Source organism: Spermophilus citellus (genome assembly GCF_964194105.1).
Source record: "Spermophilus citellus genome assembly, chromosome: 3".
NCBI lineage: Eukaryota > Metazoa > Chordata > Mammalia > Rodentia > Sciuridae > Spermophilus > Spermophilus citellus.
In genome coordinates, this window is record NC_138184.1 from 129,944,474 (window position 1) to 130,016,562 (window position 72,089).

The 72,089-nt window shown below is 36.8% G+C and overlaps 3 protein-coding genes across 4 annotated transcripts; 2 read left to right on the top strand and 1 right to left on the bottom strand.

The window, feature by feature from the left end:
* Positions 1-2,717: 2,717 nt before the first annotated feature.
* MRPL32 (mitochondrial ribosomal protein L32) lies at positions 2,718-6,378 on the bottom strand. Its single transcript, XM_081285304.1, has 3 exons — positions 6,196-6,378; positions 3,960-4,132; positions 2,718-3,263 (listed from the first exon to the last, which is right to left on the bottom strand). Exons 1-3 carry the CDS (start codon positions 6,329-6,331, stop codon positions 3,009-3,011), a joined length of 564 nt encoding a protein of 187 aa, XP_081141430.1. The 5' UTR covers positions 6,332-6,378; the 3' UTR covers positions 2,718-3,008.
* Positions 6,379-6,504: 126 nt separating this feature from the next.
* PSMA2 (proteasome 20S subunit alpha 2) lies at positions 6,505-19,890 on the top strand. Its single transcript, XM_081285303.1, has 8 exons — positions 6,505-6,603; positions 10,448-10,524; positions 11,273-11,405; positions 13,278-13,400; positions 14,388-14,469; positions 15,940-16,013; positions 17,219-17,276; positions 17,359-19,890. Exons 1-8 carry the CDS (start codon positions 6,563-6,565, stop codon positions 17,473-17,475), a joined length of 705 nt encoding a protein of 234 aa, XP_081141429.1. The 5' UTR covers positions 6,505-6,562; the 3' UTR covers positions 17,476-19,890.
* A 1,871-nt stretch (positions 19,891-21,761) lies between these two features.
* LOC308644322 (UPF0415 protein C7orf25) lies at positions 21,762-32,062 on the top strand. Of its 2 annotated transcripts, none has more exons than XM_081285302.1 (2): positions 21,762-22,368; positions 23,379-32,062. In XM_081285302.1, exon 2 carries the CDS (start codon positions 23,400-23,402, stop codon positions 24,666-24,668), a length of 1,269 nt encoding a protein of 422 aa, XP_081141428.1. In that variant the 5' UTR covers positions 21,762-22,368; positions 23,379-23,399; the 3' UTR covers positions 24,669-32,062. The 2 variants fall into 2 exon arrangements, with proteins under 2 accessions (XP_081141428.1, XP_081141427.1); XM_081285301.1 differs by having other exon boundaries at positions 21,779-22,444.
* The last annotated feature ends 40,027 nt before the right edge of the window (positions 32,063-72,089 follow it).

A 72,089-nucleotide genomic window follows, 5' to 3' on the forward strand; every position in this document is an offset into this window, starting at 1 on the left:
TAATGGAAGCTCTGATTGGGATGGTAGCAGTGCAGGTGGAATTAGTGGTTAGATTTGAAGCATATTTTAAATGTAGGACCAGTGGGATTAGTAGATTTGCTCACAGGTTGGATGTAAAAGGGAGAAAAGCTGGAATTATCAGGGTCAAGGATAAGTCTCTCCAGAATAGTCCAGTAAAATGTCTTAATGTAGGGGTGTAGGAGTAAGGGTGTTAATTTCTAATGTTCAACACATGAATGAATCAGTTATAAGTGACTTAATTCAAACTTACTGTGATGGTTAATCTTGGTTGTAAATTGATCTGAGAAACACCTAGGAAATTGGTAGAGCACACTTCTGAGTGTCTGTGAGAGTGTTTTCCGGAGATGATTGGCATGTGGGTCACAGAACTGAGCGAAGACCTGCCCTGAATGGAGGTAGCACTGTCCAATAGGCTGGACAACTGGATGGAATAAAAGTGAAAGGGAGAAGCTCACATACACACCCACACTTCATTCTAGTGAGTGTTGTTTTTGCTGTTTTCATTCTGTAGACATCAACCTCCAAATTCTTCAGCTTTTGAGTGTGGACTTAAATCAGTGACTCTCCAAAAGCCTTCCAGGCTGTCATCCTTGGACTAAGGCTGCATCCTTTGTTCCTTTCATCCTGAGGCTTCCAGCTTCTTGGACTGAGTACCTAGCTACTTGTTTCTCCAGCTCTCCAGGCTGCAGACAGCCATTGTAGGACCATGCAGCCTGATTATGTAGGCCCATAATAAATCCCCTCATATATATTCTATTGGTTCTACTCTTCTGAATAACTCATGATGCTTTTCTTTTCTGAGAGTAAAAACTGGAGGTATGAAGCAATAAGACGCATTATAATTTTGAGGGGGCAATCCATTCCTAAAAAAATCATAATCATTTTTATGACATGGTTGTCCAACATGAACTAGAAATATGGTTTTGCTATCTATTGCCTAATTTGGAGATACAAAATGGTGACCCTGCCCACATAATCTTCATAAAATAGAGCTTTCATAGTCAGTTTGGGTGCCTAAAATAATTTCTCACACTCTGGGGGCAGATTCAGTTCTAATAAGGACTGAATGGCTTCCAAGTTTGCAGATGGCCATTTTCTTATATGCTTATGTGGTGGACAATAGGGAAACTTAGTGCCCCTTCTAACAAAGGCATTAATCCCATTTGTGAGGGCTCCACCCATTATAACCTAGTTAACCTCCCCAAAGCCTCATATTTGCTAACACCATCACACTGGGTACTGAACATGATGTGAATTTGGGGAGAAGACAGTCCACATCAAAGGACAATCTGTTATTTAGAAATACAATTTGCAATGTATTAGTCAACTAGTTAACTGGCAATACTGAGTCAGCAGTGGAATATATTCAGGTAGATATAGTCCAATTTTGGCTTTCTTGAACTTAAATTTTGTACTCAAGGACATTTGTCTGAAGTTTGACATGTAATACTTTTGTGATTCAGTAAAGTAAAAAGCAATTATCTACAGATAATTACGCATGAGTAATATGCATATAACTAATTCTTCTAGATCCTCAAAATTTTTTTGTTGTTGTTTAGATTGAACCAAGGACTTTTCAATACTTTGGAAGTCTTAAGAGATTTCCTTTTACAGAACTGTACTTCAACACTGGGTTATAGTGTATCCTATGAAATTTATCCTTTTACCTCTAGAATGGGCAACACGGAGTACCCCATGACAATCTTTACTATAAAGCTCCACAGAAGTGTTCCTTAGGCTTCAGTTCCAATAGCAATGTATCTTATGGAGACTGTTCCATTTAAGTCAATGTTCCCTTTCCAAAGAAAATAAAGTTCAACTGGGCACAGTAGCACATACCTATAATCACAGCAGGTGGGGAGGTTGAGGCAAGTGATCTGAAGTTCAAGGCCAGCCTCAGCAATTTAGGGAGGCCCTAAGCAACTTAAGTGAGACCGGGTCTCAAAATAAAAAGGGCTGGGGATGTAGCTCAGAGGTAAAATGCCTCTTGGTTCAATTCCCAATATCAAATAAATAAATAAACTTCAGGGTCAATTTACTGCCTAATTCTAGTAATGTTCAGATTATTGTGGCATTCATTTTGTTTTAAATACATCCCTGGGCTTTGTTTTATCTGTTTACCGATTTTTTTTCCCTTACCTGTAATTTCCTTAATTCTTATTACCATGTGTTTCAATAAGCTGCCTCACTTTCATTTTTAAAAAAAGCAGGAAACAAAACAGCAAATCTGGGACACAGGGCAGACACAGGCAGATACGGGAGTGGGAGAGGGAGAAAAAAATAAAAAATGAATTTCAGGAAGTTAAAAAAGTTATTGCTATGAAGAGATAAAGATGATAAAGTGCACAATAAAAGGATATATTAGAAGTAAAATGCAGTCAACATCCTTCACACATTTTTTTGATGTATGAGAAATGTGCTCATCTCTTTACTAAAAATTCATTTCCCTAACTATGTAATTCAGATTTTGTGAGCCATCTAATGACTTTTGAATGTCTCTAATTTAATGTAAAATGTAAGGAATTATTTCTATCATTTAAACAAAACAAAATAGAACAAAACCTTTCTTAACTGACACAACTATGACCTTAAAAAATAATACCCAGAGTTCAAATACCACCCTATTTCCATGTATTAGTGTTTATGCTTGTCTAAGAAAAACCACTGGCAAATAAAATGAGAAGCAAAACAGGTAATTCTTGCTATTAATTGTAAATTTTTTATTTTTGTGTGGAAATCTAATGTTTACTTAAAACCCAAAAGTATAATAGAAACAGATATATTAATCCATTGAGCCTTTCCATAAACATTTTAAGAGTTTACTCATGATACATTCTTTAAGTTAACTCACATAAAGCCAACTACTTATGAAGTATAATTTAAACTCTATTGATGATTTAATAACAAGCACAACATAAAAACCAAGACTCTTCCTCTGTTTCGGCATAAATTTTTTACTGTGAATTATCCTTTTAATATCTCTGGAGTCAATTCTGTGTAAACCAGGATGGCCGTTTCCTATCTCGTTCAATGATCCTCTTGCCTTGATCATTTTCTGATGGTGTCTCTCCTGAGTACAGCACAACAGTCTCCACTGTAGGAGCCTTAAAAGGCCCCCCTTCTTGCTTCCTTATCTGCTGTCTGATTTCTCGAGCCTCTTTGCACACCTTCTCGTAGCAATAGCCACAAAGGACATGCTTCTGTTTCAGGTGACCACATTCAGGACAAATGTCTATATTGTTCTTTAAAACAAAAACATAATAAACAAAAACATATATAATACTTATATTTTAGAGATACATCTTAGCTTTCAGAGAAGTGTTTGGGCTACATGAGTCATATACCATCTAGTTCAACCTCACTTTAATAGGGAAACTGAAAACAAGCAACACTGAATTTGAATCAATAGAAAATTTGGGAATAGATATCAGGTTTACAAACTTTGCATCCGATACATTTTTACTTAAATACAGTAGTCATCTTCATATAAAAAGGTTCTCTATTCCCCAGCTTCAAATACTAATTATCCCATAATGAGTCCATCAACACAGTGGGGTGACCTATGTAGACAGCATCCTAAGTAAGAAACTAAGGAATGATAAATTCACTTTCAATTATCTTGTGGAAAACAAGATGACAAGATTATAACCTGATTTTCTCTGCTTTATTACTATGTGATTTGAATTTCTGTATAGAAATCATAGGTTTGGTGGATAGTCTATAACTTTTTTTGTATGTGAGCACTGATTAGTCCTTATGTAAAATTCTCTGAACTTCTTCCCTGACTGCTTTTAATATTTAGACTAGAGGACAGCACACTTACATAATGAGAATATTGTATTTCACTTAGGCTGAATGATAGGCAGAAGATCTGAGACTGTGAGGCTACTCAAGGACAGACTTGAGGAAAAGCACACCTACAAAAATCAACACATTACCTTAACTTTAATAAGTTTGTGAAGGTTTCTTCTCCTACACCGGTTCACTTCAATGCTGCGTCTGTTTTTGGGAGCTGCCATCCAAAAGATGTTATCCAAAAAGCTGGAATTATCCTTACTTCCACTGGAATCATTTGTAAATATGGCTGGACCCTGGACTGCTAATGCTGGTCCTATAAAATAAAACATGGAGATACAAAATCAGTTTCTAGCTCCTAAGAGACTATTTACAGATATCACTATCCTTGCTAATCAACTGTGATATGTTAACCAACACAAACATGTGTAGACATATTGATAGTTTAGCATGTTCAACAGAAATTTAACATGAAACCTGAGCTAGTAAAATATATAAAATTAAAGCTAATAAAGAAAGGATAACTTAAAGAACGCAAATAGAAATTTATTTTAATGAAAACTGCTGAAGTGAGTTAAGAGAAATTACATCAAGAGTTTCTCATCTCATGTAGTATAGAACTCAGGAATTTAGTAGTAAACATGAATAAAAGAATGACAGGTGCCTAACTTCAAAAAAAAAAAAAAAAAAAAAAAAAGAAGAAGAAACAAAATCACTCAATTGTCCACATTTTACTTGGTGGGCAGCTAATTAATTGATGTACACGTAGATCTGATTAAAATTGACTAAATGCACTTCTGACCTGCACTGGGATAACTGTGTACTAGCCTCTTAAAATTAGTTCATTTATCAAATCACATGGTAAGTTCCTCAAATCTCTAAGTTCTTCAATAATATTTAATCTTGACTCCTGTCTGATCACTATGGAAAAGACAGCTCAAAATTTCTTTGTATATTTTTATTTATGTGACTATCAATGTCTCATTTTTGTTTTTCTAAATTGCTTATAAAAATCAAAGAGATTCCTTTACTCCTTCTTGGCTATTCTTGAGACTTACAATACTACTTTTGTTTTTTAAGAACTCTTAAAAGTACATAAAACTCTCTACATTTAACAACTGATATTCTTTTTCAATAGATCTAAAAGTATTGCTAAGCATGGCCCAGTGGTTAATAACGCAGACTGTCTGTGGGACGCTGAGATTTTTCTAAGTCTATTTCTTCAGTTGAAAAGTGGTGAAAATTTATGGGATTGATGAGAAGCTTATCCCAGGAAGTGGTTGGTGAAAATGTACTTAGCCCAGTGTTTGGTGTATTGTAGTACATATTTTCTTGGTCTGCATCTGTTTAGATTGCCTAGGTATTATCACTTTGGGGATATTTAGTAAATGTCAAAGCAATAACAGTTTTAACATCCAAAATATTTTCAATTAAAACTCGTTCCTCAACGAATACAAGGAATCAGAATTAATCTGCACAGAGCTCAAACACCACAGAGAAGAACAAGTTGCATCCTGTGGACAATGGAACTGAAAAAAAAGACAATTGGGATCCGCAGTGGCCAGCCATAGTGCCAAGTATACACACAGGACAACTCTAAAACTCCTGGACAAATGAGACTTAACCGAACTCTAGCACCACTTCTGGCAACATAAGGTCATGCCCCTGGGATGACCTCAGCTCTCCTTAAAGTTTAAGCCTGAGAAAGTTTCACGCTAACAGGAAACTTTATTTTGGTCTAGCCAATACACACCTGAATAGGCACCTGAATTCCTTATCTTACAGGATCTACTAAAAAGGAATTACAATTGTAAAGACATATCACTTTCACCTCCAAAGCGTCTCTCTCAAGAACCCAAGGCCATTCCTTTGGAATATAATCAATGATCAAGAAGGCTTCTGTCTCTCGGTCTCTTATGTGCGAACAGAACTCTACCTTGGATACCTGCGAGCTAGCAGACACAGCTGTACTAATCCCACTTACAATGACCAACCAGCCCCTCGCTCCATTTCACTTCTCTTACTCTTCCGACTCACTTGCCTCCATTCTCCTTTCAAAACGCCCGTATCACCTCTGTAAATTGGAATGAAACTCAGTTCTTTCCTCCTTCAGAAATTACTCGAAAGCATCTGTTTTCAGCATTTTAACAAAATTCGGCTGTGCTAATCCTTAACAAGCTAAGGACAAGAACAGAAAATTTATTTATTTGCTCGATGCGCACAAATAGCTGCTATGGTTTCCTGGCTAAAGTAAGGAACCACGTCCCCCTATGCGCCTCCGGGAATGAGAAAGGCCAAGGACAAAAACCAGGAACTGTGTCTACCAAGCAGCCTGGTCTCCTCATTGATCCACTTCCTACGGAGCCTTTCTTTACCTACCCCACGGAGGAGCTGGATACCCTGGCCAGCTCTTTTGAAGTTTTCGCTGCAGAAGCTCCCAGCAGTTTCGGAGCAGCCCCCGTGCAGCGGGCCACGGAGGCACCACAACCAGGAGCATGCCAGACGCCATCTTCATTGCCGGAAAACGGAACTCACTGGGCTGCTGGATCCTGCCCCTATGAATGTGCACAAAGACCCAGAGTCGGGCAAATCTACCTTATAGAACTACAACTCCCAGAATGCCCCTGAGGTGGCTCTGACTCTGCTCCAATCAGAGAAAAAGAAGGAAAGGAAGAGGGCGGGGAAATGGAAAGAAATCGACCGCGGTGCGCATGTGCGCGAGTGTGCTTTGGTTCTCCGGGTAAAGATGGCGGAACGCGGTTACAGCTTCTCGCTGACTACATTCAGGTATTGAAGGGACCCCAGGGTCCTGCACGTAGCAAAGGTTGCAGGAGACTACCCGACCCCACTTTATTTGTAGTGGCTTGTGCCTTAGAATTTCCGGAGGGTCCAATGGGAAGTGGAGTTGGAAATGCAGCTTTGCAAAGTCATTTGCCGGGCCGGCTGGGGAACGGGAAAGCCTCGAAAGTCCTGGTTCCGGCAGGCCTTAAGGAGCCCATTTGGGGGACCTGGGAACAACTGGAGATTGCGGGACCGGGAAGCTGCTAGGCAGGAATTCACTTTCGCCTTGAATACAAGAAAAGGAGGAGTTAGCTTGCTCCTGGTGACCCGTTCAGAATTCAGAATTTCCTTCTTGACCCAAAGTAGGCCCCATGCAGGAGTGCGTGAAACTCGGAATCCCCACCAAATATGTGGGGTTGCATTTTTTTTTTTTTTAAAGAATCCTGGCTTTACGATTAGGCCGGAGTCTTGGTTACAGTTTGGCCCTAGTGTCTTGAAACTTACGCTTTCGGTTTCTTCCGTGTCCCAATTAGAAGCGTAAGGACTGAAAAATGAAAGCGCTGATGTTTCTATCAATTAGGTTGTTGTGGGCCCCAAAATAACTAGGCTACAATATATGTTTTGGTCTTTTTGGTTTTGTACGGAGGAATGCTTAAAGAGTTTAGGTTTTTCTGTTATAAAACGGAATTAAAGTAATATTCTCAAAATACAGTTGAGGTGAAACATCGTACCCAATGTAAGAAAACCATCACTGAAGAATTTTTAAAAATGACCAGGGAAGGATTCTAGTTTGACCATTTTCTTAAGGATCAGTAATGTCCCATTTAGTTGTCCTGTCTGACTACTGAAGGCACAGAGGATCTAACTTGTTGAATACTTTCTGTGTTGGTGCAACTTAATCCTCCTCCACTGCTTTACCACCACCTGTAATGAATGTTATCTTACCGTGTTACTGAAGAGCTATCCACACTTGGACAAATTAACTTGTCCAAGGTCATTATTGAGTAATTAAGTGGAATACACTTTTTATTGCATGTTGTCTTACTAAAATTAAAAAAAAAAGTCTTCCTCTTGGCAGTTTTCAGTATGTCAGGATGCAATAGTGTTCTGGCAAACTTTGAATGAAATTAATTTAATTAAAGGGTTTTGTTATATACCTTGACAGAGACTAAAATGTGCAAGGTAACCACTGTTCACTTATGTGAATATAACACACAAAATTCTTTATCTCTAAGGATAATTTTGGTGGAGCAGAGGCACAAAACAACCATATTTCATCAGGGACTGAATAGTTTTTGTTTTTTTTTTTTTTTTTTTTTTTTTGGTATTGGGAATTGAATTCAGGGGCACTCGACCCCTCCCCTCAAGCCACATCCCCAGCCCTGTTTTGCGGTTTATTTAGAGACAGGATCTCACTTTGTTGCTTAGCTCTTCCCCTTTGCTGAGGCTGGCTTTGTTGCTATCCTTCTGCCTCAGTCTCTGGAGCCACTGGGATTTCAGGTGTGCTCCACTGCCCTGGTAGGACCTGAATTTTTTTTTTTTAAAGAGAGAATTTTTTAATATTTATTTTTCATTTTTCTGTGGACACAGCATCTTTATTTATTTGTATGTAGTGCTGAGGATCGAACCCAGCGCCCCGCGCATGCCTGGCAAGTGTGTTACTGCTTCAGCCACATCCCCAGCCCAACTGTTGTGATTAAAAAAAAAAAAAAAAAAAAAAAACATTTTTAGAATGTTATGATTAGAATTAAAACTATTAGTGGTGGAACTGACTAGAGATTATGGGATGAAGAAGGTGTTTTTGTACCTTACATTTAGCTGAAGATATTGACAATAATTGAGCAACTTGGCGCCAGTTGATGAATTCTGAAAAAAAAAAAAAAAAGTTTTTCTGTTACCCAGGAATTTTATTTAAAAAGGACAAGAGAAGAGGCATTAGTTTGAGTGATTAGGAAAGATCCATTTTTCAATGATTTTTTATTCTGGAAAATGAAAAGGAGCCAGCTGTTTGAAAATTTAGGAGTAAAGATAATAGTTGATAGAAGGTGGAATATAATGAGCAAGGAGGTAATATAGCCGAAGGCTAACCATTCAGGGTCTGCAGGCCAGAGTGAGTAGTTTTCATTTTATTTTAAGGGAACCAAGAAGTTTTTATAGGATTTAGTTGTGGATAACATGCTTCAGAGATAATTCTGTCTGGGAGTATAAGTAAAAAGGTTACTTTGGTTATTCCAAGTAGAGGTGCTGATACTTTACACTGAGGTGAGGGTATTATTGACTATAAAACATGTTCAGTTGCTCAGCAAGCTTGCAGGTTATTGAGCTTTCACAGAAAGTTGAAATGATAAAGGTATTTATAGGTGGCTCTGGGAGCAGAGAAAAGATAATTAAGTTTGCATGAGTCTTGAAATATTCCCTGGAGGTATTAAAACAATACTTGAAAGCTAGATGAACCCTGAAAGTTATGATTAGTGATCATTAAGTGTCAAAAAGTTTACCCAAATGTTATAATTTAAATGCTTATTACTATTTTCCTGTCAAGTCAGCTAATTTTATTTAGTCTGTAAGCTGCCACTTTATCAGTCAAATGACTCTGGATTCCCAGTAGTAGGTTATTTCCTAAAAAACATAACCAGAGCTTACACTTTGTTGAGGAAGACACATATTATAGAAATAATTAATATATGATGAACTTTAGCCAAAGAGAAAGTATAGGACACCTTAGGCATGATTATATGGGATTCAAATTAGTCTGACAGGGTGGCATCCCTTGAGGGCATAGCGTATCTACTAAGGACTCTAGGATGACCAGAAAGGAGTTTATTAGGCAATAGAGAAATAGGAGTCATGTTTAGGAATTAGCTTGTCAGAGGAGTTTTGACATCTAAAGAGCAGCCTGTGTGTCTGGAGCAGGGTGGGATGGTGAAAGTTGAGATTTGAGTGACAATACCTTTAATTGTATGAAGTTAAAACAGATGGCCTTCTGGGGCTTAAGATCATCTTCATATTTTTCAATAGTATAAGATATGGACCCAGTGGTGACACAGAACCAATTACTTTATTCAGGATTTTGTTTCTTGTTTTTTCTATAAAATGAGGAGGTTGGTTTGTGATGCTGATTGTAACTCAGCAACTACTTTGAAATAAAGTATTACCTAAAAGGCCAGTTTGGGACGAGTTATTTGCCTGCCAAACTCATGAAACTGGAGCTGTTAAATGTAACCATCTAATGGTTCTTAGAATTAGTTTTATATTATATGGAGAATACTTCGTTGTGAATGATACTTATCTAGGTCTTGCATGTTAAGCCCTGTCTATTTTCTTAAAAAAAAAAAAAAAGAAGAAGAAAAGAAAGAAACCATAGAAAATACATGCTCTTTGGTTTTTAACAGACACATACATTTTCTTGATTATGTTACCATTCAGAATTTGCTTATTGCTAATTCATGCCAGAAACTTTTATAGGCATTATTTCGTTTAATCATTGCAATAACACTTTAAAAAGAACTGCTATGTACTATTAACCTCCATTTTACAGGTGGGAAAACAAAAAGCTTAAGTAACTTGTCTAAAATCACAAGGGTGGTAAGTGGTGAAAAGAGACAATAGTAATGCTGTTATTCCAAGTACAAATACGAACCAACCAAAGGAAATAGAATTTGTGATTCACCATGAGTATCTTCAAATCATCTTGAAAATTACTAAACAGCTTCATATAGATAATCAAAGGCCAGCCGTTGCTTAGGTTTTGATTAATGGGATTTGAGTTGTACATCTGCACTCAGGATGTTTCTACAAAAAACATTTGAAAATAATGTGAACTTAGCAAATACCTGTGTTTCCTTTTAAGCCCATCTGGTAAACTTGTCCAGATTGAATATGCTTTGGCTGCTGTAGCTGGAGGAGCCCCTTCAGTGGGAATTAAAGGTAATTAAGTGCTTTATTCACTTTAGGTGCTTGTTAATAGTTTTCATGATGGAAGGGGTAGTAATTAGTTTATAAGTAAATAGCTGTGATAGTATAATTTTTAAGTTCTTTTTGTTAACTTAGAATACTGTGAAGTTTAAAGAAAATAGAAATAAAGACTAATGAGTTGATTAAAATTTCTTTTTAAAGTAAATGTAGAACCTTTACCTATTAGTTGTGATAACCTACATGTAGTCTTTCCCATTCAGAAAATCCAGTATTGTTTTGTTTTTCCACTGATTGTGTTGCTGCTCTCTTGCAGTTTTTGTCATATAACTTAGGATTTCCTAAGTTCATTATAAAACATAATTTAAAGATAATGTGATTGTTTCATATCTTAGTACTCTTAGAGAAGAAGTCTTGATGTTATAAGAACAGGGACAAAGTTATCCAAAATATGGTGTATTTTAAAACATGTAAATTCTCAGATATCCTATGTACTTTAAGAGAAGTTGAGTTGTGTAGTGCCTTTAGTTTGGGGGACTCCCCCTTCCCCCAAGTGCATTTTAAATGACCAGTGAGGGAAAAATTGATTTATCATTTTTTAGGTGACTTTAATACAGAATTTAAAACAGGAATCTAGAAGAAGAGGTTTCATAAATTAGAGGAAATAACAAAGTAGTTTGGGTTTAATCCACCAATAATTAGAAAATGATTGAAATAGAGGTTTAAAATGATTAAATATATAGGTCTTTTTTTTTTTTTAAAGCTGCAAATGGTGTGGTATTAGCAACTGAGAAGAAACAGAAATCCATTCTGTATGATGAACGAAGTGTACACAAAGTGGAACCAATTACCAAACATATAGGTTTGGTCTATAGTGGAATGGGTCCAGATTACAGGTACTTTATATTATTTATAGTTCTCTCTACCATTTCATGAATTGATTGTAAACTATATATTGAGGAAAAAAGTCAATGGATGTTCCTTTAATCTTTCAACTCTTTGTGTTTTGTTTAGCAATTTCAGCCTCATTAATAGCTTAATTTAGTTTGTCTATATACATTACTTTAAGGAGATTAACTCAGTTTCCCTCCATTTTAAAAGAGGAGATAGACATAGTACTTGGTCCTCTATCTCTGTTTAGTGGATACCTTGATTCCTTCTGATCACTATCCTTCCTCTGTTCTCCAAGGACTGGACATAAAGGGCTTCAGTGTTCCCTAATGCACTATTTATTTATTTATTCATACCAGAATTGAAGTCATGCAACCACTGAGCCATCTCCTCAGCCCTATATTGTATTTTATTTAAAGACAGGGTCTCACTGAGTTGCTTAGCACCTTGCTTTTGCTGAGGCTGGGTTCGAACTCTACAATCCTCCTATCTCAGCCTCCTGAGCTGCTGGGATTACAGGCTTGTGCCATTGCACCTGGCCCTAATGCACTTTTTAAATTTGTATATATATCAAAAGAACTAGAACCATAAGTATTGCAAACACTTTCGCCAGCAAGGGAGTTAAATGACTTTGTAGCTTTTTTGTTTGTTTGTTTGTTTGTTTATTTTGTTTTGGGTGCTAGGGATAAACTTGGAGCTTCACATGTTTTGGCAAATGCTCTTTCACTGCTCTACCCCTCTCCCTAATGCAATTTAAAAATGATTAAAACAGTATATGTTATAGTAAACCATATTTTAAAAAGTATCAGATGGCAAAAGAAAGCATCATCATAAAACTTCATTATATTTATGGTTCTTGTCAAAGGGACAGAATTCTTAAAGCCCACTGAAAGTTGTTCAGTATGATAGCCTTCTGGGATCCAGAAGCTCAAAGACACATTCCCTTTGTATTTCATGGGAAAAGAGAGTATTGCTATTATATCAGGTTACCAACAAATAGAAAGCTTTTTATTCATGATTTTGTAGAATAAGATAAATAGAGCCAAAATTTTACTTAAAGGAGTCAGGAAAAACAGCAAGATCACTGAAATGTAATCAGCTTTCAATATAGTGGATCTTGATACCATTGTATAGAAGGGAGACTGCAGTGTGCCACCACCAATAGAATAAACTTCTTAATATATTTGATTATTATGTCATATATTCTTAGTATCTTGACATTTTTATATTTTAAGTTAAAATAGTTTGAGTTAAAATAGTTTCTTACTGTTTCTTAATCTCTGAAGGTTACTTGAAAGTGTAGGCAGGGAGATTTAGGCAGTCTGCAGAAAAGACTGGTGCAGAGTAAGAAAAAAATGCTCTAAATTGTGTGTCTCTATGTTCACCCAAATTGTGTGTGTGTATGTTCATGTATGCATATGTGTGTGTTGGCTGGGGTGAAATCTAAAAAGACAGGGTGGCTGCTCTCAGGATAGGGAAGACTGTCTCCTATTGCTTGGCTCCTCTATGATGCTTTGATATTTTTTTTTCTAAATTAACTGGAATCTGATTTAAAAGTAAGACCGGCTCTGAGCTGGTAGCTATTATTAAAGCATACCTATAATCCTAGCTACTTGGGAAGCTTGAGACAGAATGTTTGCAAATTTGAGGTCAGCTTCAGCAACTTAGTGAGACCTTGTTTCAAAATAAAAATAAAAGGGGCTAGGGATGAGTGGTACAGCACTCCTGGGTTCAATCCCCAATGCCCCCCTATACATACAAAAAGAGATACATATTAAACTTGTGTTGTAGGTATATGCCTAGAGAAGGGTAATGGGTCTTTTTGAGTAGTAGAGCATCCTAATTTTAATTAAATCTTATTTCTTCCTTCTTTGTAGAGTGCTTGTGCATAGAGCTCGAAAACTTGCTCAGCAGTATTATCTTGTTTACCAAGAACCTATTCCCACAGCTCAGCTGGTACAGAGAGTAGCTTCTGTGATGCAAGAATACACCCAGTCAGGGTAAGTTGATTTTATTATTCAAAATGAGGTATGAATTACAAGGAAAAAAGTCATTTTAAAAGAGGAGATATATAAATAGAGATTTGTTCTCCCTGTATTTGCCTAAAAATGGAGGAAATCACTAAGATTATTTCTGATCTTAACTGTACTGAAAATGATTTCTTAAGGAAAAATGTGAACACAACAGCAGAAAGTAGCTTTTAGATACCCAAAGACCTTTGGCTGGTTACTAATTAAAACATTTATGGGCAATGATTAGTATTTCTACATTTGTCTTCCCAGTGATAAATGATTATTAAAGGTAATGAAAGTAATAGCTGTTGGATACATTTTATTCATTTTAATCCCGATGTTTTTAGGTTTGGGTGTGATTGAGAGCATATAGGTAGTTGTTGAAATGTAAACTCAGTGGAAAAAAGAAGTTTATTTAGTTCACAGTTCTGGAGGTTCAGTAAAATGGTGTTGGCATCAGCTTCTGAAGATGTTCTTCTGGCATGTAGCATTACATGGCCAGAGGGAGCCCTTGCAAGATAGGTCATGTGGTGAGAGAGGAAGCAAGACTATGTGAAGGAGCTAAACTTGCTGAATTGTAACTATCCACTCTTGTGGGAACTAGTCTATTCCTGTAATACCTAACCAGTAGGCATTAATCCTTTGCAAGGATGGTGCCCCATGACCTAATTTCCTTCTACTAGGTTCCACCTCTTAAAGATCCACCACCTTAAACTTCTATACATGAACTTGGAAATAAACCCTACCCAAACTAGGGTAAGGTGTTACTCCATTCATCCAAACTTAAATTTAATTATTGCTTCTCACTTCCATAAAGATTCATTTACAAAGATTTTAAATATTTTCTAAGGAACTTCTAAGTCTTATTCAGTTTATTTGATAATTTGCTTTTCTTGAGAGTATTGATAAATTTTCACTTGAGAGTGATTTTTAACACCATGAACATACCAAATAATTTTCATTTGCTTTCTGCAGTGGTGTTCGTCCATTTGGAGTTTCTTTACTTATTTGTGGATGGAATGAGGGACGACCATATTTATTTCAGTCAGATCCATCAGTAAGTATCATTAGATGTATTTGAGGGATTTGTTAAAGTACTCTTTTAATATCTAATAAAAGAAGCCATGAAGGTTTTGAAATTTAGCAGTATTTTCTCTTTTTTATTTGGAGTTTAGAAAGTACAAGGTGTGTGTTAGTTTGTACATTTAAAATTCTGGTAACCTGGCCTTTTGCCAAGGAAGCTACCAGTTATAACTTCCCTCTTTTTCTGTCTTGTTCATTAACATTGCATACTTGAGTAACTTGTTGAAATAGTTGTTATCAAATCTCATTAAATCTATAGAATTCTGTTACTTAGGAAAATGTTGCAATTAAACATATGAATCTGGAGAAATATTATCTTTGCTAGCAGGTTAATCTTGGAACTGATTTTTGAGTGTCACTCTTACCAGCAAAAATATTAATTTAATTCAGTGTTTTGCAAAATGAATGTAACTAATATTTTGGGCAAGTTGTCTGCTCTAAAACAGAAGACTGGTATCTAGAATAGAAAGCATTCCTAAGTACCATTCCATATCATTCCATTTGTCATAAGTAAAAGTTTAAGATTCGGGACTAAATTTTCATTGTTTATGTTAGGTAAATTACAAGTTCACTCAATGCTAACCTTATTTATAAACTTAAAAGGCAAAAAAATTAGATATGTATGATGGTTACTTAAATCAGAAAAGGAAGTATTTGGGGAATTTTGACATTGTTTTTACCTCATCCCTGGGCTTCTGAAGCTAAATGACAATTTCTTTTACTTCACTTTCCAGTGGGTAGCAGAAGCTCCCATCTCTGGAACTGTATGCATTTTTCTTGCTCTGTTATCTAAAAGGCAACTGTTTAAATTGTTTTAATATGTTTGATATATCTTTCTTGGTATTTTTTACTACATGCATATGTGCATATGTTTTTCAACAGATGATGTCATGCTATTTATGGTATTGCTGCTGCTTTCATTTCACTTCAAATTACAAAATATCAAAACCTTTGAATATTTTTTAATGAAAAGCTACCTCTTTAATTTATTCACTAATGGGTGGTGAGTCGATCACCAATTTTCAGAGTTATGTGATAGATTTTTAAGTCCCTTCAATCCAGTAAGCTAAACTGTTACTCTTAATTACTTGTTAACCCCAGTTTTCTTTAACTTTTTTTAATAGAATTAATGTATAGTACACTGCATCATCAACAATTCTCATCATTAGTTTGTTGAGTTTTGATATATATACATTTCAGAGGAAACTATCACCATAGACAAGATACCAACTTTTTCCTTAACTTCCAAGCTGTTTCATGCCTCTTTATCATCTATCCCTCTGACCTTTTTAAAAGATAATCTATTTGTGACATTTTCATTCCATTCCAATAAGTATTCTATGACCTTAGAAATTGAGACCAGTTACAGAGTTTAAAAGCAAATGTTAAAATAATACAGTTGTATTAATTTTTAAAAATGTGTCTCTTTTCCCTTTATGATTAGGGAGCTTACTTTGCCTGGAAGGCCACAGCCATGGGAAAGAACTATGTAAATGGGAAAACATTCCTTGAGAAAAGGTAGGCTCACAATAACTGGATTCAGCAGCGAATTGACTTGACACTTTTCAGCACACTTTATTATCATGGATCTAAATAAATTTGTGGTACTACTTTGTATTTGAACCTAGTTTCAGATAGAAGAAACAGAAAACTTCTCAACATCCTATCTTCCTAGCTTTCAGAATAAGTGGTATATTAATTTCTTAAGGACATCTTTTTCACATTCTTGTTTTTTTCTTAAATAATTTTTTTTACTTCATTTTCCCTGTTATTAAAAAAAATTGTGCTAAGGAGAAAAATGATTAAATGATTTAATAGCAGCTGTACATTATGATGACAGAAACATTGTGAAATCAAGAAATTGTGATAACCAAATACCTGCTGTTGAGTAGATTAAGTGTATGATTTGTGTTCTTGATAAGGAGTGGAACACTGTAAAAGTCTGCTGTCATTGCAGAGCACAACAAATTGCTTTCACTTATTCCCAGTAGTATTCCAGACTCAGCATTGTTTTAGTCCTCAAAAATGTTTGACCTTTGGAACAGAAAGCTTTTGTAATTGACTTGAACAGATGACCCTTTTTAGTACATATTTAACATATTAATATTAGGGTTATTAAAGACATTAGACTTTCACTTAAATGGTAAACTTAATCTTGGAGTCTTAAAGCACTTTGCTTAAACTTTTACTTATTGAGTCCAAACATTTCACATGTCATAACATGTTGTAGCTTATAAAAACAAACAAAATTTTAGAAAAGGTCTGATTTTTCTGCTTTATTTTGTAATTATAATATTATTTCAATTTTATTAAAGTATTTATACTTAAGAAATTTCCTAAAATTTTTAGGATTATACTTTTTCCAATGTTTGGGAATTGAGCGCCAAATGATGATAAATTTCTTATTTGGGGACAGCTATCAATGAAGTTATTAGAGGAATTAATGCATTATTTAGTATTTTTAAGAGTATTAGATTTTTTAAAAAAAATCTTGGGGCTGGGGTTGTGGCTCAGTGGTAGAGTGCTTTCCTAGCATATGTGAGGCATTGGGTTCCATCCTTAGTACCACATATCAATAAATAAAATAAAGGTCCATTGACAACTAAAAAGTATATATATAAAAAAAAAACTTATGCTGTTGTGGTCATTGTATTTGAATTGATATGAAGAATATAAATAGTGCCATAAAGTCATTTATTTATTTTTTTTTAAATTTTCTTTAGATATAATGAAGATTTGGAACTGGAAGATGCCATTCATACAGCCATCTTAACCCTAAAGGTTAGTCTACTATCTGCTAACTGGATTTATGAGGATTTTATAATTAATTGGAAAATTGATTATTTCACCTTCTTCTCAATAGGAAAGTTTTGAAGGGCAAATGACAGAAGATAACATTGAAGTTGGAATCTGCAATGAAGCTGGATTTAGGCGGCTTACTCCAACTGAAGTTAAGGATTACTTGGCTGCCATAGCATAATAATGAAGTGACTGAACAATCCAGAATTTCAGATAATCTATCTACTTAAACATGTTTAAAGAATGTTTTGTTTTGCAGACTTTTTGCATACTTATTTCTACATGGTTTAATGGACTGATGTTTTTAAAAATGACACTTATAAATCATAATAAACTGTTAAATTCAATTTGCAGCTTTTTAGGAGTTAGTAAAATTTTAACACAGCTATTTCCTGCTTTTTATCATAGCTGATTTCTAGAAACTACATTGCAAAGCAGAATGATGAAATCACTCTTCAGTTTTGGTGTACTTTTGATTAAGTCAAATTTTGTTGCCCCATTTACCCCAGGATGCTGCCTGTTTCTTAAAGTGCTGATTTTGAGAAACACTGCTTTTAGAGCTGGGAGAATATGCAGACTTTCATGGACTCATGAGACGATATGAAGCATAGGTGTTAGGCACCAGTAAGTGTGTATCAGTGAGGTCCTTGAGTGCCCTGTGTGAATGTATTGGAGCTATGAAGAGGGGTCAAATAGGTCTCCTGTGGAAGATATGTCAAGTAAATAAAGGACAATTTGCTGGTTCCTGTTGGTTTCTCTATCACAAGTAGGTAAGCTTATTTAGAAGGAACCCTAGGTGGTATTAGGCTTATGTTTTGTTTTATTTTGTTTTTTACTTTTATATAGGAAAAATGTTGTCTGCCTTATTCACAGCAAAGAGTTTATGAACATTGTTAGTCTTACTAACTTGAAGAGATAATAGGCAAATAAATGTAGTTCAAAAGATTTTGAGTAAGATTTAGCTAAGTTTAGGGGAAAAGTTTAGCGTTAGCCTTGCCTTGGAGCAGTTTTGACAGGATTCTCAGTTCTACTACTTGCCATCACTTTAACTCTATATATTATGAGTAATGGAAATGTTTTAAGAGATAGTAGATGACACATTGATCTCCTGTTTTAAGATGTTTGTAATGAAGCTTCATCTGATAATCTCTTCTTATGGGCTGTTGGTATATTGTGTCTCCAGCACACTAGGAAGTGAATGTGTAGTCGTAGAAAAGAATGGACCTTGAAGTAGGTCTCAGCTTATCCACTTATAGGCTAAGTGACTTGTACAAGTTAATTATCTCAGAGGCATTCGTTAAAGGACTTAATTTGATAATGCAAGTGAAAGGCCTGGCATTGTTAATGGTTAAATACAGTGCTTTTTAATTTGCTTAGACCCTCTGTAATGTCCAGTATTAAAAAACTAGAGAAATGCCAAAGTTCTATAAATGAAAGAAGGGAAGAGATGGTACTGAATTTAAGACAAGGAAAATGCATGTAGATTCTTATTGAGTGCTAACAGTGCATTCTATAGAATAAAGGAGGAAAATTTAACTGAATTATATTCGATCGAGGGGCAATTTTCTGCCTCCTGTCCCCATTCACTTCAAAGCCCACTTTCAACTGAAGCTGCCCATAACTCCAGTCTCTCTGTTCAGCATTTATTCTTTTTCAGTGGCCTTAAAATTAAGTTGGTCCTTTTTGTCCCAATTCTTGGGAAGCTCAATTCTTTAATGTAGCAACCCATTACATCCCTAAACATTCCCAAATCTTTGAATCATGTCTAGCCTGTGGATTCCAGCTTCTTTTAGTCTATTTAAGTATTATAATACTCCTAAACGTTCTTAACCGCTCCCTACTCTTGGTTCAATTCTGTCTTAAAAACGTTTGTCTCCACTCTGCCCTGTCCTTTCCTCTTTCCCAGTTCCTACTGAACCACAAATTTAAATTTGCAAAACAGTGATTAGCAGAGAAACATTGAAATATTCAAAATTCATGTAAATGGTAGTATGAAGGGGTTGAAAAGGAAAGGGGAGTAAGAAAAGACTATTATAGTGCTTTATAATTATTGAATGCCAATACATTGGGAATCAGGTTAGGAAACATCAAAGGAATTTTCATCTATTACTCAATTATTTTCATAGTATAAAACTCCCCGCTCTCAGTACTTAAGCTCACCTCTTTGCAAAGGCTTCATATATGCTAAGCAGTCTCTCTATCATTGAGCTATTTGTTTAGCCTATTACCTTCATCTCTTTATCAAGTGCCCCCTTACCTTGTAGGAAATCTCTCTCAGACCCTAATTGTAAAGAGCAAACTGATATTCATTGAATTTCCTAAGAACATGAAATAGTTAATAGGTCCCTTGGATTAGGATCCTGATTTCCTGAAAACCAGTCTAGTGGTCTTATACTAATGTCATGTTGCCTCACAGGGGTTCTCTTCCTTCCACCTATATTGCTTATAGAACAAGTAACATCTGGCTACCAAGTGATAATTTCCGGAGCATGTGAATATTTTTAAAAAGTTAGGTAACCCACTTCATCAGAGGCCATGCACCTCAAGTTTCATCCCCTGAAAACCAGGACTTTTGTAGGTTCTTGCCTCCCTGTTTTTTTTTTTTTTTAAAAAAAGGATGATATAGCCTTATGTGGTTCCCAATATTTAACTACTGTCAGTTCAGATAAGAATATAGACCTCTGTACAAAAGTTCCCCTCCAGTTCCCTACTCCCTGACTCAACAGAAAAGACTTTTCTTTTTAGGACTATATAAGTATACTATGATTATATTTTCTAAATAAATTCTCTGAAGGGGATACTGCATTTTTTTCTTTGTTTACTTTGATATCTGTGCAGCCATCTAGTTTTTGCTGTATTTCCCCAGCAGAACTTAAAAAACCCTCTGAATACTGTTTTCCTCGTGGTCAGATGAAAGGTAATTTGTAATATTCTCTCCCACACACTTCCCAGAAGCTCCTCTTTTGGAGATGTCAGTCCTCAGGAACCAATGCCAGCTAGTTGCTTGTTTGAAACCATTCTCTCTCACTTGGCTGGGTTTAAAGATTCTAGGTTAGAAATAAATTATCTCCACATTTTGAAAGCAGTCCTCCCTTCTGAATTCCAGTGTTGCTGATGGAATCCTACTGTTTTTGTATATGTGATGCCAAATGGTTTGTTTATAACATTTTCCCTCCGCAGCTCTTAGGATTCTTTCTTTTATCTACAGTGTTCTGAAATTTCACAATGGTTTATTTGCCTTAGTGTGTGTGTGTGTGTTTTTTTTTTTTTTTAACATTCACTGTATTAAGTATTTTAGCAGACCCTATCACTGTAAAAACAAAACAAAAACCAAGAAAATCACTTAAAAGAAACTTTTAAAACTTTCCTTTTCTTTGTTGCCACTTTTGTTCTAAAAACATTTTTGAATACTGGACTCACTTTTTGCCCTGTTTTTCATTTCTCCTTTTCTGCTTTCTAGATTTTTTCCACCACTTTTGGTGTTTTTCAAATTTGGGATATTCATTTTACATTTGAGGAATAATTTCTTATGCTCTGCTATCTCCCCTTCTTAAAAAATAACTATTCTCATTTCGAGGCAAATATCTTTTATTTGAAGATGCTAATTATAAAATATTTTTTAAAGCCCTTTTGTCTGCTTTCTTTTTCCTTCAAATTCCAAACAAAACAATTTTTTAAAGTGCTGTGTTTGAAGCCTGAATCTATCTTCTGGGAGATGTTCATTGATTTTTCTTGGGTCTTTGCTTAATTTCTCCAGAGACAATTAGGGTTTTGAGGGGAAGGTGGAGTAACTATGAAAGGGTTGCCAGTATTCCTGAGGGAACAGAAAAGGAGCCAATGGCACCATTCAGTAAGAAAACTTTCAGTCTTCATTCCTAATGGCACCTGTTACAATCTTTTGTTGGGCCTTAAGTCTGAAACCTATTTTCAGCATCTCTAGCTTTCTGCCTGGGAAGAATGAGGAATGGCTGGGCCTCACTGGTTGGAAGAGAGGACTTACACAAAGTTAAGCACACTTCCATTTTTAATTCAGTCTCAGCTCCCCTCTACCTTTTGGGCACCTAAAGTTCTAAAGCCCTACTGGGATTCTTTGTGAAGCACTTGCCCATTGGGGTCTGCAGGCAGCCTCCTGCATCTGCAGAGAGGCTTCCTGGATTTAGGTAACCTTGTGGCTCACTTATCTAAAAACTACAACTATCTCTTTAGGGTAAGATGACTGAATAAATAATATGTGTAAAATATTTAGAACACTGCCTGTCATACAGTAAGCACAAATACGTTATTGCTTCTATCTTCTAAAAATGTGTTATTGGTGTTTCTTGTCTGCAGCCATCCCCTCTCTTTTCTTTGTCTTTGTGGGTTTATTTCCTTTTACTTTCGTCATTTAACCCATTTTTTCCCTGTTGTCCCAGATGTGGAACATCTGTAAAAAATTGAATAACAAATTAATGACTTAACTTTGAAATAATATTTGACTATTATGCTCACAGTGGAAAACTTGGGGCTTAAAGGGTTAATTAGAGCTTGGAGAAGAAACAGGGTACATGGGATTAGTTATGACTGGAAATCTTTAATATTTAGTTTTACTTTGTCGAACATAATCTGAATGATTTTGAATACTTGTCTAAATATCCCAGCCTCTCAGAAGCCGCCCAGTCATTTGCCCTCCAGTATGTCTATAATACTTTCTGGGGCGAGCTCAGGATGGTGTGATATGTGTCTTTTGTTAAGCCTCTCTGGTGTTTTTCTCTATTAAAACGAGCCAGAAAAACACTTGAGATCTCAGTGGGATAAGAGTGCCACGCACTCAGTGGAATGAATTACCACCTCAGTGCTGTCCTCTGGGGGCCTGATGAGTGCGTCGGGGGCGCATCTTCCCTTAGGGCTAAGGGTAGAAGCCAGCGCCCTCAACAAACATGGCTGCCGCGCTACCGTACGCCACGCTCGAGAGGCCGCACTGCCGCCTGGGAATCGCAGCTTCGGCATCATCCGGCCCGGAACCACGTGACGCGGGAGGCAGCGAAGCTCTCGCGGGCGGAGCGGCCTCGGCGTTGAGTGAGGTGGGGGCTGCAGGGTGAGCTTTCCCTGCGGGTCCCGGTCTCCGCGTGCCCGCTCCCGCCTGCTCGCGCTCGCAGTTCTGGGCGCTGCTGGTGAGGAGCCCGGGAGGGAGGAGGGACGGGAGGAAGGGAGCGGGACTCGGCTTCTGAGGCCATCGGGGGCTGGGCTGGGCCGTCCTGGGAGAGGGGCACGATGCATCCTCCATGCCTGGCCTCTAAGCCCTGGCGCCTGCAGGGGCCTGTTTGAGCCTGGACCGTGCCCGGCGGGACCCATCTGCGTAGATGGACGCTGGGCCCAGGGGCCAAAGCCCACCCGGAAGGCCCTGCAGACCTTGGCCCACCTGGCCGCTGGCGAGTTCTTGGAGTTCGGTTATCTTTGGGCTTTTCCTTACTGAGGAGTGGGAGGCAAATTGGTGGTCGCTCTAGGTCTTTCAGAGTATTCTGCTTTGACATCAAATGCAGACGTGGGGCAGTCTTGATTCCTTGACGTAAGTACCCTGTGTCCCAGGGGGACATCAGAGGTAGCTGGTTAAAGTACACAAACTCCTGAAGGAGGAAAAAATGAGAGAGGCTAATTGGCCAGTTTAGGAGTGAGACACTTGCTTTGAACAGTTGGTTAGCCAGGTAGTCTGAATGGATTTTTTTTATTTTAAGCATTTTATCTGGGCGTTTTGAATCATGTATGAAAATTTCTCACCAACAGAACAATAAGTCTGGTGTTAAGAGATAAGGAGATGTTATACAGTACATAGACTCCTGCATTTAATCCTAACGTTGGATATGCTGCGAACTCCATGACCTTCTGAGGAAATGAAAGTCTAAAGTGTATGAGAATCCAACACCCAGATAAGGAAGAGTTCGGAAGTGTAGGTTTCCTTAGTTACTGTCAAAGAACTCACTCCAAAACACACATACAGAAGCCCAGGTTCATAGACTCAGGCTCCAAAAGCTTTGCTAGCTTGAAGTTTTTAATCCTTATAATTTTGGAGGACTATTCAAATTTGCCTTGTTTGTTGTCTTTTCATAGGAAAGGAATAATGCTGTCAGCATGTCTGCACACTCCATGCTCTGTGAACGAATCGCCATAGCCAAGGAACTGATTAAGAGAGCAGAATCACTTTCTAGATCAAGAAAAGGTGGTATAGAAGGTGGTGCAAAGCTGTGCAGCAAATTGAAAGCAGAATTAAAATTCTTACAGAAAGTAGAAGCTGGGAAAGTAGCTATTAAAGAATCCCATTTGCAAAGCACAAATCTAACACATCTGAGAGCCATTGTGGAATCAGCAGAAAACCTGGAAGAAGTTGTTAGTGTTCTCCATGTCTTTGGTTACACAGATACCTTGGGAGAAAAGCAGACCCTTGTAGTGGATGTAGTTGCAAATGGTGGTCATACTTGGGTGAAAGCCATTGGCCGAAAGGCTGAAGCACTGCACAATATCTGGCTGGGCAGGGGCCAGTATGGGGACAAAAGCATCATTGAGCAGGCTGAAGACTTCCTCCAGGCCAGTCACCAGCAGCCAGTGCAGTATAGCAACCCTCACATCATCTTTGCATTTTACAACAGTGTCTCCAGCCCCATGGCAGAGAAGCTGAAAGAAATGGGCATATCTGTGAGAGGAGACATAGTAGCAGTCAACTCTCTGTTAGATCACCCTGAGGAGCTCCAGCTAAGTGAGAGCGAATCGGATGAGGAGGGCCCAGAACTTTTGCAGGTGACCAGAGTAGACCGGGAAAATATACTAGCAAGTGTTGCATTTCCAACAGAGATTAAGGTCGATGTGTGTAAAAGAGTAAATCTGGACATTACTACTTTAATCACGTATGTATCTGCCCTCAGCTATGGAGGCTGCCGCTTTATCTTCAAAGAAAAAGTGCTCACAGAACAAGCAGAGCAAGAGAGGAAAGAGCAGATTCTACCTCAGCTGGAGGCGTTTATGAAGGACAAGGAATTGTTTGCTTGTGAATCTGCTGTCAAGGATTTTCAGTCTATTCTAGATACTTTAGGAGGACCTGGGGAGAGAGAGAGGGCCACTATGCTAATTAAGCGAATTAATGTGGTGCCAGACCAGCCTTCTGAGCGTGCCTTGAGACTAGTGGCCAGTTCAAAAATTAATAGCCGTTCATTAACAATTTTTGGGACAGGAGACACCCTAAAAGCCATCACAATGACTGCCAACAGTGGTTTTGTTAGAGCTGCAAACAACCAAGGTGTTAAGTTTAGTGTGTTTATCCATCAGCCTAGAGCACTTACTGAAAGTAAAGAGGCTCTGGCCACCCCCTTACCAAACAACTACACAAATGTTGACAGTGAACAATAATGGTATCCTTTAAATATTGTCATTGAAATAAGTTATTTATACCAAAGGCTGGGTCTTCTCATCTAGATTGCAGTGGAGGGAGGTCTGTAGTAAAAACAATACTTAGAACTCAAACCAGTAAAAAATTTTTGTGTGTCTCATCTGTATTTAAAGTATATTATTGCCTAAAGTAGAAAAAGCACAAGAAACAACCTTATTTATCAAACTGTCTACATTATAGTAATTAAGACAGATCCACCTATATAAAGCTTTTAGCTGTCTCGTAAAACTTCTGTTTAATTCAGTAGGGCTGCAGCTTCCCTACTGGTAATCACATTTCATGGAATATGGCCACACTGCATCTTGCATTTATTAAATATCTGGAGAAAACTCTGATGCTTGGTTTTCATTGTATTGGTTTGTCAGTTGATGTGGGTTGAGACTGGGACCTAATGGTTTATAATTAATTTCAGATTCAAGTTAGTGACCATTATTTATAGAAGGAAAATTATTTGATATGTGTCAGGCACAGCTTGGTAGGTATGTTTACAAAGAGTACAGAGCAGAGAAGAAATGGAAATAAAGTGAAGTCTGATCATACAAGTGCCATTATCTATAGACACATCTTTCTAAAAAGAATGCCAGCAGATTTAACTATGATAAAAATAAACCTAGAACAATTAAGGTAAAATATTTAATTGAATAAATTTGTAAAATGCATAAAATAATTTTTAAGATTTAGATTTTACTTTTAATTACAAAGAGCCCCATACTGTATGTATTTGAATTGTGAATACTGCTTTTCCTGTCCTGTTTGCAAGTGGCAAGTCACAACTGCATTAACTCACAAAATAATGACAGAAGAGAGACAAGGCCAGTTCCAGGACACAAGTTGTAATTAAAACTACTCATGATCGTATTGTACTCAGTACTTTATCAGTTTGCAATAAAGCAAAACAAATTAGCAAAGTAGATATATCACATTTTTTGAGACTTGAAGGTTAAATATTAACTAAATATTAACTAGCCAGTGTTAGAACTTAATTTTGTATAGACCCAGCCTGAACTCTTAATACTGTGCAAACTTCCCCATTTTGTGGGAAGAGAAACTCAGTTTCTAGCAGTAGTGCTGAGATGGAATTCCGTTACTGGGGTACAAGGACACTGAACTGAATACAGAATTAAGTAGATTGGGCAGTTCTCTGGGGATAGATTTACTTCTAAGTCAACATATTTCCTAGGGAAAAACTGATTTGGCTTCCAATTTAGTATAGTGTCTACTGTTAGAAATTGAATTTAGACTTTTTGAGCACATTAAATGCTAAAGTGCTTAGTACATTATTGTTTGGTATGCAAATATGAATAATTATCCTGTTCTAAGGGATTCTTAGTCTGAAAGGAGGCAAACAACTGAAATGTGATTAAGGTGTTAAATTATGTTTAAAATACAGAGTAGGGGAATAATTCATGCTGTGGAGTCAGAGAGGAAGTGACTTGAGGATATCAGGTGTGAGATCTTATGAAGTGTGTAAACAAGAAAGTGCCCAAAAGTACAGGGAATAGGATTGGAAAATAATGGAAGTATGAATGTGAGGGACTATTCAGGGACTAGGCTCAACTGGACAGTTTGTAAAATGAAATGAAGCTAAGAAAAGCTTTAAATTTTCTAAAGAATGACATTAGGGAGCTATTGGTAATTTTTTAAAAAGAGTGGTTTGTGATAAAATCAGATCTCTTAAGAAAACAACAAAAACCTGTAAAGGGATTTGTGGAAGAATGAGACTAATAATTATGGCCAGGCCAGACAAGGTGTATGCCTGTAACTGGTAACTCAGGAGGGTGAGGCAGGAGAATTGCAAGTTCAAAGGCAGCCTCAGCAACTTAGCAGTGTTCTGAGCAACTTAGTGAGAACTTGTCTCAAAATAAAAAGGGCTGGGAATGTGGCTTAGTTGTTAAGTGCCTCTGGGTTCAATCCCTGGTACTACAAAAAAAAAAAAAAAAAAAAAAAGAATTATAGCCAGAGTGGGAAGGATGGAATGTAATATCACTGGTATATGTTGAATTTGTTCAAGGAAGAAATGATGTAGATGTTATTAATGTCATTTAATAAGCATTTATGGAGTGCCTGTTCTGTGTCAGCCACAATAGGAAGGGCTAGACATATAAAAGACTTGCTTTCAAAAAAGTATCTCATCCTGTCAGTATGAATCAGTTCCTAAGAACCTGGAATCTTTGCCAACTAGACAGCCACAGCAATCCTTGGAAAAACTTTTCTGTAGTGGCCATAGCTGTGGCCCTGTCCAAGACTTGACCTTTTTCTAGGCTTTCAGTTATTACAGTTTCTAATAATAATAATATTATAGTTTCTAAAATATATTTTTAAAACAGATTAGACAGGGCTGTAGCTCAGTGGTATATAATAATGTAATTAATAGATATGGACATTAAGTAATGGGCAGTGGATCTTGGGATGCAAGAAATAGTGTCTTTAGAAACTGCACATGCTTGACCTATACTGTACCCCAAGACCTATACTGTACCCCAGAGGCCTACTCCAGCTGACCAAAAGGATCATTTCATAAAGGTAAAAAATATGGAATTAAAAAGAGGGACATTATAAAGAGCATGTCCAGTTAAATACCAGTAATACCAGTTTTTTGTCAATTAAAGGAATTATGTAGTTGTAAAACAAAGCAAATGTCAAAAAAAATTGTGAAGAGTGAAGACTTATGAACTGTAATTATAATGACTGGGAATTGGAAGTGTAGAGGAAAGTAAGCCTGTTGATATTTTAGAAAGAAGTCAACAATAACTTTAGAATTTTTCCATTAAAAAAGTAGAATGGCATACTTTTGGGTATTAATCAAGAAGGTAACTGTTGTATAAATTAAACCAAGCTGAGTAAATTCCAAATGAGGGGGTAAGAATGGAGAATAAATGTAGTCCATGAAGGGAAAAATAAAAAGTATTCGCAAGGATGCATAAAAATCAGTATAAAATGAAAGAGTTACAAAATAAAGACGGACATAAAACCAATCTGAATAAGTTAATTGTAGGGAAATAGTCTGTCTATACTATTTTGATAAATTTGAAGATCTCATTGGAGCACGATTTTTATAGGAAATGTGAATTAGAATTGAAATAGAAAAATAAGCAATAATGATTGAAAAAATGTTAAACTAGTAAAGCATTTTCCTCCAAAAACAAGTTCATTACATACGATTTTTCTTACTTTTAAATATTAGATAATCCTCTTGCTCTTAAAAATATGGAGCACACACCATAAATGGAGTTAAAATATTTAGCATGATCAGATGTGGTGTTCTGTTTATTCTGCCTCCCCCTTCTCAAGATGAGAATGTTGGCCTGCTCCTGTTTGAGAACTGGAACCTGTGAGGCAGACCTTAATTTAGGTTAATAATAGGCTGATTGTCTCAGGGCATCACTGTATTGGAAATGTTTTCAAACTCATTTTACAGAATATGAGCCTATTACTGATACCAAAACCTGACAATATAGCATGAAATGGAAGGTGGAATAAAATTTCAATGTAAGAATGTACACACAATATCTAGATAATATATATTGCAGATATAATGGATTCCAGGCAGAGAACACCTCACCCTATAGGAATTTTGTTCCCAGGAGGAAATAGGGCAGAATGGAGTCTCCAACTTTAATAGTGGGCTAATCCTACTAGTTAGGGATTAGCCTTCATGATGGAGTAGAATCAGAGGCAAAAGGCCTTCTTGAAGTAAAGAGGTAACCCTGAGGCCCCTCTATGAAACCAGAACTTGTCATGGTCTGCAGCCCCCACAGTAGAGGATCTTGTAAACTATCATGTGATAGCACAAAGAAGTTTGATTCTAGTGGTTCTGAGTGGGAAAATAAAGTCTGAGAGAAACCAAAGTCTGTCCTGTGTTCTGCAACAGAGTTCAGGTATTAAAGCATCATGGGAAAGACCTAGGGGTATGAAATTTTTATAAAATTTGGACCCAGGCAAGTACTATCCCTCAGACACCGGACAGAAACATTCATAGCGTCAGTCTGAACCCATGCTTCACAAATGACAATAGAATGAGAAAGCTTTGATTGGATGAGTTTACAGTGAGAAGTAAAAGCAAGAGAGGAAGGCTACCATTAACAGAGATTTCAATGTAAGAATGTACACACAACATTACCAAAAAGAAGCCTTAGTTTTTCAGGAACATAAAAGCAAGATATATATGTAGGCGATACAGAGAAAATATGTAACAAATTCATAAAATCTAGATAATAGCCAAATATAAAGAGTATAGGTCTTTGACGTGGTCCCTATCTACATTCTGGAAAAAATGAAAAGTATTCAAAATGATAGATGAAAGCTAATACCACTTGCAACAAAGCATTATTGCATGCTGTTTAATTGGAGGATGTAGTTCATTTCTGCAGTTAGTGTTTCCCAATACTGAACTCCTGAATTAGGCAGATATGAGGCATTGGGTTTAATCCTCGGCTCCGCAAAATTTTAAAAAAGTATTTTTTAAAAAGTAGATTAGACAAAACTGAAAAATAAATTGAAATGGAAATAGGTCTTAGTAAATTTCTAGGAATTCAGTAGCAAAGTAAAATGATAGAAAATGTAAGAGAGAGATTAAGACAGAGTTAAAATAAGAGGGTCAGCAAAGGTTCTGGCATATGGTAAGGACTGACATCCTGTGCCTGCCTGTGCCATCAAGGCACAAACCCTGACACTTTGTTTTCCCAGTCGTGCATTTAGCTAGGGATAGCCAGGTTCCTTGCCACATAGACACAAGGAGAAATCCATTGATACTGCCAACTATTTCACTGAGGCCTGATTTGACCTTGGTTCATGACCGTGTGCACTAACATGTTATGGTAATGAGAGAAAGGTCAAGAGCATCTTTAGTACAGACACAAACTTTCCCCAATTTTTATAAGCCACTGTGCTTAGCTTTTTGGTTGCATGTAGTTGAAGACGTTTCTAACTAATATTTAAGGCTATTTGTTCCAAAAAGAGGGACAAAGCATAATAGAAGAGAGGCAATGAATACATTTTTCAAACACACAGAAAACAGAATAGAATATAAGCACCTGAGTACCTATCACCTACATTTTTAAAAAATGTTATTTTGTCTTATTTGTTTTATCTAGGGTTTTTTAAAGTAAAATCATTTATTCTCAAGTATGTTGTAGACATTATGACCATTGACTTATACATCCCTCAGTGTTCAGCTCTAAAAAGAACATTTTTTCTACAAAACCATGATTTCATATTAGCACATCTAACAAAATTAGTCATAATTGTGCACATCCTTTTATATCCTTTCATCTGTGCTCAAATGTCAGAAGATTTGTGTAACCAGGATGCAATCAAGCACCAGGCATTGCATCTGAGTTTATTGTTTCTTATCTATTTAAATCTGAAGCATTCTTTCATGTCTTTTTGAAGACATCAGAATAGTTGTTTTAGAGAATGTCCTATGTTCTTGACTTGCCCGATTGTTCTGTAATGATAAATTGTGTTCCCTGAAAGCTGCAGATGAGATTCTAAAGGCTGGGTTCAATTCCAGTTAGTTATTTGGGGCAAGAATATAGGTGATTCTGTGTTCCTCATTTTCATTATGCCAGTGAGCAAGTAGTCTCTGCCTTTCCCACTGTTAAATACTGACTTGAATAAGGTAGTAAAAGCAAGAGCTGTCCATTATACAGTTATGATTTGCCCTTTGTGACTACTGAGTTGACTATGAAATAATACTTTGGGACCAGTGTCAATCAATATCAGTCTCCATGATCCTTTTGATAGGGAACAGACAGATATGAGTGATAGGAAAATGAGGTTAAAGGAATATTCTATAAAATGGACACACTCTACTGATCTCCACATGCTTTTTTTTCTAAGAAGCAACTTACCTGCAGCCCTACTTGGCTTAAGTGGATAGGATATGTCACATTCCTCAGTAAATTACCTGTTATCGGCAAGAGAAATTCAGGTTGCAAATGCTAAAATGCTGGTGATAAGAACACAAGTTACCTTGGGGATAGGGGGGCACTTTTGTGATCTTTTCATAGAGCAGATTCTGGAACTCATGGAGATAAAGATAATTCCCCTTAACAATAAAGTTTGTAAGAACAGGTTCTAATTAGAACTGGTCAGCATGGGCCAAAGTGACCTAGAGTGGTCATGGCAGCTGGGACTTGAAAGTCTGATGTCTGCTGTCAGTCTGCTGTCAGTCAAAAGTCAAGAGGTGGACCTGGACAGGGCTTTCTGGAAACTTCTCTGGGACCTCCAATAAAACTGGAGGGCAGGAGAGGCCCTAATCTCTCCCGTGCAAGAGAGTTCCCTTTCCTTTTCCTACTTCTAATAAAGTCATGCCTGTTATTCGGGAAACATGTCTGAAATCTTTCTGACTTGATTGCAAGAATCAGGGTTCCTGCTGCCTCAGTTTCCTAGAGGGCCCCAAACCCGTGACACTTTTACTTATTGATTTCAGCATGCATTGGTGATTATATCTCAAATCAGTTATTCCACAGCAGTGACAAAATGGTGATTTCCCCAGTTCTATCATTTCCTTTCTGATTATTAGTCATCATTATTACATAAGTAAGAGCTTTCCCTTAGAACTAGAGCTATTTGATTGCCCTTCTACAATGGCAGTATGCATCCTTAATTTTTTCTCTATAAGAATTTGGTGTGACAGTTATCTCCAATAACAACAAATTAACTTGTTAAGCAGAGAGATTCTATTTTGTGAGTACCACATTGGACTCATGAATTGTTATGTATTTACTCTGCCCTAAACAATACACTTATTTTTTTTTAAAGTTCTTATTTCAAGATAAATATTGTGGATTCCCATGTAGTGAAAATAAGTAATACAAAAAGAGCCAGATATCCTTTACCCAGTTTCCCCAGTGGTAACATTTTAAAAACTATCGTTCAGTATCACAAGAATATCACCATGGATTATGTCAAGACACAGAGCATTTATATCACTGCAAGATCTCTCATCTTGCCTTTTATTTATTATTCTTTTGATGTTTTAACTACCCAAACATTGGTTAATATAGACCCCTTTAAGATCATTTTGTCCTTTTGACACAATCCCATTGTTTTTGGTTTCTTGCTTTCTGCTAGAACAAGAAGTCTCAGAATTACCAGTAGTTTCCTGCCAGAGACCTGGAACCTGCTATTTTAAAGGAGACTTTATAAGCCAATGGTGCTGTAGAATAAAAGTCCCAGGGTTCCAGGAATTTGTGCTACTTAGTTGTCATTGTTCTTGAGTCCTTGCAATGCATGAAAATGGAAATGTTGGGAGCTGGGGATATAGTTCAGTAACAGAGCACTTGCCTAAACTGTGAGACTCTGGGTTTGGTTCCAGCACCACCACAAAAAAAAAAAAAAAAAAAGTAAAGACGGAGGGAAGAAGTGTTTTATATCTTCAAGTTAATATTATTAAGTTTAAACATTGTGTCTCTTGCACTGCAAATCTCTCTTCATATAATTACTTAATTTATTTTATTCTGTGATATATGTGAAAAGTTTCAAAAGTATGATTATATCTGCTTATAATAAAGTCACTAAATAAATGTGGATATTTCTGTTTAGTTCTTTTTGTCCTTATAGCCCACCAAGGATATATGGTTAAAACACTGCTTTAAAGTCATATTAATATGCTTTATCTTTCCCCGTGGGGCTGTTACTAATTGGATATACAGGTTTACTTGTTTCAATTTTAGAGTTTACTTTTTTATTTAATTTTATTTCTTAATATACAAAATATATGTGGTTCAAAAGTAAAACCTATATAAAAATTATCATCACCAATGTATTGTTTCTTTCTCTTTCCACATAATTTCCTGCCTTTCCTCTTTTCTTTCCTCTCTTTCTTCCCCCCTTTCCTTTCTTCCTTTTTATTTTCAATTAAGAATATATGAACAAATAGTCTTTTCCATTTCTTTTCTTCATGAGAGGTAACATCTAAGGTGTTTGCAGTTTCCTTTTCTTTTTTAATTTAAAAATATAGGATGTAGGTGAGTGGTAGAGCACTCACCTAGCATGCACTAGACCCTGGTTCAATGCCTGACACTGCATTTAAATAAGTAAGTAAATAAATAAATAAATAAATAAATAAAAGATCACTCGCTGGTTGTAGTGGTGCACGCCTAAAACCCCAGTGGCTCAGGAGGCTGAGGCAGGAGGATCGAGAGTTCAAAGCTAGCCTAAGCAAGTTAGTGAGACCCTAAGCAACTAACAGACCCTGTCTCTAGATAAAATATATAAAAGGACTAGGGATGTGGCTCAGTGGTAAAATGCTGCTGAGTTCAATCCCTGGTACCAAAAAAAAAAAAAAAAAAAAGATCACTCACGCGAGGGGGTTCTTTCATGCTTATGGAAGGGGTGCAGTACACCATAGTGTGGAGTTGTCACAGTTGAGCCAACTACTCCCACCCTAATGTGTGTTTGGGTTGTGTCTAATACTTTGCTTTCACAGACTGAGCTGCCATGGATACTTTAAGCATAGTTGGTGATTGGGTCACAGTCTGCCTTCTCAGCAGTAATGACTGACAGGAAATGCCTTCCCACAGCCCAGTGGTGCAATGTTGTCACACTGTTGGTTGGTTGGTTTACATATTTATATGCATTTCCCTTTTAGGGATGAGCTTTGGAATCTTTTTATTGGTTTTAGGGCCATTTCCATTTTTCTTTTAAAGTTGTTTTTGTGAACTCTTCATGGTTCCATAAAGGTTTATCCTTTTAATTATGTTGTCGATGTCTTCTATCTTCTCTTATTTTTTTTCCATTGAATGTCTCTTAGATTAAGAAAGGTATAGTAAATTCTCCTTGAATATTCAGTAGTTTGTTTTGTGAAAGCTGCTGTTTATTAACTTGATGTATAAAAATGTGTTAAATTCTCATTGTGAATTGCATCCTCTATTATAAAGTGTGCTTTTTTTGGTCATCCTTAATACACATTTCATCTCGTCTAATACCTTGATCAAAACTTTCATATAATTCTTAGACTCGGCTTTTCACCCCTCTCCCCTGCCAAAAAGCAATGGGATTTTTATTTGGATTATATTGAATCTGTACACCAACTTTGAGAGAATTGGCATCTTAATAAACACTGAGTTTTCCAATGACGAGTATACATGCTATTTACTAAAGTATTTCCAAAAATTTCTCATTACTGTTTTGCAGTATTCAGTATAGAAGTCCCATATATCTCATTAGATATATTTATAGGTGTTTTATGTTTTGATGTTCCGGTAAGTGCTAATTTAAAATTTTGTTTTCTACATGTTTGTTGCTGTCATGTGGAAACACAGTTGATTATTGTATAGTGTTCTTGATAAATTCATTTATCATTATTAATAATGTGGAAGTTAATTTGAATTTTACAATTTGGTTTTTACCATTTATTTTGTTAATATGATTTATTATGTTGACTTTCAAATATTAAACTTACCTTTTATTTCTGGAATAAATTCCCCTTGGTCAGGATGTATTACCCTTTCTATACCTACCTACATCTGATATACTTAAGTTGTGTGTGTTCATGAAATATATTGACCTATGGTTTTCCTGATTAGTAATGTAATTCTAGGTTTGGAAATCAGTATTTTTTTTTTTTTTTTTTTTTGGAGAGGAGTGAGAGAGAACACTAGGAATTGAAACCAAAGCCTCCTGTTCTACACTCCCAACCCTGGAAATCAACATTCTGATGGCCACATAAAATGAGCTGGAATATATTTACTCCCACTTTACATTGTTGCCCTCATTAAGTTTTAGTTTTTTCTTACGTGTTAGGAAGAATTCACTAATGAAGCCACGTGGCCTAAAGTTTTCTTCATGGGAAGGTTTTTGTATTTTTTTTAAATCAATTCTTATCACAGATTCAGTATCATTCACATTTTCTATTTCATTCGGTGCCAATTATGGTCTGTTGAGAGTTCAAGGTTTTTTTCCTCCATGTGATCTAAGTTTTTGACACAAACATGAAGTTTTTCATACCTCTGAAATCTGTGTGACTTCTCCTTTCTTATGCCTTATACTGATAATTTATATTTTTTCCTCCCTTTTCCATTTCACATACTAGTTTAGCTAGGTGTTTATCAATTGTAAAGAAGCAATTTTGACTTTGTTGACTATCTTTATTATATTACATTTATTTCTGTTATTTTTGTCTTTTATATTTGGGTTCAATTTGCTTTTCTGAATTAGAGGCTTAGATCTGTGATTTTAAATTTTTTCTTGTCTTATACATGCATTTAAAGTTATTGATATTCTTCAAAACTGTATAAGTTTGGCTTATTGTGTTTTCTTCTTCATGTTTCGGCTCAAAGTATTTTCTACTTTCCTTTGTGATTTGTTTCCTTGATTCATAGATAATTTTGTTGTTGTTGTACTGAGAGTGAACCCAGGGGCACTTTACTGCCGAACTAAATTCCCAGCACTTTTTATTTTTAGTGTCTCACTAAGTTGCTGAAGGCCTCACTGAATTGCTGAAACTAGTCTTAAAATTCAGATTCTCTTACCTTAGTCTCCCCAGGTGCTGGGATTACAAGTGTGTACCACCATACCCAGCTCAATTCATAGGTAATTAGGTAATTTGAAGTATATTGCTTTTGTGCTTATCTCTTGGTTATTTAGTACTCATTTAATTCCATAGTTGAATAAGAACATATAGTGTATGAGCTAAATCAATTTGAAATTTGTTGAAACTTGTTATGTGAGCCTAGTATGTGGTAAATATCCTATCAGTAATTTATATGCCTATGAATGGATACATAGACACACACAGATTTATATTGAAATTTTCCATATTTTCATCTGTGATGGTTAGTTTTGTGTGTCAATTCGACGGAGTACCCAGATATTTGGTTCAACTTTATTTTGGGTTGTATGTATCTGAAAAGGTGTTTCTGGACAAGATTACATTTGAAAGAATAGACTGAGTAAAGAAAACATACTGCTTTACTTCATGTAGATGGAGCTCAAGAACACATCTAGTAGTCACATGAAAGAAGGAACACCATTACAGAAGAGGAAGGATGTCAGGGGAGGGGGGAAGGGAATAAAAAACTAGAAAACTAAAAAAACCCACTTTTTTTCTAGTGTTTATTTAGTTTTATTTCGATGTACACATGTTTGATGTACACACACACATACACACATATATATATACACACACACACACATAAGGGGGGGATCAACTATGTTATTCACATGTACAATATACCACAATGAAATTCATTATTCTATATAATTGAAATTCACAAAAGAAAGAAAGAAGGCAATAGAAAAAGAAACCCCAGAGAGCTTGATGATCCCTTCTATTACAGAAAGCAGATCCTTAGCAGATTTCACAAGTGCCAGTGCTTTGATTTTGGACTTCACAGCTTCAGAATTGTGAGAATAATTTTCTGTTGTTTATAAGCTACACAGATTAAGGTATTTTATTGTAGGGATTAGAAAAGACTAAGACAATTTCCTTTTGCTATTTTTTTTCCTCTTATCTAAGATGTTTTACTTTTTCCTATTGATATTTAAAATCAGTTTATATAAATTAGGGATTATTCCAGTTATCTATTGTTACATAATAAACAATTCCAAAATATAGTATCTTACAATAACCACCATTTTATTATATCTCATGATTTTGGAGGTTAGGAATTCAAATAGGGTGTGTCTGTATGTTGCTTCTACTCCAAGTGGCATTGATTGGGGCCACTATATGGTACTTAGCTGGAAGCTGGTGTGGTCTGGAGGTTCCAAGATGGCTCCACTCACATGGCTACCACCATGGTAGAGATCACTGGAAGGCTGTTCTTAGCTGAGCACATGTGGCTCAGGAATCTTCCTGTGGACTTTCCAGCAGGATAATTGGAACTCTTACATGGTAGCTCAGGCCTCCCAGAGATAATACTCCTAGAAACAGAAAGTAAAACCTTGTCTCTTAAGATCCAACTGAGCCCCCAAACCAGCACAAGAGCTGCCACATTTTCATGGTTAAAGCAGCCTCAGGTAAACCCAGATTATACAGGGGGGCAGGGGGGATTTAGGGCCCATCAGGTAATGGGAGAGTGTCACAGATTTTACAATGATTTTTTTTTTTTTTTTTGTACTGGGGATTGAACCTAGGGGCCACATCCGTGAGCCACATCCCCAGCTCTTTTTATTTTGAGACAGGGTCTCACTAAGTTGCTTAGGGCCTCATTAACTTGCTGAGGCTGACTTTAAACTTGCTATCCTCCTGCCTCAGCCTGAGGAGCTTCTGGGATTAAAGGGCGTGCATCACCACACCCAGCTACAACAATCTTTAATCCTTCATAAGGATGTAAACATCTTCCTGTTGTATAAATTGCAGACTTGCCCCCTGCTTGTCTTTGGTATTTCAACTTTTGTTTTATATTACATAGAACTTACACAATTTTATGTAATAAAATATGTTGGAATTATTTTCATTATGGCTTCTGGGTTTTATGTTATACCTAGAAGGCCTTTGCCACCCAAATTTATTTTTCAAAAATTCACCAACACTATTTTTCTAGTGTTTATTTGGTTTTATTTCAATGTACATATGTTTGATGTACACACACACACCTACACACACACACACACACACACACACATATACACACACACATACATATTTACATATCATAAAATTCACTATGGGCTATAATATAAAGTCAGAACCAGAAATATATTCTAAGAGTATTTTTTGTTATTTTCATTATTGCTTATTGAACAGAATTCTCTTTGGGATTTTTATATTATACTAATAAAATATCATTTCAGTTGTATCTCAACATAATTTTAAAGACTAACTGATATAAATGAATTCTTCTCACAGATATTGAAGGTTTGTATTCTGTTAGACTGTCAAAGTTCCATAAAGAGCATTTCCACCAGTCTTACCTGTGTTATGTTCCTATTTTATTCTTTGCTTAATTCCACTCAGTTTTTAGAGATTTTATATTCTCATATCATTGTTTTTGAAAAGAACTTATTTGGATGTGAGCTATTCTTTTTATCCTTCCAATGTTTTGACTGAGTCTTTGGTTCTAAGAAGAGAGCAACTCGCACATCAGTGGAAGTCTTCTGATTTAGGCAGTAGAATAGCCCAAGAGATAAACACTTCTATTACAAAATATTTCATTTGATAATTTTTTTTCTCATCTTAGAATATGTAGTCACAAGTGTTTAGACTACAAATATAAATTAAAATCAATTTCAAATTGTCATTTTTTTGAATGACAACTGTTTGTACCAGTGAGCACAACACACATATATGACCTAGACATAGGCAGTTACACTTATCCATAAAATATTCTTTCTCTGAATTAAAAGAATTATACGTAGCTCTCTTCTAAAATATCTCTGCTAAGGCAAATAATTGCCCATGACTTAAGGATTACAGGTAGAATTCTTGATTGAGTCATTTTATATTGATTGATTAGTTTGAGTTCTTGATTGAGAGAAAAGTGGAGAGAAAAGGTGGGCAGTGGTGGGCAGAGGGCTGTTGTTTCTAAATCTGTAGCTCAGAAGAAAAAGGTGAAGTGTTTGGAAGGCTGCTGCTTCTGGAATATTTCACAGTGGATGAAAAAGGGAGAATTTTCGGCTAGGAGAGGTACTGTAGAAGATGAAGACAATGATAAGAACAACAACAAGACTAATAGAGTAATGGTGGTTAGCATGGGCCCAATTTAATCACTTACACAACAGTTGTATATTGAATAAATAACCTTTAACTTTGGTTCTAGCTCTGAAGCCCCCTTGTTTCTGATTATTTTATTTTTCCAAAAGAGGGAAGCATAAACATAGTTTACTGATTTTATGCTAATCCCTTGCCATACACTAGTCATTTGTGAGTATGTCTAGTGAGAAAGACATTATTCTTGCTGCCAGGAAACAAAGGTGACCGGAGTTGCCTTGATTCTGGTCCTTGTGGAGCTTTATGTCTCCCAATAGTTATACTCTTCACGACTAGGATGTGAGATACATGAATTAATCAGAATAAGTAATTTATACAGTCCAGGGAGAATGATTTGCTCTCAATTTAGTCATAAGTGTGTGTGGGGGGGTTGCCCTGCATAAGAGCAAAGCACCCCACCTCAGCCTTCAGTAATGGGGGTATTGAATTGACACCCCCATTACACCGCACTCCCCAGGCTGTGTGAAAGCCAGCGGGCCTTACCAGTGCTTCAGCTCTGGGCTCGAGCATTACCCAGTGGGATTGGGCAACCCCCCTTCTGAAATGTTATCCCCTGCTTTTTTGGGGGGTGGAATATTCTATCAAATGTCTTTCCCCTAATAAATAGAGGGGTTCCAGGTGCACTTGTTCTCTTGCCTTCCAGCGTGAAAGAGGACTCCTGAGGTCGCAGAGCCGTCCCTGACGACCCCCATTTAGTGAAAAAAGTACTTTGGTGTCAGTGTGGTCTTTTTGTCCCCAGCCCAAACCACGCAGAGTGATCCCGATTTCATCTTCTGCGCCCGACGTGGGCGATACATAAGGTCAAGATACTTAAGAATTAATTTGATATGCAGGCATATCTCTGGTGCACTTAAGAATGCTGGAAGTAAAATGCACCATGGAGACCATCTTTGCGCATTCAATCCTACCTTATAGGTGAAGACTGCTGTATAGAAATGAACAGTCAAAATTCAGGTTTGTGAATTACCAACCATTTCCAGCAGGAGGCGGCATACTCAAAAATCAGATGCTGACCTTTGGAGTTAGGTAGGTTGATTTTTTTTTTTTAATTTTTACTTTTATTTTTCATTTTTTGGAAATTGACACGTTTGTACAAAGTTATGTGGTGCAGTGTGATAATTCAATATGTATATACTATATGTGATGATCAAATCAGAGTAATTAGCATTTCTGTCTCCTCAAACATTTTATCATTTCTATGTACTGGAAACCTTCAGTCCTATCTAATTATTTTGAAACATGCCACAAGTTGTTGTAGACTATAGCTATTTTACTGTGACCTAGAACACCAGAATTAAGTTCTCCCATCTAATCATATTTTCACATCCATTTTCCAACCTGTATTTGATTTTTAGTTTTGTTACTGTCTGGGTGACTGAATCTCACCAAGCTTAGTGTTCTTGTCTGTAAAATAAGAATAATATCTATTTTATAAAGCTTTTATGAGGAATAAAGTGAAATAAGATACTGTAAAGTATTTAAAGCAGAATCTGGCACAAAATAAAGGTCAGTAGCTTTCAGTTCTTGTAGTTACCATATTCACCATTCCTCTTAAAAACAATTGTTTTTTAATTTCTTCTAATTATTTATTTTTGAATATTTTTACATTTATGTTATGTATGCGTCACACATGTGCATATTCTCTACCCCCCCATCTCTATCATTTTTCTTCTCAACTACTTTTTATTTTAAGAATCTCAGTTCTTTCTGGTGTTTTTGCTTGAATTCTAAGAACAATTTTCTCCTTCCTGGTGATAATTCTGGCAGTACTTCAGGCGTGGTAAGTAGAGAATGCTGGGAGTCTCCAAGATGGCTCTTCATGACCAAACATCTCCCAGACAGGAGTGTCCTAACAACTTGTTATGAGGATGTTTTCAGTCTCTACTGAGCACACTGATTTGGAGTCTCTCTCCTCCATGTATATTTGAAAGTAGGAGAGGGGTGCCATGTAGGGAGAAAGATGGGACTTCTGTAGGCTGTATATTATATGTGGGAGAAGCTTCAGTGCAGATGGTAAATAACTCAAAGACAATTTAAATGAAAAAATAAATCTTGGTCCCCAGACTCAAGACTATTCATCTATGCATTTACTGTTTGCCACTTGGTCAGCTAATTCTGAGCTTTGTCTCTGCCCAGCTATACCTGAACCCTATCGACAGGTAGAGGTAGTGAAGGTGATACCATTCCTCCTCTGCCAGGGACACTAGGCATCACCCAGAGGAAGCTTGTGTTGCTTCTTAAAGATTAATTCAATTCTTATATTAATGTTCTTGCTTCTATTTATCCTTTACCCTCTTTCTTTATATACCATATTAAAGCCTTTTGGGGGGGGATCAACTTGGTGATATAAATAAAATAAGCTCTCATTAAATATTTTGTGAATTTAATATCCACCAATTTATTAAAGATATGTCTGATAAAAGCAGGAATCATACAATGTCATGAGCAGAGTGTTTTGAACTGTGAGTCCCGATCCTGTTTTCCCTATTTTACCCTGAATGATGAAAAGAAGATGAAAAATATCTGCAAAGAATTTCAAGGGAGGAGGAGTCATCTCCCAATATTTATATTCTGTGTCATTTTCAGACTTGATGTCTTTGTCATCAGTCTGGTTTGCTTCATTATTAATACCACCATCTGTAGGATTCTAGCCCTTGTGGCATTTCTTCTGTTGAAGATTCTTGTGATCTTGATCTATAAAAGAAAAAGAAATGGGGAATATGTGATTTCAACCAGAACATAAATTTATTTCAGCTTAATAAGCTGCTTTGTGTATTCTTTGCTGTGTCCCTTTCTCTTTCTGTTTTGCACAAGGTGTGTTAAACTGAGGGAGTAGATCATACTCTTCTTTCATGGGTTTTAGAATACAGAACATCAATGTCAAAGAAAATATTTGACTGCAGGACAAGCTTGCAACCCCAAAGGAAGAAAATCAGATGGGAGATGCTAATAGATTCTATTCATTCCTGAGAATTAAGTTCGGTCATGGTTTGGCTACAGCAGAGGGATGATCTTCTTACCATGTATCATGCCACTGTCACTTCTTCCAGAAATCGAGTACTTCTTCTGGAATTTAGTTAATGATTTATCTTGCCTCAGCACCATTCCAAGGTCATGTGTCCTCTATTGACCATTCCGAGTGATTCTCAGATAGCAATTGGGCGGTTCTCCTTAGTATGCTGTGTGACCCCTGCATTCTCCTCTCTCAGATGAAGCCAGAAGCCCCTTCCTGGGTCCTGTTAGATCCTGAAGCATATGTAACTCAGTGGCCTAATGACCAGGCTCAAAGTGAGCTGCATTTAAACAAGCACAAGCCAATGGGCAAAAATCAAGAGAGGACATTAGGGGGATATTCAGTTTGTCAACCCAGGAAGCATTTGAATACCTCTATTACCCAATTCTTTCTCTCTCTTGCCTGGACCCTCTCTTCTTTGATTCTCCAAGTCCATCTACACCTCCTGTCTTCCACCCTTCTCCATGTTGCTCTCACCCAATCCTTTTCTTGGTCCTTGTACTTCACCCTTTCTTTTCTCCAAGTGCTGTTCCTCTTCATGCTGATCCTCAGGAACTGGTCTTGCAGGGGAGATTCACGAATCGAATAGGGAGCAGAGACTGATTCTCTTAGTAAGGCAAGTTGGGTTGTCTGCAAACTTTCCCAGGTTACTAAGTTTTATTAATGAAGTCCCTTTCCTCGGTCAGAACCCCTTGCTCTCCTGACCACACCCCAAGGTGCTGTCTCCATGTCACCACAGGTGAAGGTTTGTTCAAGGCCAGGCTGGAGGAAAGATACTGGGTAGAGAGCCCTCCATGTACCGACCTCACCCTGAGCTTCCATGTCCTTTACCTTCAAGCAGGACCTTTCCTAGCATAAATGGTTATTGAGAAGCATCTACCCACTAGTTTTTGTGCAGGCAAATCTCTATATTTTGAGATGTGACTATTAAACTTAGTCCCTTTCCAATATCCAGAGTATAGGTGCCCCAAAGTAATAGTCAACTTAATTATCTTTATCCTGTTATTTTTTTCTGATTTTAAAAGCTTAAAGATGAAAACTTCTCAGAAATATGTATAATAAGACCATAAAATGTCCCTCTTAGTCTCACCTTCAAGAGAGATTCTTTTTCAACCATTTGGCTATACATTCATCCAGATATTTTTAGTATGTATGCTACTTTATAAAAGAGGGAAATACTCTAGATATTGTTTATAAATGTTCTTATTTTTGCATTCAATTAAAATGCTTATATCTTGGATTAATTTTTGTTGATTCCAAAACCCTGTCTGCAGGTATTCCAGGGCAAACAGGCAACTTCTTCACATGAAAAAAAAATTGGTTATAATTTTTTTATAGGAATGTACTATTTTCTTTTTGGAGCATATTTTTACATTATGAAAATAGAATAGTTTGTGAAGGAATGCACTATGATGTGATGTGATGCTAACTGAAGACACAAAGTATCCACCCTTAATCTCTAAGATGTGTACATAAAAATAAAGCAAAAAGTTTTTCCCCCAAATAAATCCCTACCATCATCCTTAGAGCCATTGGACATGCATTTCTGAAAGTTTTTTTACATTTTTTTTTGCCTTGAAATTTTAGAATACCGTTCAGGATTTAGAAATATTGTAGTCAAGTCTGAAAGTAGTGATATAGTTTACATAAAAATTTATAATATTGAAACAGATGGAATTTGGGGCCCAAATCCTTAATTAAAAAGAATTTCCTTATGCCAAGAAAAGTAGCTAAAGGGCTGTCCACCCCATGGCCTAAGGAACCTGAGAATGGAAATTGTGTCTCTCCAGGTCTGCGTAGCTCAGGCTAACTAAATCTAGTATGTACATTTCCTGCATTTTGTCTCACTTCCTGCAGCTTCTCCTTTAAAAGCTTTGCTCAGCTTCAGAGATTTCAAAGATTGAACTTTTGAGATGATATTTCTTCTACCTTCTTTCAAAGTTGGCTTTGAATAGAACCTGTTTTTCTGCCAATTTGATTCTGGATGTCTCCGAAGCAGGCAGCAATCCTGTAGCCTAACCTTTTCCTCCTAGGTAGTATTACTGTTGCCTGGTAACATTTGTGTGATCATTAAATATCTTTCACTTTATTAGACAAGATGTTAAAATTCTCGAGTTCTTTGTCACATACACATAAAGAAATCCATGAGAATTGTAAATTGGGAAAAGAATCATTCTATTACAATTTTTGTTTTCCTCCTTCAAGTTTTTGAACACTCCTGTATTCTCTATTTGGTCCAATCTTTCTGTCACTTTGCCTGTGAGATTGTTACTGATTATGTGGGTTCTATCAAAGAAACACCTTCCTTACAGGGATTATCCAAAATACCTTTAAATAAACAAAAGGAAAGTCAGAAGAGCATGAAGACAGCATTGGGAGATGGCTCATGGGTCAGCCATCTGAATTAGATAATCAGGAAATGGAAGTGAGGGAGTATGGTTTACAAGCCACTTTATTTTTCCTTTGAAAGACTATATGTACGGGCCCTCATGTGCATCTGATTCCTCAGATGCTCAGAGGTTTGTCTTGCTCCACAGACTTAACAGCAGCCTTTTCAGCCCTTGGTGGCAGATGTCTCAGCTATGACCAAACTGGTGTGCTCTGTTGAAAGAGTTTTCATTTCTCTTTGCTCCAATCCTAGCCTGCACCTGGGAAAATACACAGACAGTACACCCCGGCGCTCCCTACTGGAGCTTTTTTACCATAATGTTTTTGTAAGGCATTGGAGGAATGGAACACAGAAGCTTCAGGTCTTCTCCTACAGATGAGCCAGAGACTCTTTATCACATCCCATGGGCCCCCTGGGAGTATCTCAAGATAACAGAAGGGAGGAAGAATTGGGGCTAAGAGTTCTGAGCAGACCTCTTAAAGAACCTCTTCCAAACTACTGTTCTCAGTTGTCTGAAACACCATTGTTCTTCTTCAGCATTCTGTGAAGTGCTGTTACTTTACTCCTGCAGGTAGGTCTCCATTGCTTTGGGAAAGAAGTTGAGCAAATGCTCCTTCAAGGGTATTTTTTCTCTCTCCTATTGCCCCTTTGCATCCAGGAAAGTCTCTCCTCTCAGTTGATGTTGTTAGTCTCTATGGTTCTTTCTGACTGTGGAGCATCTTTCGAAAACTTGGTGAGCTCTGCTGCCCAGGGCCTTGTGTGTCTCCCTAGAAATGATTCATTTTTCAGTGAAAGGGTTAGAGAATCCCACAACACCACAGGGGTGACTCATTCAAATGATGTTCTTTAACAGGCATGATCTCATGGGACCCTTGCTTTGGTGAGGTGTGGGAATCTTTTATCTCCTGTTAAATGTATTTCTAGGTACTTTGTCTCTGCATGGGGAAGTACCAATCCACAGGTGCCAGGGTCCTTAGCCATGGTGCTGGGCTAAAGACCAGACTTCCCTGTTTGGCTCATTGCCTCTCTCATTACAACAAATATAGCTCTGATGGGAGCATTTGTTACAGGGAAATTTTAGCTGCATTTCCTTCAGAAGTAACACAACTGTGCATGTGTCTTTTACTCAAGAAATTCACCACAGATGGAAGACTTCCCAGGTGATACTTTCAAATGGGTCCTTCTCTCTCTCTCTCTCTCTCTCTCTCTCTCTCTCTCTCTCTCTCTCTCTCTCTCATTACTTCTTGTTAGTTAAATATAACATTAGGATACATTTTGACATAATTATAAAATCATGGAATATCATTTGCTCTAATTCAGTCCCTAGCATGTCTCCCTTCCTCTGATCCCTGCCCCTCTTCTCCTCCCTCTACTCTATTGATCTTTCTGCAGTTTGTTTATAGTTTTTTTTTTTTTAAATGTGTCTTATAGATCTACTTGCTTTTGAGCTTCACTCTGGTATGTTCATGTAGGAAAGTTGGGTCAGATTCATTCCACTGTTCTTCCCTTTTCCTATCCTTCCTCTTCCCCCTCCTTCCCCTTTGTCTACTGATCTTTCCTTTATTTTGATGAAATCTCTTTTTTTTCTTTCTTTCTCCGCCACCATTTTAGATCAGCTATCTCATATCAGAGAAAACATTCGAATAGTCCTTTTCCTTAATTTCATTTGGATAGTTGGTTGTTAGTGTATCACAATGCAACTGCATTTTGTTTGTTGATTTTGTATCTTGCAATTGTACTGAACTCATTTATTAATTCTAACAGGTTTTTGGTAGACTATTTGAGGTTTTCTCTATACAAGATATTGCCATCTGCAAGCAGAGAATTTAATTTCTTTCCTTCTAACTTGGATGCTTTTCATTTATTTTCCTTGCCAAATTGCTCTGTCCAAGATTTCTGGTACTATGTTGAAGAGCGGAGGTAAAAGTCAGCACCTTCATCTATGCTAAACTTTCAGTTTTTCAAGACTGAATATGATTTTAGCTGAGATTTGTCATAAATGACCTTTATTGTGTTGAAGAATATTTGTTTGTATCTCATTTAGTGAGAATTTTAATCATGAATGAATGCTGAATTTTGTCAAATTCTGTTCTTGTATAATTAAAATGATCACATGACTTTTACTACTCATTCTGTTAATGTGGTATATCACATTTGCTGACTTGCATATATTGAACCATCCCAGGGATAAATCCCACTTGATCATGCTGTTTGAGCATTTTAATGTGATGTTAAATTCCCTTTGCTAGTATTTTGTTGAAGGTTTTTGCTTTTATGTTCATCAGGGATATTGGTCTATAGATTTCTTTCTTATAATGTCCCTATCTGTCTTTCATTTGATAAGGCTGACTTATCATATGAATTTGGAGGCGTTTCTTTCTCTTCAATATTTTTTTGGCAGAGTTTGAAATGAATTGGAATCAATATTCAAATGTTTAGAAAAATTCACCTGAAAATAATTTTTACAGGTGAATGTAGAATGTCTGATCTTGGACTTTCCTTTGTTTGGAGGTTTTTAATTCTGATTAAATTTTCTTGATATTGGTTTGTTTAGATTTCCTATTTCCTTATGACTCAGTCTTGGTGGGTTGTACACTTATATTAATTGTTCCATTTTTTTTCTAAGCTATCTAGTTTGTTGGTGTGTTCAGTCATCTCATAGGATCTTCTGTATTTCTATGTTATCAGTTATAATATATCCCCTTTATTTCTGATTTTTTAAAAAATTGAGTCCTCCTTTCTTAGTTTAACTAAAGATTTGTCAACTTTTTTGATTTCTTTAAAAAAACAAAACCTTTAAATCCATTTTTCCTATTGTCTTTCTAGTTTCTATTTCTTGTATCTTTTATCTTTTTAATTTCCTTCTTTCTGCTGACTTTGTACTTAGTTTTGTTCTTCATTTTATAGTTCTTTAAAGTGTGAAATCAGATTGTCTTGAGATCTTTTCTTTTTCTTAATGGCATTTTCAACCAGTAATTCTTTATTAAGTGCCTAGAATGTGTTTAATGTTATACCAACGATTCTTCTATGATATGATATAAAGTGTGAAGAAATTGTTCCATGTAAATCTTTCTAAATAATTTGATTTGTTTCATGGTGTTAGAAAGAAGAAGGAGGAGGAGGAGGAAGAGGAAGAGGAGGAGGAAGAGGAGGAGGAAGAGGAGGAGGAGGAGACAAGCAGCAGAGGAGTGGGTAGAGGAGGGAGGGAGGAAGAAGAGGAGGAGGAGGAGAAAGAAGAAGAAAAAGCTCTGGCACCTTTACGGAGTCTCAATTCTTTCTTTCTTTTTTCTTTCTTTATTTTTAGATACACACAATACCTTTATTTATTTTTATGTGGTGCTGAGGATCAAGTCCAGGGCCTCACACGTGTTAGGCAAGCACTCTTCCACTGAGCCATAACCCCAGTCTTGGAGTCTTCATTCTGAGGCAACCAAATTTTGTTCCTGGCTGGAAAACTGAAGTGGGTAAATAACATATTGAAATAGTAAGACCTTGAGAAGGCCTGAGAGACTGCAAAAAGATGGGTTGATTCAAATAGAGGAGGCAACTGGGTCAACAGGAAAGATGCCATAGCCCCCAACTCCATAAGTCTTTAATTTCAGTTTCAGCCATGTCATCAGCCAGAACATGGGCAGACTCACCATGAACAAAATTCACAAGTAAACAATACAAACGGAGTTGCTCGTATATTAATCTTTACCAGAGACTAGTACTACCATGCCTACCAGAATGTTCTTGTTAGTTGATTTTGTATTGCAATAATGAAATACTTGATGGTGGCTAATATATGAAGAAAAGAGGGCTCAGGATTCTGGTGACTGGGAAGTGCAAACAGCAGGAGATCTGCTTCCTGAGTGTATCACAACAGGTTAGAGAAGTAAAAAGGAAGATAGATGTGTGCAGAAAGGCCCAAGCACATGGATGGACTTACTTTATAACAACCCACTCTCATGATAGCTCATCCAATCCTGTGAAAATGATTTTAATTCTTTCTAGTAGTGTTGTTCCCATAACCTACTCACCTTCCCCTAGACCCCAACTTTAAAGGTCCCACTACCTTTCAACATTGTGACATTAGAAGCCTAGATTTTACCACAGGAACTTTTGTGGGAATCTCACAAACCGGATCCCAAATAGCAATGCAATATCAAGAAGGCCAAAACACCCAGGAATTCCAAATATCCTCAGAAGTTGCCTACAATCCCGGCACATGGGTTGACTGGGTGCTTATAATGGCCATGCCAGTCTTCTGAGAAGCACAAAAAATCAGTGACCACCCTGAAAGTCTGAGCTGAATTTCTAACATTTCATTTCATTCCTCTAGTTCTTTAGATTCTTGCGATCAACTAGAGAATATCGTCTGTTCTACTTTGTTGCTTATTTTTAGCTTCTTTTCTCCCGATTCTTCTTGAGAGGTATCATACTTTTTGAAAGGCAAATGGCACATTCTAGTAGGTATGTATTGATTTTACTTGTTTAATCTCAGATCGGGGGAGGGGAGAATCTAATTTCCAATCCTGAGTATTGACAATAAGGAGCACTATCATAGATGAGTATATTCCTTAATTTCACAGAGTGAAAAAAAAATCAACGATGAGAATTTATCTTCTATGAGGATAGAGACAGAACTGGGTGCAGGGGTCAGGTCTGGTGAGTCACAAACCAATGCTCTGGCCCCAGATGATGATGATTATTCTCTAGTTCTGAGAGGTGCAGAGTAAAGTGTGGCTTTTATGTAATATTTTAAGTTTTGACATATTTCTTATAATTAGCTATAAAATTAATATTTTCAAATATTGCATCAAAAGTACAAATATTTTGTGATTCTAGTTTGTTTTTCTTATTCCTACCCTATAACATTGATTTCCAAACTGTATTGTGCATCAAAATCATCTGGAGAGTTGGCCAAGCCTGTATATTTCCATGTTTCACACCTACACTTCTGCTTTGAAAGAGCACCTCAGATACTGAATTGCATGCCCCCAAGAAGGCACCAGTATCATATTCTTCTCTAAAGTGTCATCCAAAGACCCTGGGGCCAAAGGATATCTTGTAGAGGTCACTCCATCTCAGTGGCCACAGCTGTCATTTGCGTGTACTGAATTCTACCCACACCCTTGCCTTAGACAGCACCTCAAGGAGCTCTGCCTGGCTCATACTGGAGAGATTGGCCAGCTAGGGACCCAGGAACCAGGAGTGTGAGGTGGCAGACTTAGGAAGAGAAAAGGGAACTGATGTGACAATTCTACAATGTTTCCTGATACTTTTCAGAGATTGCCACTGGATACCTCAACAATATTTGGGGTGACACTCTTCTGTTTTTGCTGGACAAACAAGATCAGTGGAAAAAAAAATCCTTTTGCATGGAGGTCAGATACTAGGGGTCCAGTATTTTACTTTTGTTTCCCACCTGGCTCTCTTCTTTTCCTTGGAAGATAAAACACAGAAGTTTGTGTTAATAATATTCCTGCATTCATTGATCTATTCTTCTATTGGTCTATGCCAGGTCCCCTTTTTTTTCTTTTTGCAATGCTGGAAGTAAAAACCAGGGTTTTGCTCATGCTAGTAAATGTTATGCCACCAAGCTACATTCTAAGCCTCCTTTTCTCGTTTTATTTTAAATTATTTATTTATTTATTTATTTATTTATTTATTTATTTATTTATTTATTTTTGCTCCACTCTCACCTGCATTTCCCTCACTTCCATCTCACCACCTCTAGTGGGCTTGTTGTATGTCACTAGGTCTGTAAACTATGCTCTGTTACTTGAAATAGTTGACCCACTGGACCATACCCATATATAAACTATGCAAGCATTTTAGAAATATATTGAAGATTTTTTTTAGTGGTTGTTCTCTTCTATAAGAAAATAATTACTTGGAAAATTCACTTATTTTTACCATTAGGATGTAGGTTTTAATTAACATTTAAGAGGGCACTGCACCTGGCAAAGTGAATACTCTTAAAAAAATCTCTGCAGCTGGAATTTGGACTTGAAGGAATAAGGAGATACCCAGCCACTTTTGCATATTGAGTAAAAAGATAGCTTGTTTTAACACACACTGACCACATGGGGGTGCTTTAAGCCTTTTCTGTATAGTCAAGTGACCTCTCTCCTAGTATGTATCAATGCCACAACCAGGAATACGTTTTAGCCAAAGGACTGCCCCTTTTCTGACAGTACCACCAAATCTGGTCTTCTGAGGTGATCTTTATCAGTAAAAATCAGTATCAGTTTAAGATAAGAGGATATTCTTGCAAAAATGACTTGTATATAACATTGGATTTGCAGCCTACGAAAGAATTAAATTTGCAAATAATTCCTAGACTGCATATGTTCTATCTTACAGTGTCAATATATGTAATTTGTCCTCAAGTTTGGAATTCAAAAGGTGTTATTTTATAAGATTATTAAGCTCTTCAATTTTTTTATTTATTGAAAATGTCAATGTAGTATACATTTTAACTATACCATAATATACTGTACTATGCCATGAAAATATGGTAAACTGATATAGTATTACTTATTCATACATACCATACACAATTGTAACTACTAATATCTAGGCAATCTTGTTTTAATTATACCCTCTTCTGTGTTATTTTGAACCAAATCCCAGACATTCCTTGGTGTCTGTGGGGGATTGATTCCAGGACCCCCTCCAGGTACTAAAATCTGGATGCTTGGATCCCTTATGGGCATAGTATTTGCATATAATATACAACATCCTCCTGTAGTGTATTTTAACTTCTCTCTTGATTAAATATAATACCTAATACAATATAAATGTGTAAATAATTGTTATGCTGTAGTTTTTAGGAATAATGACAAGAAAAACGTCTGTACATGTTCAATACAAACGAAATATTTTCTCTAGTATTTTCAATCCACATTTGGTTGAGTCCCAAGTTATAGAACTCATGGACTGACTGTAGTTCATTATGTGCTTTATTATGTGCTTCTAAAATGTAAGATACTCATATCATATTGTTAGCCACTCTGATCATTCACACCAAATGTAAGGCAGCTTGACCAAATAAAAAAGGCTTAAAGCATCCCTGTGAGGTTAGCATAGGTTCAATTTTTTCTTTTTACTCAATATGCAAAACTAGCTGGTTGCCTCCTTAACCACTCAGTCCAAATGGCAGTGGTAAGCCAGAAATATTTGAAGAGCATTCACTTTGCCAGGTCTGTTATCATCTTAAATGTTAATGAAATATCCAGTCAATGGTCTCAAAATTCCCAGTTGTCTTGTAAAGTTTTTAATAAATTTGTTTTAATCACAATTCAAATAGCTTATTCATTGTGACATATTGACATTTCTCTTGTATATCTTATGACTCATATGTTCCTTTTGCTGTTCTTAAAGAAAGTGGGTATTTTGTCCTGGAGGATCCCACAATTTTATTTGGCTATTTTATTTCAGGAGTGGTGTTTCACATGTTTCCCTATCCCCTGCAATTCCTGTAAACTGGAAGTTTAGAAGTGGAAGCTTGCTTAGATATAGTCTGACTGTCTGTTTGTCTATCTACATATCTACCTACCCACCCACCTATTTACCTACCATCTATCTGTAAACTTTGTGTTTCTCTTTGGTCCATACTCATTTCTCTGTATCATATTGTTAGCTACTCTGATCATTCATATTGAGCAGATGCAATGTGGTAATATACTAATTCTTTTTATTAGCTGGAATAGTTCCATAAAGAGACCAATCTCATTGACTACTTGACTCAGGTTCAGATCACACAGGAGATACAGGCTAAATCTTTGAGACTTTGCATTTATTTATCAGTTTTATCAACCATGTGTTGATTACCTAGAATCCCCAGAGGTGACCAATGAGGATTTCATTGTTGTTTTGTCATCATGAATTCATGAATCTCAACATATTTGATGTCGTTACTGTGTTACCTTTGCCCAGTGGGAGTTTATTCAGATCACCTTCCTTGTCCTTTTGCTCTGGTCCTAGGAGTCACTGAGAACTTCTTTGTAATTCCATATAACAAGGTGTTCTAGGTTCATCTTGGGCTCTTCCTGGTTCAGCCCTGGAATCAGCCATTTCATCTGTTTTTTTTGTTTTGTCTTGTTTTTGGTGAGAAATGATATTTAAAGGCCAGACATGGAGTATGTCTCAGACGTTTTATGAAAATAAGCTGCTTTTTAATTTGTGAGAATAAAGGAGATGAGGGAAACAAACCATCACTGACCAATTTGTGGATCTACTGTAAAACCGAGCAGCATTCTGCCTTATGCAGTAGGCTATCCTTGTGCCTCTTTGACAGCCCAGTGATGCTTTTGAGACAGTACAGCTGACCAGCTCTGTCCAGGACATTGGGCACACTTGGAATCCAACTTGACAGTGGTTGGTTGCTTGACATAATGGAAAGACAAGAGCAATACAATGGAAAACACCTACATCATGTTCATGACTGGACATTTACTAGCTGTGTGCCACAGCCAGATTATTTAAGCTCTCTGAGCCCCAGTCTTCTAATTTGTAAATTAGAATTACTAACACCTGCCTCAGGTGTTTTTAAATGGGTCTTGATCTACATGAGCTTTTCTAGCTTAATGAATTTCACCTGGTAAAATCCCAGCAGTACCTGACAGAGTAAATATATAAATAGTATAGGTTATTATTTTATATTCCAAAATAATAAATTGGAGATTTTAATCCTAGTTAGAAATTAGCTAGTCTATCCCTAATTGAATCAAATATTATGCCAGTGTAAAACAGATGTGAAAAAGAAGTCTGGGCAATGGAACGGGTGAGCTATTAGCTGGTCTGGTGTTAACTCTTTAATAAGGTTGAACAATTTCTATCCTTAGATAAACTTGTTAAGGCAAGTATCTTCCTATCCCTAATCTCCCAACTAGTTAGTGGCAAACATAATAATCATTCGATTTATGAATTTAGACCAAGAGTACATTTTAAAAGCATTAAGCTAGAAAGCCCATGTCCAGGGCTCTTTGATTTACCATTGTAAATAAAAATCGTGCCATGTTTGTTCTTATTGAAACCAAGCCCTGTTGGATAGGTTAAAATCTTCTGCTGAGCACCTACCAAAAATATCTTATAACTGTAAACATGCATCGCTTGCAATTCAAAAGCATCTTTCAAAATCCTGGGAGCCACTCCTAAGGATGTAGTGATCAAAAGAATGAGATCTCTTCAAGACTCCATAGAACAGAATCTTAACTTTGATAATCAGCAGCCAATAGCCCACAGCTGGCCTCATATATGAGCTATGGGTGCTTTTAAAAGTTCTTTTCATAATAACATAATGGAAAAATATAATTGAATTTGATTACTGATAAGAGTAAGTATTTTTCATGATTAGCAATTAGTTCTTAAGTTTGATTCATCATTTCGTGTTTGATTACTTTAGGTTATATAATAATGATGGATCTTGACTAGATCTTCGCATTCATCTGTTCTGGTGTCCTTCATTTTTTTTCCTTATAAACAGTAAGTTTGCATTGTGCAAATAAAATTCTGCCTACCACAATCTCTAAAACAGATACAAATACAAGTGCTCTTGTTGTAGTGGTCATGGAGGTCCCCAACTTCTCAACTTTTCCTCAACCTATGAGGCTGCTTTGTGGGACATTAAGAGCTCTGTGAAACAGAGTTTGTGACCCACCCATATGTTTCTGGTCTGATCTGATTCTCTCTTGGTAGATGTTGTGGCTGAATTCCTGTAGAGGAAATTTAGTGATGTGGATCACACTCTCTGTATGATCTGGGAATGAACTAAATTAGGGCTGTCAAGAAGTGCCATCCACAGAATCCCTTTAGGCAGGTAGGCAAGGAGTGGTTGTCTGCATGTGTGCGTTGGTAGTGTGCCAAGAATATCTCTGTGGAGGAGATTTACATGTCCTTTCTCTAACAGAACACCCTTTCATATTCTTACAACTAATGTTGGCATCTAAGCATCTTTCTTACAAAGTGAAACAATAAGGGGTGAAATGATTCACATTACAACAGGACCACAGTGTCTCTTTAAGAAGCATCTTTTGGGAGCTTGTTTGTGGATCATTAAATACTTAATAGAGGGAGAAAGAAATAATTGATGTGTTCCAGCCCACTGGTGTTTAAGTGGCAATCAGATAGAAAAACAAAGTGGATCTGAAGTTGCACAGCTATGTGGCTGATTTTGAAATTTTACATTTAACTTAGGGAACTAATAGGATGAAACCATGTAATTCAGCATACAGACACTTGCCAATTAAAAGTTCTCTCTTCAGCTCATACACACCTGCAGATATTGCCCGTGCAGTGCATTTTCTATATGCATAATAGTCTCTTGCTATGCTGGTCTTCTTAACAATGTAGATTCTGGTTAAAAAGTTTGGGGGTGAGGCTGCAGTGTCTTCATTTCTACCAACTTTCAAATGGTGCCAATAGTGTTGGTTTCGGAACGGTCTTTGGGTAGTTAGCATCCAGGGACTCTTTCAACAAATGCATAAGGAAATCATAATTCCCTCCAATTTCTTTTTAGAACAAATTAGAACCACTCTTCCTGTACAGAGAATCGAATTCAAAAACTAGAATCACTCACTCAAATGAACATAACCAGCCTACTAGGTTATCAATGTACTAACCAAGTTCATCCCTGGAAGTTCTCAGGTTCTTATACTCACCTCCAAGTCCCACTCTTTTACTTTATTTTATTTTTTTTGCCATCTCATGGAATTAAATACAGGCACCCTCCCAGAGTCAAAGAGCTGCTTAGTGAGCAGATATTGAGCTCCTTGTGTAGTTCTGGAGTTTCTCAACCTTGACATTATTGACATTTTGGCCTGGATACTTCTTTGCTGTGGAGGCTGTCCTGGGTCTTGAAGGGTGTTTAGCAACATCCTTGATCTCTTCACAGTAGACACTACCAGATTCCCCTCCTTCACCATGAGGTAAACATGCATCTCTTGAGGCCAATTTGTGACAAATCTGAGGCCCATTTGCGACAAATGAAATGTCTCCAGATATTGACAAATGTCCTGGGAATTGCTGTGGATTGAGAACTGGGCTCTGGACTGTGCCAGGCCTGGGGAACAAACAGAAGAAACATTTGAGTTGAGAAAGGAAGAAAGCTACTTTTCCCACCCCCTAAACTTGACAGTTCCCAACACCAACAACGTTAAGGACAGGCATTGGAATATCTTCTTCAGTCACCGCAGAAACCTCTAATGCCCCTCAGTCTGGGATGGTAAGAGAAAGAGGAGAAGCCCCAGAAGGGCTACTGACTTTTTGATCTTCACTGACCCTTTCCAAAGCGTGTATGGGGGCACCTTCTGTGTGGAACCCAATTACCTTCTGAATCCTAGTCACAAAAGAGTTCAGGAATATGGTGGTTAGCTTTTTAGCCTCCACAGTGGGGGAGGGTAAGTGGGAGGGTCCAACAGAGGAGCCTGGAATGAATGCTGAGGGAGCCAGTCCAAGGGCCTACCCTTCTTCCAAGCCTAAGACTTGCCAGTAGCAACTAAGCCTAGAGAAACTGTCTTTGGCTAAGCAAAAAACCCATTAAGGCTGTTTATAAACTATGGGCAGTTCTCCTAAAAAGCTTTAAAGTGATCATATTTTTCTTCTCTCCAAAAATAAATTAATAGACAAATCTGAAAGGCCTAAGCTAAACAATTTTCACCAGGCCCATCTTATGGCTAATTGTTGATTACACAAGAAGCACACACCCTCTCAAGAGAATGTTCCTCAAAATTGTGACCTTGTGAAAGATCAACAATCGTTGCTGATCTATGATAAGTGCCAGGGACCATTTTAAGGGCTTTATTTATGTTAGCTTATTTGAACCTCACAACAAATCCCAAAATACTCTAATAGTTTTCACAAATGAGAAAACTGAGGCCCTGAGATGGTTAAGAATCTTTCCCATCTAAGGAAATGGTAGGGTTGGAATTCCAATCCATGGAAATCTGCTTGCAAAATCTTTTTATTATATCTGTGCTATAACTAGTATTCAATTAGACATTATCTTATTATTTATAAGGATGATGGGCAAGTGTGAAAAAAAATGTCAAGTTTAAGATTGTTACAGCTTGTGAAAAGAGATTTAAATATTATATGAAGGAAAGAAAAGGAAAGATCTAGTTGGTGATGTTAACAGCACAACAGAGGTAGCAGATTTTCTCTGAGAAGAATTCAATTAGGTATAACTTGCTTTTAAGAGTCATAGGTGCTATGCAATACAGGCCTCTTTGTTAGCTATGAAGTCCCTGTTGTAATATGGACATATGGCTCATGGTGGCCTGTTAGTGTCATTGGCTAGAATTCAGTTATCATCCTGCCTTATAATTCTAGCTGTTAAGAAGGTATCTCCTAAATTTTTGAGGATGATGTAATTATATCTGAGTTGGTATCTTTTAACCCCCAAAAGATTTAGATGATGGAATTAAAACATAATGGTAATAGGTTTCAGGACATCTGAGATTTGGCCTATTAGAAAAGCAGTCATACTTGTCTCAAATGTGTGACTGAGTAATTGATTAAATTTGTCATTTTACTTTTTTCAAAAATAGCAGGGTTTTTTTTTTATACTTTGCATATCTCAAAAGTTTTTAAAATAATGACAATTCAACAGAAAGTCAGCAAATGTTCATAGACCCGCCATCTCTAGCACTAAGAGAAAAGGAGTCTTGTGGCCCTTAGAAGTTGAAATCTTGATGGCAGAACTTCAAATGTTTTAATCGCTTGCCAAGGAAGTGCCATATTTGCTCTTCTACGTGACTTTCTTTATTTGGTGACGATGTTAAGACCAATTCAACTAATGATCTTACTTCCTCTTGAGTGCAATGGAGAAGGCTATTACCTACCTGCATATTTGTACAATTTATGGCCCCTCTCTCACACTTCTTCAAAAGCAGTGCTTTCTAACATTTATGAGCAGATTTTAATAACTTCAAGAGCAAAAGCCTTGTTTTTGAATTCTTTATTAAAAACAAACTTGTTTTATTTTTTCTATCTGGCACGTTATAAAATCTCAACCAATTAAGAGTAGCTTCCTGGTAATTTGGTTTGAACTTCCTAACATCATCAATATAGTTTCTGAGGTCTCAGTTCACAGATGGTTGACTTCACTGATCTGGGCCTGGGGGGGAGGCAGAACACCACTGGCAGCAGGGTATGGGGGAGGAAAGCAGCTCAGGACATGGCAATTGGGAAGCAGAGAGAACAATTCATCATTTCTAAATGGAAATTACCCTAAGGTTGTAAACAATATTAGATCATCTAAGAAAGTTCAAATTGTTATTTGTAAGTTTAATTTATTAAATCCATAGCATAATATTTATATATTCAGGAAAAGGTTACTTAAATCAAACAATTGTATTACTTAGAAGGAGGTCAATTATCTGACACTTATAAATGCCATTTTACCTATTGGAAGTTTTAAAATTAAGTTTGTAAATGGAATTAAACATAAACCACAGTCCTTTTTAAAGTGTTTGTCAAAACTCTTTAGACTTGCATATTAGTGTAAGATGTACAGATTAAACAAAAAATTAAGGAAGAACTAAGTGTTTTGCAGTTTTTCTCCTTGTGGTACTGGGAATTGAACCTATGTCCTCACCATGGTAGGCAAGCATTCTACCACTGAATTACATCCCCAGCCTTCTCCAGCTCTAAATTTCAACTTTAATAAAAAGAATACAGCCTTTTAAATATTAAAGTAAACCTCTGGATCAGCTTTTCTGTGTTTAGGCACTCTCCTTGAAGACATTAAAAACAAAAGCCTGCCCCCCCCACCCCACACACCTGCAAAGTGTTGAAGAAATAGCAAAAGGCTCTCAGGGCAAAAACAGGAAGGCTGATTAATTTACCAAGGGACAGAGACAACAACCCATGCCTTTTCTATAGAAGTCCAAATTTTCCAATAAGAGAGAAAAGCAATGAAATGGAATATTGATCAATAATGAGTTTCAACACTTTCACTTCATTCTCTGCTTTTTCTTTGGAAACATATGGATGAATTTCCCACTCAAAGATCAAAACAGCTTAATAGCAATTATGAAGTCAATGTTTTTCACAACAGACTCCAGTGCTTGTCTTAAATGCTTTTCAGCACATTTCCTAATTGACTTATGCAAAGGAAGGCCTTCAACTTTGAAAACTTCAATCTTGAGGACAGGGCTAAATCAATACAGTGCTCATGAAAAATTCAGAATGAGACTTACCCTTTCAGATTAGAATGTAATTGCTATTTTATTATAATTGATTCATATCTATTTGTTGGATTCTGGAAACTTCTAACTGTTGAAGTAGATGTTGTTTATTAGAGAAATAAACAAATATATTCAATGGACAACTATATACTATAATTAAAATATTGACATAGGAGTATTTCTTCAGTTATAAACCTTGATGTAGTTATTGAATTATATATACATATTATATATATATATATTATATATATATTACATACCTATTACCTTATTGAAATTGTAAAAGTTCATGTTTATTTGCATGTATATTTCTGGTTTTTTTTCCCTAGAATCCGGACTAGCTTTTGGTCCTGCCATAATTAGGAGTGGGGGCAGGTTACACATCAGGTAAGTAATCTGCTGCATGTCTCTGGCCCCTTTTGACCATCAGAATTGCATCTCTAAAGAGAAGAGATTAAAGGTAGCATTGGAAGAATGTCCTGGCACTCAGAGGGCATTATTCTGGGATGTATTATTCAGATTTAGCCCCTGTCTGTGTAAAAACAATAGAAAATTGTAACTTCATTTATGGCCATTTGAGAAGCTCTCATTAGGACAGTTAGTGACACAGACTTTTCCTCAGAGCAAAGCTCCATAGCCCTGATTAAGATACCAAATCTTAATTTTCTACCTGTAAAATGGAGGGATTCATACCTTCCTCATAGGATTGTGAGGGACTCAGTCATGGGAACTCCTGACACAACCACCACTCATCATTGACAAAAATCTGGGTCCTTGCATAACAAGACTGTAACTAAGGTGACCCCAGTCTCTTAGCAATTTCAAGATTTTTTTTTATTTTTCCTAGAAATCATCTCCCACTTGGTGTTGTCATCCTTTCTTCAACTAGTTTTTAGATTGGGTGCCCAACAGCTTTAGGGCCCACTCCTTCCTTTGATCACCTACCTTCCAGGAAAACCTGTTCTTATGAGAGAAGCTCAATAACTTCTTGGTTTAAGCCATCCGGTTTTTTAAAAATTTTTATTTATTTTCCACATCTACTGGGGTATAATTGACAAAAATTGTCTATATTTAAGGTGTATAACTTGTGAAATGTTCACTAAAATCAAGTGAATTTGAAAATAAGCCACCTCACATATCACTCTCTCTCTCTCTCTGTGTGTGTGTGTATTGAGAACACTGAAAATCTACCCTTTGTATGCCATACAGTATTAACTGTAGTGATCATGCTGTGAATTTTTTCATCTTGCATGACTAAAACCTCATACCCCTTGGCTAACATCTCCCCCACTGCTCAGCCCCGGACAACCACTATTCTATTCTCTCCTTTGATTAATTTGACTATTTAGATTTCACTTCTAAGTGAGATCATAAAGTCTTTGTTTCCTGAACTATGATTCACAGATTGCCTATATCCAAACCACCCAAGGTGCTTAAACATTTCAGATCCCAGCGGGGTGTGGTGCCACATACCTAGAAGCCCAGCAACTCAGGAGGCTGAGGCAGGAGGATCACAAGTTTGAGGACAGCTTTAACAACTTAGAAAGACCCTAAGATATTTAGCAACAGTCTATCTCAAAATAAACAAAATAAAAAGGGCTAGGGATTTAGTTCAGTGGTAAAGTGCTTCTGGGTTCAATGCTCAGGACAAAAAATAAAATTAGATCTCTCAGCCTCAGCTAATTCTGGTCATTGAAACCAGGCTCTTGTTTTTAGTAAACTCTTTGGATGATTCTTAGTAATCCAAACTTTGAGATTTCATTTTCTAGGTATGAATGTGTCTATAACTTTACATATAAAATATACTTCAAAGGGCTACATGGCTTTAGTTAAAAAATAGAATTTAAATTTTGCAATTCAGGCATTAGGGAGAAAGTAGGAGAGCTATTTGGAGGTTAGAAACACTTGTCCAAATTCTGCGAATCATAACCAAATTGTTGTTCACCTTCTCCACCTACTTGTAAAACTGGCCTCACTAGGCCAAGTGATTTCTGGCACCCTCCTCCCTGCATAAGCTGTTTCAGAGGTTACAGTGACCTCTTAAGAAGTGAGTTGTTCAGGAATGTCAAATCTGTCAGAAGGCATAATTCAAAAATCTTTGGGCATGGGTGGGATATAGAGCAATTATTAAACTTTTCTTTTTTTTGCAGCTGGGCCTTGCACATGCTAAACAAGACCACTACCACTGAGCTGGATCCCAGCCCCCTAAGTTCTATTTTTTAAAATTTGAACTTGCTTAATTTTAAGTCTTTGGAAAATAAAAAAAGGTGTTTGATTTTGTATTTTTGGTGTGTTCATGTGTGTGCAAACATGTGTGACTGTGTGTGTGAGTAGTAAGGATGAATATGAATGTGTATAATATGTGATGTGTGAATGCATGTGTGTGCATATGTGGCATGAATGGTGAGTGTGCATGTGTGTGATGTGTGTATGGAGTATGCATACATGTAAAATGCACATGTGATACATGTGTGTGACTATGGTGTAGTCTATGTATACAGTGTATACAACCATGTGCACAGTGTGTGTGCATGTGTGTATGGTGTGGATGCATGTGTGAGATTGATCGTGTGTGTGTATAAGTGCATTTGTGGCTGTGTGGTTTGTGACTTGTGTGCATGTGTATGTGTATATGGGTTTGAATATTGTGTGTGGTTTGTTTGTGCATGCCTATGTGCTATAGGTGCCTATGTGTGACTGTGTGTGGTGTGTTCTTGCGGTGTGTGTGACACTGTGTGTGGTGTGTTTGACCTCTGCTGGAACAGCCATTCAGGTTATGGAAACCTCCTGTTCAGTCACAAAACAGATTGTTTTCCTCCAAATCCTCAGACATTGCTGGAGTTCTGAGCCAGGATCATTATCTCCACCATGGAGAGGGAATTCTTTCCAAATAAACATTGTCTGTAAAGCTGACAGATTCCTGAGTTGAACCTTAGTTTGGGTTTCTATTTACTATAAGTTCCTAAGAAAACTATTTGAGAACATAATATATGTTCAAAATGCCTCCATTAGAATGTGTTAAAGGATGGAAGAGATATTTGAATATTAACTCTGTGCAAATGCTGTATCTTATGTCTTTTTAGAGATTTTTTGCAGAAACTGGCCCAAGTACGTCAGTAACATTTCCTTCCCTGGCCAAAGGCCACTTGCTCCTTTGTCCTTTGGCTCTCCCTTCTGAACCATCACTTATCATTCCAGGTATTGCTAATTGAGCATATACGTGCCATGATCCTTTCCCTTAACCTGGGAGCTGTCAGGTGGAAATCTAGGCTACCTGATTAATGCTAAACCAAGGGAGCTCTGGAGCCAGCAGAGGGAGCTTTCTGTCCAAATTGGAACTGCCTTCAAACTTGAGGCACAGATTCATATTCTTTCCTTTTAATATTTAGAAGAAATTTCCAGGCAGTCCAACTCTGCACATAAGATGGACATGTGTAATTCCATGTCTAAGGTACGTTTGCAATGTTGCTCATGAGAACCTTGCGTGAATTAGTATGCCACAGAAGAAGAAACACATACCTTTCCTTCATGTTTATGGTCTGCCCTTCCTTCCTTGTGGATGTGGAAATTGAACTCAGGGGTGCCTTATTATTGAGCTACATCCCAGGCCTTTTTATTTTGAGATAGGATATTGCTAAACTTCTGAGGCTGGTCTTGAACTTGACATCCTTCTGCTTTGGTCTCCTGAGTCACTGGGATTACAGATGTGTGTCTTGGTGCCTGATTTCTTACCTATTGATTTCAGGTTAACTTTCTAACTCTGTTTCCTGACTGGACTCTCCATGAACTTTCCTATTCTTTGTTCCTTCATTGATAAAAGGAGGCTGCTACAACCATGTAGTAGAGTAAACAATGACCTCAGCAATATAATACAACTCAGAGCTAAAGCCAAACCTAGGATCAGAGAACAAAAGCATCTCAAAGCTAGAAAGAGATCTGAGTAGGGGTGCACTTGATCCAGGCCCCCATCTGAGAAGGTAGAAACCATTCCAGTGTGGGGGTCAGGTTTTCATGTGGCAGAAATCCCAGGATATAGTATCTCAGCCTATTGTTGTTCAGTATATTGGGTTTCTTCTGCCTTATTTATGTGACTCCGAGGAACCACATTTTTTAACTTAAGGGACATAAAAAAATGAACTTTTTTTTTTGTGGTTCATGCATGAACCTCACATCTTTCTATGAAACAATACCACTTCATAGAGAAGCAGCAATGACCAACCTTATTCTATTTCTATTCCATCTGGAGAATTCATAGCTTATTTGATCCTTCATTCAGCAAATACTTCTTGAGTTTTTCTCATGTGTCACTTACTGTGCTACACAGTGCGGCTGTAGAGCCACAAGACAAATATTGCCTTTGCAACACAGCACAAGGAATGCTGGGCTGAATGCAGCTAGTTTGACTGCTAGTTTGACCTTATGTGTTCACCTCCCTGCATTTCCATGGATCTACTGTTCTGCATCTTCACCCTGCACTTTGCTATTTCAGAGTTACAGTTTTATTATTTTCATTGGTGCCATATATAGAATTCACTTAATATTCCCAGTTCTCTGCCTTGCAGGTGGTCGGGAGGGCATTTCCTGGCCCTATGGGTTGGAAGAGGACCATGTCATCAGTTCTAGTTAGTGATCTGTGAGTGTAATGTGATGCATGCTAGGTGACAGCATTAATTCCAGGGATGGAGACTGCTCCTCAACCTGGTTATCTAGGTGACTAAAATGAGCAGATTCTCCTGCTGAATCAAAAGGGTCATGTGCCATGAATGAGAAATAAACCCCTGGAGTTTCCTACACTGTAGTTTCCTATAGCCTATCTCAATTGATTTCCCTTATAGAACATGACAGTTGGGTCCCTACTTTATTTAAGCTAATAATCAGTGTTCATTAATTTATCTATTCTTTAATACAACAAATAGCTATTGCATGTCTCCTGTGTGCTAGGCACAGTTCTGGGGATTCATCTGTGAACATAGGTCAGCAATCTGTCCCTTCATTGAGCTTGTTATCTTTTAGTAGAGAAGAAGAGGTGTGATCACACTCAATAGGGAAGACAAACACACAGGAAATAAAAACAAAGGCACATAACCCAGTGGGCTTTGCCATTGATAGGATTACTCCTAACAAATCTTGACATTTCAGAGGGCTATGCAGGAGACTTACAGATGACATCATCAGAAACCCTGAACTATCATTTATCTGAAAATGCTAGAAGGAAAAATAAAAGAATAGAGAAGGTCTGGAGTGTGTCAGCTTATTAGGGACCACATCAGTTGAAACATCAGTTTCAAGACTGCTTGTCAGATGAAGGAATCCCTATGACTCCCAAATCAACCACATCGAATTCTTTTTGTTTACTTCCCCCAGCTCCAGCTCCCGCTCTCCCTCAGCTCAATCTACAATTTATTCTTTTGCTACATCATAGAGTCAGAAGTTGGTGGGCAGGGGGTGAGGAAGGGGGCGGAGAAGAAAGAAAGGAAGAAAAAAAAAGATGGTCATAGAGGGAATGGGGAACCATCTATTGAAAAGGTGAATGGTCCTCTTCCTTATTCCCCCTCCCCCAGGCATATCAGGGAAAAGTCAAACCACCCATAGCAATAACAATTTATCATCATCTTCTAGCAGAACCCTCTGCCTGGGACAAGTCACTTAGTCTCTGTAAGCTTCAATTTATTTCTCTAAGATGGAAATAATAACTCTCTTACTGTGAAGAGGCAATGGGGAGGTTCCCTGATCATATGAAAAGTACACATGGGCAGCCACTGTTTGATGAAGGTAGGAAAGTTTTTCTCCACATGGTTAAAATCTCTCTCTCCTTTCCTGCTCAGCCCTCCTGAAGAGGCTGGGAGGAAAGGAACTCATTTCCTGTAATTTCTATTTCCCCAAATAAGAAAGATGCACATTTGGTTTACAGAACATGATCTCTTTGTTGTTAGATGACTCTAGTTAATTTTTGAGATATCTGCTTTCTATCAAACATCAATTTTTATGTTCCAAATAAAGAAACATCTGTAAGAATAGATGTCTGATTGAGTACAGATAAGGCGAGCCTTTAAATACCCGGATCAGAGGGATACTGAATGTTAAGTTTTAGGTTGTATTTGGAACCCATAAATTTAGCAATATTTCTAGTGTGTTTATTAGTTGATATTTTAGAGAACTTACCATCTAGTATAAGTATTTAGATCTGGTTTGGGAACTCCTGAGGCCTGATTTAACCTGAAAATTGTGAACTTGTTAATGTTCATCTGTACGGAATTCTGCTTAATCTTTGGAGTGCCTTTACTCAAGAATGCAGATTGAATTGTTCCATATGAAAGTTGCTGAAGCTTAGTCTCTATAGGAGATGCCCTAAAATTTCAATCCTTAAGCCAGTAGCCATCCACCTGGTTAGAGTTCAAGGTGGATTTATGCATGGAAACAATGCTAACCATTCGGTTTTTCTTTATGTGGGTTTGGGCACATGATACTATGGAAGAACTATTGCTTCTAGAAAACGATTTTTTGTGTGTGTCTGTAGACCATGAGGCCAACCGGGGGTGTTGGCATTTGGTACTTTAGGCAATACATAATAAACAATTGTGAATCAAGTCAATGTTGCTGCCATCATTCTAATGGAGTGTTGAACGTTACTCTGATAATGTCCTTAAAATAACTGAATAAAAATGGAAAACCCTCCAACCACAGCCAGTAAACTTCCTTATATAAAAATGTAGGTTCTTTCTTTTTTATTGGGCTAAAAAACTATTTCAAGCAAATTAAAACCAAATGTGTATCAAAAAAAAAAAAAGAAAGAAAGAGCCCACATATATTTTTAAAGTATACCTCAGTAGTCCATGCCTTTGGGTCTGGAGCAAAGACTAGCTCACTCTCCCTCTTTTCTTTGTTCCTTTAGGAGGAAATAAAATACATTCCTGTTGAGAATATGTCTGTGTCATTGTATTAAACAAATGATATATCAAAATATCCCTATATGTTTTGCACAGAATTCTTCCAATAAGTTAGAAACTATCAAATAAATAACAAATTCATGAACATTAAGTTCTAAATATTTACTATGGAAGAGAACATTTCTTTATAAGTAGAAATTTATCGTCTTTTTAATAGTTCCCAAATTTGAATATCTCTGATTTCTTAAAGCTGGATGAGTAAGAACCTGTCTATGGATATCTTAATCATCAATGGTAATTAAATTTAATGCTCTAAAATTTCCCTCTTAAGTCAATAGGCATTCCTTTTACATGGAGATCTGTGGGAGGAAAAAATGGGTGAAAAATATGACCAGAACAGAAAATGATCAAAGGAAAGATTAAGATTTTACAAATGCATGTATATATTAAAGCACATACTCACACGAATGTTTCCACATACACAGACATTTAACTTGTAGGCTAAGTTCATAACCAGAGAGTTTAAAATGTTTATTTGCAAGATTGAGAAAAACAGTATTCAATGGCAAATATTTTGAAGAAAGTGTCTTTACTTTGTGTATTACTTCTTGAATTTTTCTTCTTTTTTACAAGACTAGACTTGTAATGTTATCTTTTTGGCAAGTTGAGCTGCTGTGACAAACACAGTGTCATCAATAAACAACCAATTAATGGCCTATCATGGGCCAAGCAGGCCTGGCTATCATCCAACACCAGCCTTTCCTGTCCTCTGTGTTTATTAGACTTCCCATCACCCTTATTCACATTAATCTTAATAAAAGCTAAAAGAGATGCCAAAGAATAGATTTGTTGACTACGTGATGCCTGATTTCTCACCATTAAGGCATCAGCTCTGATTAGGAGGAGCACTACATCCAGCATGAACCAGAGCCTGTAATGGCATTTGGCGGGGGATTTCAAATGCACAGATGTGATCTTTGAATGATGAAAAATCAAATGAGCTGAAGTTGGACCAAACGTAGAGCCTCCAACCTTAACCGAATGAGTTATAAAGAGACGGTTGTTCGGTGGATCCAAAAGTCACACATTTGGTAATGAATTCAATTGGACTAACCCAGCCCACACAATGCATCATCTTGAGGTTAATGTCCCTGTCTCCCCAAGATGAGGAAATCATTCCAGCACATGTGTTTTAATGGGACACAAAAAGTAGAACTATCTATCATAGCCCTAGAGATGCAATGTCTGGACAGGTGTAGGTTTTGTAGGGTCCTCATGGTGCAGGCTACGTACTCATCATTTGATCCAGAGGTAGTGTAATTCAAGGGACATGATTCATGCAAATCTCCCATTTGTATAACAACTTTCCCCATAGAGTCCTTATTTCCTTCCTGAAATGAATGTACCCAAGGGACTGACTTTATTTTCAGAAGATTACTTATTAAGCTTTGGGTTGGGGTGAAAAACATTTTAAGGACACTGTCATACAGAGTCTTAGGAACTGTTGTCTGCATTATTCCAGAGAAAAACTCTGAGGCCTCAGTGCAATTCTTTCTCACTTGAACTGTAAAACTTTTGGCACAACTTTACCTGTTCTGGAATAACACCCATGAATACAACCCCACCGTCCTTCTGGTTTTTTTCTCTCTGCATTTGTTAATTTTCAGTTCAATTTCTTTTCTTGATAGGTTAAAAATCCCATTGATGGTGGGATTCAGGGTAGCTCCCGCCCTCTTTCCCTCCTCCAGAACTGTAACTACACCTTAGATCTGGCATCTCATCAAGGTCTTGAAAACTGTCTCCTTTGGCTTCGAAGCCCAATGGTAGTAAGTAAATGTTTGGGTATTAGAAAGAGGGCTATCATGAAGAAGCCATAGTATAACTTGATTTATAAACTGATACGTTGATTTTAAGTTGTGATCTAAAGTGTTCAGAATGAGATCTCTTAGACTTTTCATGAGCGATCTCTACTGGAAAAGGAAGAAGAGATTAAAGTTTGAACTAACAATGCATGTGGGTTTTATTCTTACTCGTCAGGAACAAATGGGGTAGAGGCAAGGAGTAAGGTGCACTCCTGTGAACACTCAGGGGAATAAAAATCGCAAGTGAGTTGAACAGAAGTTAACTATATGAGATGAAGGAAGGAATCTGAACTTTTCCCTTGGTGTGTCTGTTTGATCGGGCAAAACAGCTGATCCATGATAAGGAGTGGGCAAGAGAAAATGTACTCTAAGGCCCTCCTTGAATTCAGCTATTTGATGATAAAGATCAGTGGTAACATCAAGACATTCACATGCATAATAATGGTATGCTTCAGAGGAAGTCCAGAACTAGCATAATTTAAATAATTAATTAAGGGGATGTACATAGATTGTTAATAGAACTGTAGAGAGGAGATTTTGATAAAGGTTCCTGCCTTCCTCCCCACCTTCCTCTATCTTAAGGTCTGTTTTTCAAAGACAGATACTTTTGAACATTATTATGTGATCATATATCTGAATAATGATTTTATACTAATAAAGATATTGATAGCATGAGTTTATACTGATATTTCTTATCTTATTGACTTTTAGTATTATATATTACTGCTCAGTTACCTGGGTGATAGATGGGATTTTTAGCTTCCTAACACCTCTTATCTCCCAATATATTTTTGTTTTTCATTATATATTTTTCTTTTTTTAAAAATTTTTATTTTTGGGCTGGGGATGTGGCTCAAGCAGTAGCGCGCTCGCCTGGCATGCATGCAGCCTGGGTTCGATCCTCAGCACCACATACCAACAAAGATGTTGTGTCTGCCAAAAACCAAAATAAATAAATAAATAAATATTTAAAAAATTTTTTATTTTGATGTAACTATAGCTTTATATGCAAGAAATAATGCAGAGATATTTCATGCATTCTTTATTCAGTGTCCCCCAGTGATAGCATTTTGCAAAGGTATAGTCCTATATCATACCCAGCCTATTGACATTGATAGTCATTGTGTCAACAGAATAGAACAAAATATTTCCATCATTAGGAGGGTCCCTCAGGTAGTCACACTACTTCCTTCTCACCTTGGGTCTTCCTTAACCCTGGCAACCACTTCCTAATCTCCATTTCTGTTCTTTTGTTATTTCAAGAATGTAGAGTGAGGTTGCTTATTCGAGATCTTTCATCTTTTTTTTTTTAGGGGTGTTGGTGGTGGTGGTACCAGGGATTGAACTCAGGGGCATTCAACCACTGAGCCACATCCGAGCCCTATTTTGTATTTTATTTAGAGACAGGGTCTCACTGAGTTGCTTAGCTCCTGGCTTTTGCTGAGGCTGGCTTTGAACTTGCCATCCTCTTGTCTCAGCCTCCCAAGCTGCTTATCTTTTTTAATGTAGACATTTATTGGTATAAAATTGTCTTTTAGAACTGCCTTTAGTGTATCCCATAGATTTTGGTATATTATGGTTTCTTTTCAGTTTGTTTCTATATACTTTTAAACTTCCCTTTTGACTTCCTTGATTCAGGTTGTTCAAGGGAGTGTTGTTTAGTTTTCATGTGTCTATAAAATTTTCAATTTTCTTGCTGTTTATTGTGGTCAGAAAAGATAATTGAAATTAGTTCAATTTTTAAAAATTTGCTAAGATATTTTTGGTGGTGTAATATGTGATCTGTCCTGGAGAGTGTTTCATGTGTGCTTGAGAAGAATGTGCATTCTTTTGCTTTTGGATGAAAAGTTATGTACATGGCTGTTGTACTGCTGTTAATTTCTGTCTTCAGATCTGACAATATTTGCTTTAGATGTTTCTGGGCACTAATATTATAATTGTTATATCTTCCTTTTGCGTTGACCTTTTTATTTTATATAATGAATGCTTTTGTCTTTAAAGAAAGTTTCAGAGTAAAAATTGAATTTGTCACTAAATAAGTATAGTTACATTTATTGATAGGATCATCTAATTTTTCCTCCTTAAACTTGTCAGTGTGATGATGCTGAGGGCCATTGCCAAGTAGGAATGACGCATCGAAATTTCCTTGCCAGCGTACCCCATGTTGCTTAGAGGAAGGACTCGTGGAAATGGACTTGCCTTGGACATTCGCTGTGACATTGCATGTATGTTTGAGAAAGGTGACCCTGCTCAAGGACCAGGGTGGATCCAGGTTTAGGGGGTATCCTGCAGGTTTCAGGAAGTATCCCGCTCCTTGGGTTTAGGGCGTTCCCGGTTTAGGACAATCTGGGTTTAGGGCGGTTCCAGGTTTAAGGTTATTCCTGCTGGGAATAGGGCGTATCCTGCTGCCTGAGTTCCCGTTGAGTTCTCGTGGGATTCAAGAAAGTATTTGGGATTCAAGCCTGGTGGAGTACGTGATTTTGGGCACAGAACTTGGATTTCCCCAGAACGTGTTTGTAGAGGGCCGGTGTGAGTTCGGGAATAAAGAATTGCTGTTTGAATCTACAAGGTGTGTGGTGGCTCGTGATTCTGTGCCCAGCCAGACTGCGGCATGATGAGTTTTTGAATGTTGAATTAATCTTACATACCTGGGATAGGTCCTGCTTGTGTGTGATGTATAAATCTTTTAATGCATTGTTGGATTTTGTTTGCTTTATTGAGAAATTTTTCATTAATACTCATGGGAAGCATTGATTTTAGTTTTATTTTCTTGAAATGCCTTTATCTGACTTTGGTGTTAAGGTAATGCTGGCATCACAGAATGGGTTAAAAAGTTTTACCTCTGCTTCTCTCTTTTGAAAGAGGTTGTAGAAACTTGGCATACATACTTTCTTCCTTAAATGTTTGTTAGAACTTGGCTATAAATGCATCTCGACTTGGCATTTTCTTTTTTTTCTTAATTTTTTTTAGCTGTAGATGGACACAATATCTTTATTTGTTTATCTTTATGTGGTGCTGGGGATCAAACCCAGTGCCTTACACATGCTATGCAAGCGCTCTACCACTGAACCATAACGCCAACCCATGGGGAAAGCTGTTATACAAATGGAAGATTTGCATGAATCATGTCCCTTGAATTACACTGCCTCTGGATCTGTCCATTTCTGATAGGCATAATTTCTCCAACTAGAATAGTGGATTCATCTATTTCTCCTTGCAGCTGTCAGTTTTTGCTCCAGTGTTTTCATGCTTTGTTGTTTTTAGCCGCATAAACATTGCGCCCTGTTATGTGTTTCTGGAGAAATGATTCCTTTATTATCATTATGTAATGTATCTATCCCTGATAATTTCCTTGTTCTGAAGTCCTCCCTGTCAGAAGTTAATAGCACTATTCTTGCTTTCTTTTGGTTAGTGTTAACTTGGTATATTTTTATTTACTCTAATCTATACATGTTTTTATATATAAAGTGGATTTATTATAGATAATATATATTTGGGTCTTATTTTAGATTCACTCTGACAATTTCTCTCTTTTAATTGTTTAATTCCGACTATTGAAGTTCAAAGTGATTTCTATATAGTTGGATTGATATCTATATTTATTACTATTTCCTATTTGTTGCCTTTATTCTTTGTTCCTATTTTTTTGTATTGTATTCTTTTCTGCCTTTTGTAGTTTTAATTGAGCATTTTGTGTGATTATTTTTCTCCCTTCTTAGCATTTCAGTTCTGCTTCTCTTTTTTACATTTTTTGGTGGCTGCCTTAGAGTTTGAAATATACATTTACAACTAATGCAAGTCTACTTTCAAATAACAATATGCCACATCATAGGTGGCAAAAGTAACTTTAATAGCAAAATAATACTAATTACTACCTCCTGTCTTTTGTGTTATTGCATAAACATAAAAAGTTGTCCTTCAGTGTTGGTGGAAATTTGTTCCAGAATCCCCTGTGGATAAGAAAATTCATGGATTCTGAACAATTGTACATAAAATGGTGTAGTATTTGCATATAACCTATGCACATGCTCCCATATTCATGAAACCATACCACATTATTTATCTTACCTAATGCAATGTAAGTGCTATATAAATAGTTGTTATACTATATTGTTTAGGGAATAATGACAAGAAAAAGTCTGAACGTCTTTAGTACAGAAACAATTTTTTTCCCTGAATAATTTCAGTCTGCTATTGATTGAATCCATGGATACAGAACTCACAGATGGAGAGGACTGGTCTCATGTGTATGTGCATGTATGAATATATGTGTGTGTGTGTGTGTGTGTGTGTGTGCGTGTGTGAATATATCATTACTTTATTATGATTTTGAACAAGAGTTTTTCCTGTTAGATCAAGGGATGAATAGAAGTACTTTGAATTAGACAAAGTGGAATGAGGGGAATCCAGGGGGATTTGTAATAGGAAAGACAGTAGAATGAATTGGACACTACTATGTGCATGTATGATTACACGACCAATGTAATTCTGTATCATGTACAACCAGAAGAATGAGAAGATATATATATATATATATATATATATATATATATATATATATATATGTGTGTGTGTGTGTGTGTGTGTGTGTGTGTGCATATATATATGATGTATCAAAATTCATTCTACTATTATGCATAATTAATTAGAATAAATAAAAATAATTAAAAAGAATATAAAAAGCAAGTTATTATTTCACCTTCACTTATTCCTTCTCTGATTTTCTTCCTTCCATATGTAGATATGATTTTATGAACTCAATAATTTTCCATCTCTATGAAGAACTTCTTTTAGTATTTCTTGTGAGGCAGGCTTACTGGCAACAAATCACCTCAATTTTTGTCAGGAAATGTCTATTTTTCTCTCATTTTTGAAAGTGATTTCACAGGGTCAGGAATTTGAAGTCAATTTTTTTCTCCTATCATTTAAAGTATTTCATCCCACTTTCTGCTTGAGTTGTTTTTGAGAAGTTGGATATTTCTTATGTTCTTATACAAGATTCCCTACCCCTTTTGGCTTCTCTCAGGATGTCTGTCTTTGATTTTCTGAAATTTGAAAATGATATGCCTAGGTGTAGTGGGCATTTATTCTGCTTCGTGCTCTCTGAGCTTCCAGAATATGTGGTTTGGTGTATGACATTAATTTTTGGGAAATTCTCAGTCATTATTGTTTCAAATATTTCTCCTGTTCCTGGAATTCTCACTATGGATATGTTATGCCTTTCATAGTTGTCTTACAATTTCCAGATAATCTATTCTGTTTTCTTTTTTCCAAAGTTTTCCTCTTTTCAGTTTAGGAGGTTCTTTCTGAGATATCCTCAAGCTCAGAGATTCTTTCCTCAGCTGTTTCCAGTCTACTAGAAAGCCTACAAAATGCAGTCTTCATTTTGGTTA

Bases quoted from the DNA above. Each gene is read 5' to 3' on its own strand.
- PSMA2 (XM_081285303.1), top strand. From the start codon at position 6,563: ATGGCGGAACGCGGTTACAGCTTCTCGCTGACTACATTCAG. The intron at 6,604-10,447 runs GTATTGAAGGGA...TTTCCTTTTAAG, and splicing joins TTCTCGCTGACTACATTCAG to CCCATCTGGTAAACTTGTCC. The intron at 11,406-13,277 runs GTACTTTATATT...CCTTCTTTGTAG, and splicing joins GGAATGGGTCCAGATTACAG to AGTGCTTGTGCATAGAGCTC.
- MRPL32 (XM_081285304.1), bottom strand. From the start codon at position 6,331: ATGAAGATGGCGTCTGGCATGCTCCTGGTTGTGGTGCCTCCGTGGCCC. The intron at 4,133-6,195 runs GTAGGTAAAGAA...TTTATTTTATAG, and splicing joins GTATCCAGCTCCTCCGTGGG to GACCAGCATTAGCAGTCCAG. The intron at 3,264-3,959 runs GTAATGTGTTGA...TTTGTTTTAAAG, and splicing joins ACAAACTTATTAAAGTTAAG to AACAATATAGACATTTGTCC.
- LOC308644322 (XM_081285302.1), top strand. From the start codon at position 23,400: ATGTCTGCACACTCCATGCTCTGTGAACGAATCGCCATAGCCAAGGAA.